Consider the following 60,948-nt stretch of genomic DNA (forward strand, 5'->3'; position numbering starts at 1 on the left):
AATTAGTAACAGCCTCTCTTCTTTCTAAAAAAGTCACAACTCACATATAACTTCCTCCGACACCCCCAACAGATTTTACATTTCCACCCCACCCCCTACCCCCCGCCCCCCACCCCAAAGAAATAGAAAAGAGAAAAGTCCTTTGTTGTTTTTTTCTGCCAATATTTTAAGTACTTGAAATTTTATTTTTAACTTTCTTTCTCATAACGTTATTACTGTTTGAAAAAACAAAACGAAATTCCTTAACTACAATTGCATCACATATTTTATTAATTTTTAATTAACTATAGAGAACTTAAAAATATAAGAATATTATTTTACAAAAAGAATACATGTCTAGATCTACGCTAAAAACAACGTAATAATGTCAATTCTACCACTCCAAAACGTGAACTTTCTTTTTTTGGGTTAGCTTGTGCATCTCTATACCAATTGCATAAGGTGCCTGCTATTTCCAACTGTACAATATCAAGTATGTCTATCAAATCTTGAACAAATAGAAAGAAATTATTTAATATTTTGTCTCCATTAAAATTTAAATTTGATACCTCACGATTCTCAACATCTCAATTCCAAAGTCCAAACTCTTTGTAATCATTTCGGAAGAGGAAGTCCTCATAGGAGCATTTCCTTTCTAACGAGTCCTACGAGCCGCGAATCTAAATTAATCAGATTAATAGTTACGAAACAAATACTAGTACTAGCAACAAAAAAAACTAATGTGACTACTTAATACACCTAGTATTCCTTTTAATCTCATTATTATATACAACTAGTATAATAAATACACTCACCCCCACGCACAAAACGTTTCTCCATTGCCACTCTCTTCTCTAACTTCTCTCTCTCTATATTAATACCCATATATAGCCGGCCATTGCCCTCATTTGATTCCATTTTCAATGCCCTTATTGTCATTTTCACCCTCTATAAATGCCAATGTCTGTACCTACTTAATCTGAAAAAAACCCATTTTTCTTAATTCATCTTCAAGTTTAAGTTGATTGTGTTGTTTTTTTTTACTTACAATATGTTTGACCTTAATCTTGGTTTCGATGATAATGCCATGGTTGATACTGTTACGACGTCGGATAAGCTATCATTTTCCGGTACATCTAATTCATCCATTGTTAACGTGGAAACAACTTCCTGTACTACTGCCGGTAATTATCATAAAGGAAATATACTTAACTAATTTTGTTTTCTTACAACTTTGAATTATTATTATTTTTTTTTGTCCAACAGATGATGAGTTTATTTCGTGTTCCGATCATCAACAACATTTCCCTAATGGATACACATTTGATATACTAAGAAACCATGATTACGTGGAAACTGAGTTGTTGACCAAGGAGTTATTCCCGTTGACCGGTGGAGGAGAGGCGGTGGTGCCAGCTCAGCAGCAACAGTGGTTGGATCTATCGGGTAATTACAGTGGTCCAGCGGAGCAGAGGATTGTTGTTGTACAACCACCAGAGCAGAGAGTACAACAAGTGAAGAAGAGTAGAAGAGGACCTAGGTCAAGGAGTTCACAATATCGTGGTGTTACTTTTTATCGTAGAACTGGTCGTTGGGAATCTCACATTTGGTCAGTAATTCCTGTAACTTTTTTTTTAACAGTGACTTGAAACGTAGAAACTAACAGTGATTTATGTAATGTCAGGGATTGCGGGAAACAAGTTTATTTGGGTAAGTAAATGTGTTTATTATATATCTCGTCGTTGATTTAAAATTTCTTTTCTACTTTGTTCATGAATTATTTCTAACTGCAAAAATAATTTTAGTTAATTTGGGTAAGCAAATGATTTTATTATATACTGATTTGTTGATTTAATAATTCTTTTCTACTTTTTTGAACTAACATTTTATATATTTTACAGGAGGCTTTGATACTGCACATGCTGCTGCTAGGTATGAGATAGTCGTTAGAATGAGTTTTATTATTAGTAGAGTTATAATGGTACGATTTAAATGGCAGAATTTGGATTGTTATGTTGTTAAATTTTCCTAAATTGATTCCAGGGCATATGATCGTGCTGCGATTAAATTTAGAGGACTTGATGCAGATATCAATTTCAATGTCAGTGATTATCATGATGATCTAAAGCAGGTCTGTGGATAGATAGATAACGGATGAAAAATCTAAGTCTGAAAACCTTTTTTTTTTTTTTTTTCCAGTTAGCAAACTGATTTTGCTTTGTGACTTGGTATTGTAGATGGCAAACTTTTCAAAGGAAGAATTCGTGCACATACTTCGACGACAGAGCACTGGTTTCTCTAGAGGAAGTTCGAAATACAGGGGAGTTACGCTTCACAAATGTGGACGATGGGAAGCTCGGATGGGGCAGTTTCTTGGAAAGAAGTGAGTAATCAACCACTTATTTGTATTATTGGTAATGTAGATGTTTAAAAGCTTTCTATGTCATTATACTGATTGTATAAACTACAGGTATATCTATCTTGGATTGTTTGACAGCGAGATAGAAGCTGCAAGGTCCAATGATCATAACTTGACTCTCTTCTCATTTTTATGTTATGTCGTTTACGCTTTCAACATTATTGAATTTGGTCTTTGATGTTGCTCAGGGCGTATGATAAGGCTGCTATAAAATGCAACGGAAGGGAGGCAGTCACCAATTTTGAGCTAAGCACTTATGAAGGGGAATTAAGTACTGAGGCTGATAATGGAGGTAGTATATTTAGGCTTTCCCAAATTTGTTGCCTCTTTTTAGTCTTGGTACTTATCATGTTGAATGACATATTTTTCAATCCGTATGCAGGTCCGATGCATAATTTAGATCTGAACTTGGGAATAGCCCCATCTGTTTTAGCCGATCACCAGCATGGCAACACATTCCAGTGTGCTACATATGATTTGCCTGAATATAGAGGAGCCTTGGTAATTTCAAAGTCGATGATATTCATTCAGATTCTTTTGAGTTATCTATATGAGATGTCTGACAAAGGAATATTGGTAATTTGTATTTTAATCAATCAGCAAGCATTCTTAGTTACCACATCTTTTTGCAGAAATCTCCTTCTACCACAATGGGAAATAAAGTGCCTCATGGCCCTCTGCTCTGGAATGGAGTGAATACCAGTATATTTCCCCCATTTAAGGTATATTCTTTGTCAAACATGGTTGAACCATTTTGTATTATTCTCGAGTCGTAATTGTAGCACTCATTGCCAAGTAGAAGTCCTAGTTCATTGTGCTTATTTTAGTTTAATAGATAATCATATACAAATACTCTTCCTTGGCTAACTAGATGGGAAGCTAGTTGTATCCCTATCTAACCATATAGCTATGCGTATAATCAAGGGGATATAAAAAATTCTGCCTTATGTTTTCATATTCAGTTTTCTTATCTGATAGCTTTAAGAAAACAAATTTGTTGCTGTCATATGTAACTACTGTTTCTTACTAGCTGAAAATTAAGGAAGTGTGAGAATTTGATCCATAAACGATGATATGCTCGTGCAGGGAACGGCAATAGGGAAGGGTATGGAAGTTGATTCTTCAGTGCCACTCTTCTCTACTGCAGCATCATCAGGATTCGCTAATTCAACAACAGCTGCTGTTCATCTACCTCGCTTTTCTACTGGACAATTACCGTATCATCATTCACCATCACTTGCCCATATGAACTTTGCACATCATTACTGCAGAAGCTGAAGTAGTTTGTTTGCTATTAGATCAAAAGTGCCTATGCAATATGTTTTTTTCAAATTGAATTCTAGTTTACTTAGGAATGAGCCAGTGTGGAACTTGATAACTTTGCTGTACAAAGTTTCAGAACAGCATTTTTACATTGCTTCGATAGTTCTGACTATTATTGAGAATATTCATTTGTAGCTTCATGCTCAATCATGTTCTTTCATATTCTGCTAGAATATCTTTAAGGAAGCATTGATTCAGTTCATGGTATTGCAAAGTTTGAATCTCAATTATTTCACCGAAGCATATGAGTTATAGTAAACTTGTGCCTTTACCATATAATCAACCGTCCATTATACAGTAATATGAGCGCATTATGTGATGTGTAGGTTAAAGCTCGTTACAATTTTATTGCGACAAAAGCTTGATATCTTTCTTGAGGACTTGCAAGGCCAAAAAGTCAAAATGAGTGCATCAATATTGGATATACCACGTGGAATGAGTGCGCTAATTAATTGTTTAATGAGATGAGTGCGCTAATTAACTGTTTAATGATATAATAAGAGCGCATCATGTGATATGTACGTTACATCGCTTGTTACAATCTTGTTGCTAGCAAAAGGTTGATATTTTTTGTTTGTAGACCTGCAAGGACAAAAAATTAAAATGAGTGGGCATCAATAGGGTTATATACCACGTGGAATAATGAAAGTTTGGTCCTGTTACTTAGGTTCTGACGAACAAAGTACTACTACTAAAATAGCGCAATCCTCGGCATTGCTTTTAAGAATCAAAGAGTACTGAGTACTAAAACATAATACTACTCGTAAAAATAACTTTGTCCAGATTTGTATTACGTAAAGAAAATGCCAACCCTACTTCTTTGCAGAGGCGAATTCAGGATTTGATGCTTGTGGGTTCCAATCCATATCAAATTAAAAAATATAAAGAGAATGGTTATCTTTGTGGGTTCCAAATCGTATTTGATATATATTTCTTGAATTTTTCAATACAAATACAAGATCCGAAAAATATATGGAGCTTCTTTAACCCCATATACTTAGGCCTAAATCCGCCCCTGCTTCTTTGTACTACTTGCCATCCTGCTGGACTAATTATTTGCCTTACGAAAAGTGACTCTATGTTAACCTCAGGAGCCAAGATTTGTGTGTTGGTAAAGATATTTTAGGATTTTCTACCTCAAAAAGATCGACATCGAAGTTGAGAATAACTTATTTAATCTTTTCGATATGAATTTAGTTTTTATTAGTTAAATAAATATTTCCTAATAAGAAATTTGAAAAATGAATTGTTTTGGTTCTTTCATGATTATACAATCACGTATTCGGGGACAAAATCGAACAAGATATAAGTACTCAACCTTATCATATATACAACTTTGATTTATGTGGCCCGCACCAAACCATGTGTTTTTGCTGTGCCTAAAGCATTGGAGAAGTACTAGATAGCTCTTGGTGCAACTTGCAAGTGGTCCACTATCTTCTACGGTTCTACCTTTTACATGGTTTTACAGTTAAGGTGCTAAAACCTAAAGCATAATTCATTAAAAAACTTAAAAAAAATCAATTCTCACTTTGAATCATTCTTCGAACCGCGCTTGTATCTTTTGATACGGGATGTAATCGGAAGCGGATTCAAGATTTGAATAGTATGAGTTTGAGTTCGGAATCCTCGCTAAGGGGTCGTTTGGTAAAGTGTATTTGTAAGAAATCGTAGAATAATACTGGTACTAAAGATTAGTATAATGTTTGGTTGCAAATCTAAGTCTGGTTGCAAATTTAAGTCTAGTACAACTAATACCAGTACTACTTATACACCCTATTCAATGTTATTTAGAAATTACTCCCTCCATTTCAAATTTTTGAGACTTTTCTTTGGTAATTGTTCAAGGTCCAAGAGGTTATTAATTAATTTTTTCCAAAGTTGCCCTTCTTTACAATACTTTTTTCATATCTCAACCCTCGCTACTTCAATCTTTAAGAAAAGTTTGGAGAAAAACATAGAATAATTTAGTCAAATGACCATTTCATTAATGCTATAAAATTAGATTGCTTAAGGGGTGTGTCACACCCAAAAAATTCAATTATATTAGAATGAAGGGAGTATGCGATACATGTTATTCAATACAACAAATCAAATAGTTGATAAATATCATCTTTTACTTTAGGGGTGTCAAATGCTTTGACATAAAAAGATGATGACACCCCTAATATGCCATATTTAGCACTATTCTTATACACCCTACAAAACGAACATATTTAGCACTATTCTTATACACCTTATAAAACGAATCATATTTAGTATTATTCTTATACACCCTACAAAACGATCCCTGAATGTAATTCCACGTGGTTGAGTGAGTTAATTAAGGTTAAAAGGGTACTATAGTCAATCATCTCTTGGCTGGGAAGAATCCTCAGAGATAATACATTATTTTGATCACTGTCACTCTGTCAAGTTAATTTGGACCCTTCCCTTGTGGATCCTTCCTTCATTCACACTTGGTACGAGTCGAGTGATTGTGGGTTCATTTTGTCGCATTTGAAACCGGACACTGTGTCGGCAGGGTTATGATTCTCGGTCGATTCGATTATGACTTTGGCCAACACTTTGAACCTTACACGGCAAATAGAGTGAATCATCCCTACCTACTTTCGTTATTTGGACCACTTAATTATTGTCTAATCGTAGTAGGGACGGATTTAAGATTTGATCATTCGAGTTTAAATTTCCCAAAGAACTCTTTCATGGGTTCAATTTATATTTATTTAGTACATTTTTAATACATATATAAGGTTTGAGCTTAAATTATTGTCTCCGGGTACACTCATAACTAGAATGGGCAGAGCTAAGAAACAAGAAGGGGGTTCATCTGGATCATCTTCGTCAAAACATTACACTGTATATATAAGGTAAAAATTATTTTTTGACATATATATAGTAGGCAATGAATCTCATTGGCCTCTTCATATATTTACTTTCTAATATTTTGAACCCCTTTAATGCAAATCACCATTCTGTACTCCAGGAATAGTGCAACTTGTTCACATGGATCCAGTAGTTTTTGCCCAGATCCTCTATATATATTAAGAAATCTACTACTAAATATGTATATATATTTGATTATGAACTCAGTTATTATTACAGTACTAACTTAAAGTCGTTATAGAATCTTACTGAGATAACCTTTTTTACATGAAGTACATTCAATAAAGAAAATCTTATGAGTTGTTTAGGATTCAAACTCCAAGTACAAGTGTTGACATCAACTATCAAGTCTCGTCTTACTCCAAGACCAAGGAGAATGCTGTTTGCAAGTCTAAATAGAGGCATCCTTATAGAGTGCTGTAGTTGCCACAAGCAAGCACAGTCTAATTCACATTGACTAATGCAATTACTGTATAGTGCGTACTCACCCTGCGCAGTAATCTAAGTGGTATTACCTTTTTCGTACTGTTGCCTGCCTACCTATCCGATGCCTACATTCATGTTGCTGCTCAATTCTCATTCTATGTCAATCTCTCCTTTGTAAGTAAAAATCTTTTTTGGTTTGGTATAATTCTTCAATATTTGCAACCAATTGACCTGACTAATAATTTGGATTAGTATTGTAGCTATAATGTTTGCACTGTTTGGAAAACCGACTGATGGCACGTCACCGCTATACCAACCGTTACACCATACATTCAAGAGCAAAATACGCTAGAGTTTTGATAGCTAGGGAAAGAGAGGGGGGATAGGGAGGGGGGGGGGGGGGTGGGTAAGTTAGAACGTTGTCACTACCATAGAAAATAACAATTATTAGGTGAAATTGTCGAGTAGCATAAATTGATCCGAACACTATGGTTATTAAAAGTTAAAATAGATACCACTGATTTTGTTACCAAATGCCAACTATGAGCAACACTATAACGGCAAAAATCCGCTTCACATAGAAGGAAAAAAGGGGCTACTGCACAATGCACATTTTGAATAGAAATTCTAAAAAAGAAAAAAAGATTTATGTTGAAAACTCAATGTCGGACAAGTGATTTGACAATTCGTGAGTAGGTCAGCCAAGGAGGTGATAGGTGTTCGGACAATATTCGGAGAAGGGAACATTTCAATCTGCATATTATTATGTTTTTGATTTTATTATATAGTAAAGTAAGAAAATTTCTTTTACAATCATAATTCTTTTTCAAAGTATTATTTTTGATGCTTTATGTGTTTTCATGTGTAAATTTTGTTTGGTACTTCATCCGATTGAATTTATATGTTGTAACTTGGCTGGATATAAGAAAAAATCAAAAAGGACTTTTAAATTTGTGATTTTAAATATGTCATAATATTTGTCTGTTTTCAAATATAAATATATAAAATTCATTTTGGAAGAGTCTAATAAGAAAATATAAAAATTTCACTACGCACCTTTATTTGGATATCGTAATTTAAATTGTACCTACTTTTCTAAAACATTGCACATCTACATATCTACTCTGTAACAACTTCAGACATGTGAAAGTCTTATGAAGTTACAAATGCAAGTCTAAAGTTTTATATCACATAAGTTCAAACATTTATGCCTGAACTTCAAACACAAACGACTAAACTTCAGCAATATGTGTTAGTGGAAGGTAACATATACTCAATGAAATAGTCGAGCTGGGTCCAAGCACTATGAAATTTTTTGCACTATCAGGTCATTTTTATCTGATATAGCAGGTAACTTACTTTATTTTACAAATTCAAATTCTACATTTAAGAAGGTTTAACTATAAATGTGTTTTCGGTGACGTGATAGTATTATAAAGTTCTTTTACACTAATGATACAAATTATTTTTATACCTTAATTTAAAAATTATTACATGGGTTTTTTTTTGTACCTTTATATGGAGGTCGAGGATAAAAGGGTATTAGATAACTTTGGCCAAGCTTCTAAAATAAACTTATTTTGAAAAGTACTTTTGGCAAAAAATAACTTGTGTTTGGCTAATTAATTTAAAAAGCACTTTTGAGCACCAATTAGTGTTTGGTCAAGCTTTTAAAAAGTACTTCTAAGTATATTTTTCTCAAAAGTACTTTTAAAAAAAGTGCTTTGGGCAAAAGCTATTTTTTTAGCTTCTTAAAAAATAGCTTTTCCTACTCCTCAAAGGCATTTATTTTCTCTCAAAAGCTTGGCCAAACACCTTACTTTTTTAAAATAAGCACTTTTAGAGAAAAATAAGCTTGGACAAACAAGTTAGTAGAAGTATTATTTAGTATTCGAATAGTATCGTATTCTTCATTTCTTACTACTATTGTTGCTTTATTTATCTTGCTTTTTGTTGTTATTTTCCTTTCAATAGTGATATGATTACTTCTTTTGAGCCGAAGGTTTATCAGAAACAAAACCCCTAACCCACAAAGATAGGGGTAAGGTCTGCATTCATTTCTATCTTTCCCAAACTCCACTTGTGGATTACACTTTGCATGTTGTTGTTGTTGTAAATGTCTTTTGGTTAATGTGATAATAATGTTAAAAAAAATGTTTTACACTAATGAAACATATAATTTTGAACCTTAATGAACCAAAACATTAGGTTTTTTTTCGTTTTTACCTATAAATGTCTTTTGGGTAACGTGATAACATTAAAAAATTCTTCTACAATAATGATACATATAATTTAAACCTTAATTAAAAAACATTAAGTTTATTAGGTTTTGGCGCGAAGCCAGGACAAGCACGTTAAAAAGCAAAAAGACAATACATACTTTCCCAGGAACTGGACGGACAGTAAAAGTTTTGTAGTGCCCGAAAATGGAAAGCCCATGAATACACATTATACTTTTATGGGCTGGGCCTTAAATAAACATGAATTTAAGGTCCTGTCATATCAGTCCTTTTCTATATTTCTCTCTTTATCTTCTGAAATTTCAAATTTTTTAATTTTGAAATTCTCAAACGTACACGTGAGTTGTCTTTATTGTTTTCTTTGGCCGCAACCATAAGAGACTCATTAATAAACTGTTAGTTTTTCCAATGATGCTATTGGTAAATGGGCCTATGAGTTCACATAATCACTTTGGGCTGACAAGGACCAGAAGGGAATGGTCCATGGGCTTATCTCTTTTCTCCACTGGTCCAAAAGGGAAATCAATAAAGAAACATTCTCTCAACTGTACATTAAGATATGTTTGTATTTTGTACAATTGCAGTGTCATTTCTTGTTGTGATTTGTGTTTGATGCAGTTTTCTTCATTCTTGTCTTGATAGTTGTTGTCTTTTGACAACTTTTTTATGGTTTTAATATTATGAATGTATGGGGAATTGATGTCTTTTTACTGCAAAAAGAGATCCCTCAATTCTGTTTAGTATTCCACATTTTCCAAAATATGATGGAAATTAGTGGAAGAAGAACTTAACATTTATGAGTCTTTCATGTGAGAGACGAATTCAGGATTTAAAAGTCTATGAATTCTTGATTCTAACCTTTTTGAGTTATTGAGTTTTAAGTTAATAATTTATTTATATCAAATAAATTTTTTAAAATAAATACAGGGTTAAGATCAAAGTACTACTGAGCTCTGCCAAACTTGTACCTTCTACTTTACCTGGTCCTCTTAGTGGTGGTGGTGTGTGTGTGTGGGGGCGGGGGGGGGGGGGGGGGGGGAGCGATAAATGTACTTAGTATCCTCTATTTTTGGTTTGGACGAGTAAAGTTCAGTAATTGAAAGTATCAAGAATTTAGATTATGGCCCAAATAATATGGAGCACATGAAATATATATGAATCATTGTCACACCCCAAATAGGAGGGGCATGACGAGCACTCGCACCTTACCTGTCGAGCACCAACATCACAAACATCAATGACCATGCTAACATACATAGGTGGTCGGAAGGGTCGTCACACTATAATCTGATTAATCATAAAAAGATAACTCGACAACAACCAACCCAAAATGATATCTCCACATCTGGACATAAAAGTACGGGCCGACAAGGTCGTCATGATCATCTGTACAACAAAATATAGGCCGATAATGCCGTACAAAACATCAATACACAGGACATCTGTCTACAAACCTCTAAAAGAGTACATAAACATCATAAGGCCGGGACAGGGCCTCGCATACCCGTAATGCGTATACAAAATAAGACAGCAACTCCGGAAGAAGGGGAGTGCTCCAATACCAACGCTGAGCAAGGTAACCTACTGGTGAGGACCGTCAACCTCTCTATCGGGACCTGCAGGCATGAAATGCAGTGCTCCCAGGCAAAGGGACGTCAGTATGAATAAAGTACCGAGTATGTAAGGCAGATAACAACATAAGTAAGACATCAGGGTGACATAGGGATAAAGAGATTAACCTGAACACTTGAATTGCCACTAAGGGCCATGATATGCATAAGTACAGTATATATACATATGTAACGCCGTCGTACATATATATGAGTATATAACGCCATCAAGCCTCTGTGGACATCATCATCATCATATCATGTATATGAATGCATAAGAGATATAAAAATACATTATGAGTCTATCGGAGTGACATAAGGTCATTGCACCTCCGATTAAAATTATGAAATTAACATCATAAACATATATTTCATTAGCAGCCAAAGATCAATAAAATATAAATCAGAAATACATCACGAAAGACAAGGACGTAAGCTTTTATGTTAGTGAGAGTAGATCCATTATGAGTATCATTCGTTTACGTTTTATTTGTTAGGAATCATGCCAAAAGAAGAATAGAAAGTGTCTTAACATACCTTAGCCAACTTGATTTCCACAATATCACTTAAGCCACTCGTAACATACTTCAATCTACACAATAACAACAACACGCTTGTTATACTTAGGGGGATGCTAGTATATGACGTATATCAAGCAATAAGCTCATTTCTACGAGAATTTAGGCAGTATTTCCCCTACTTCCTTCCCATCTCAATAACAAAGACAACATATTCAACCCACCTTTCATGGTTTTCCTGCCACACCACCACAAAACAACCATCAAAACAGTCTACTAGACATCATCAACATCAAATAAACACAATCTCTCGGTATATCTTTCGTATATACTTATCTAACGACGCAACTACAACCTATATAAGCTCAAACACATGAAGAAAAGACATGATATTACCTTAGAACCTAATAACACATCTAAATCTGAAGTTACTTCACTTTGGAAGAATCCTCCAAATCAGTAAGAAGAAGAAGAAGGAACAATCTATGAGCATCACGGGATTTCTTACATCTAAATCACGTTGTTTCTCTTTGAATTTATCTTAGAGTCATATGGAAATCCTTTGAGAGTGTTTATAGGTGTCTAAAATCTATAGAGGGTGAAGAATAAAATGAAATAACCCTCTACCGATTTATAAGTTTGACCCAAAACTGCCTTTGCCTCGGAAATACGCCGGGATATGTGACGCATTTCACAAATGCGGCCGCATTCCATTTCGCATTTCCAGGCAGAAAGTTTGGAAATTCCGTGCCTTCGTCAACTGTTACACCTAGTACTTTTGTACGTTAAGTGTTTTCGTGAGTTGGTTGCTATAGATTTGGAGAGCAGGATTATTTCCAAGGTTCTACAAGATTAGATATGTTCACCTTGAGTATACACAAGTTTAAGTTCATGTTTGGCATGTGTTGGGAGGATTAGAGGAGAAACGAATCGAAGAGAATATGTTTTGTCAAAGTTTTGTTTTGATAATGGAATATACGGACCGTATATAAGATATACCGGCGATACTTTGGGATATGGTCCGTACTTAACTAGACAAAGAAGGCAATTTTGTGTTAAGATGTACGGTCCGTAATATATATATATATATATATATATGGCTGTATATACACACACATATATACGGCCAGTTTATTTTGATCGTATTTTATGGCGATGGCAGCTTCCTTTTTATATATCTCGCCCCTGTTCACTCTTATTTCTTTTTTAACATTTCATCAAGCTCATTTAGTTTTGGAAAACCCCTCTCCAACATAACTAATCAATCCCTAAGTGAAATCAAGGATTAAAAGAGAAGATCAAGTGCCAAATGTTTCCGGACTATTGATGAAACTTAATTCTTCCTTTGGTAGTAGCTTTAGGGGATACTTCATAGTGAAGTAATCTTGGAATTGAAGTGTTCTTGAGTTCTTAAGGTAAGATTCCATCTTATTTCCGTGTTTATGAGTTTATGTGATGGTTATACTAGGTTTGGAGGGAAGGTTCAAATATGAACTTGAGTTTATGTTGGGTGGTAATCTATTTAAGCCATGTCGTTAATGAGTTTTGAGCTAAATTCTTGTTGTAAGGATAGTAGTTGACGTTGAAATTGTGTTGAGGTTGTTATACTTGCTGTATTTGGGAGAAGAAGGTGTATAGGTGTCGTATACAAAGCGCATATCAGGTTGTTTTATTGTATATCTCTAAATGTTGTTGATACAAGTTTTAAAAAGAGAATCATATGAGGTTGTTGTGTTGATTGCTAGCGGTTTGATGAGTTGTGATGATTACGAAATAGGGGAAATGTTGCCCGTCTCGCTTTAGAATCAATTTATCGTTTGATATGCGTGATATACTAGTACCGCCTAAGCTTGTAAATGTCTTCCTTTGTTATAGGACTGGAATGCTAGTTCGACAAATTCATTGTGGGAGTTGACGGCTTGAGGTATGTTAAGTCTAACTTTCTCTCTTTTGGCATGATCCATATGAACAAAATGTAAACGTAATGCTACTCCATAATGATTTTATTCTTAGCAGTTGGAGATGTTCTATGTTGATTCATGTCCTTGTGATGTTGTTCTTAGCAAACTTCTTTCTAGATTTAGTGTCCTTCGTAGAGTCACTTGTTGATTAAGATGCTATCTCATAACGATATTCGGAGGTATAACAACCTTAGGTCACTCCGATAGATTCAGGATGTACTCGTATCATATTCATGCATTATATATTAATGTTAAGAAAACACATTTGTTGTATTTTCAGATCTGTAAGTGAGGTTACCCAATTGGTTGGATAGTTACTTTTAAAAAAATTGTTTGGATAATGCCAATAGAAGCTTTAAACCATTATAGACAAGTTGATGGCGAAATTTGAAATCCACCATTGTTGATACTTGAAGCTCCTGGGTTTGAAATCTGAAGGAGGAGAGAAGGATGGAGTTGGGGAAGAAGATAAGTTGGAGAAGAAATCTAAGCTATGTGGGATGGGAGGGGTAATTTCATCCACTTATTATTAACTTAAAGTGTTGAAGGATGAAAAACTAAAACAATGAGATAGGAGAAACAAAAATTAAAGACCAGTCCAAAAGGACATTTGTGCTAATGATCCCCATTCAATCACTGACTCCATTATTGGCCCAAATTCCTCCACCAATCCAAACGCCACAAACAAGCACAATCATATCAATTCAATTGTAAACATGACATTAAAAGAGGAAAGACATTTTTTATACTCCCTCGTTTCCACGTGATGTATTTTTCTTAGGGTGATCTAAAGTAACACAAGTATCTATAATTATATTATAAGTTTTAAAAAATTTGTTTTTTATTTATTTTATATCTATTTAAATTAAATCACATAAATTGAGACTAAGGCTTGAGCAAGGGCGGAGCTAGGTAGGCTAGAGGGGTTCGACAAAAAAATACACTGTATATATAAATTAAAATTATTTTTATGTATATATAATAGATATTGTACCCCTTAGCTTCTTCTTATATTTACTTCTTCATATTTTTGTATACGCTTAATGAAATCCTGACTCCGCCACTGATCTGAGAGAGTATTTCATAGCATCTCAACAAATTCCACAACTAAAATATGCTTAATCTTTATGTTTTATAAATTTAGTCAGTATAATCACTGTATAATTTATGTTAATAGTGATTATTCCATAATCCTTGTGTGTGCTAATTATACACGTATTATATATAAGTATACACCAGCACTACTACAATCTATTACTTTTAGGTCGATGAATTTTTATTAATGGGCTAACTAAAATATTAAGATAGGCCCCAAAAAAAAGGGACAACTACGTATATATACATCTTAAAGAGAAATATTTACGAAACGTGACGATAGTTTTATATTTACAAAACTTAACATTAAAAAACCTATACAAAACATGCTTTTTTTAAAAAAAATATTTAGTTATTTTTTTTAAATAAAATAATTTTTTTTAAAATATTTTTTTCGCTCAAAAATTTATGTATGAAATGTGTATATCTCGCTCAAGGCTTAAAAAGTTCGCTCAAAATTTAGTGTATGAAAACGGTATGAAAAATGTATGAAATGTGTATATCTTATTCAAGGATTAAAAAATCCGCTCAAAATTGTGTGTATGAAATTTGTATCTCGCTCAAGTCTTAAAATTTCGCTCACATTTTTGTGTATAAAGTTCATGTTAGATTTCTGTAAAATTAATACAACTTTAACCACATTGTATACAACTTTGATAAAACATTCAAGACTTAAAATAATCGCTCAAATTTTGTGTATGAAATGTGTATATCTTGCTCAAGGCTTAAAGAGTTTGCTCAAATTTTATGTATGAAGAACGTATGAAGTGTGTATATCTCGATCAAGGCTTAAACATTACGCTCAAAATTTTATGCATGAGAATGGTATAAAATGTGTATATCTTACTCAAGACTTAGAATTTCATTCACATTTTTCGTATAAAGTTCTTATTAGGTTTCTAGAAAATTAATACAACTACAACAACATTGTAACAACTTTCATACAATATTCAAGGCTTAAAGTTTTCGCTCACAATTTTGTGTATGAAAAATCTATTAAAAATTTCGCTCACACATACACATTTCATAAAATTTTCAGAATGGCTTTCATACACAAAAATTTGAGGTAATTTTTTAAGCCTTTGAGCAAAAAAAAAAAAAAAAAAAATTTTTTTTTAAAAAAAAAAATTTTTTTTAAAAAAAATATATAATTTTTTTTTAAAATAAAATATATTTTTAAATTTTTTTTAAAATAAAATATATTTTTTATAAAATTATTATTTAAAAAATATATATATATTTTCTTGAAAAAAAATGAAAAATATATGAAAATCCGTCATGTTTCGTAATATATCGTTATGTTTTGTAAATAAAGAAAACTATCGTCACGTTTCGTAAATATTTCTCCTTAACATGTATATATACATAGTTTTCCCAAAAAAAAAAAATCCAATAGGACAGCAAGGCACTCATAACAGTTGCTAGATGTTTCTAATCTACGCTATAAGGATATATTAACATGCTTCGTCCGCTAGCTCATCTTCATTGTTCTTTAGAAACTCTACTGGTCTATTCTACTTTAAAGGTTTGATTTTTTTTTTTTAATCTTTTATCTTATTTTTATTCACTGATGATTGATCGTTGTGTTGTGATACAGTTGAATTTATATGTTTAAATTTGAGCTTATGTGAATTTTTTGGGTAATTGTAGTTTGGAAATCGACGGTGATCAGAGATGGGAAAGTGTTATCCAACGGTGAGCGAAGAGTGTGAGAAGGCAGTTGAGAAATGTAAGAAAGGTTTGGAGACATTATTTATATGGTTTCACGTTGATGTTTCTATGGATCATAAGAGTCTTCAGTACATCTTTAAGCAGAAAGAGTTGAATTTGCGTCAGAGGCGATGGTTGGAGCTGTTGAAGGATTATGATGTTGATATTTTATACCATCTAGGGAAGGCGAATGTAGTAGCCGATGCCCTTAGCCGCAGATCTATAGGTAGTTTGTCTTACTTGCGAGCAGAGAAAAGGGAGCTAGCGCATGAGCTTCATCAGTTAGCTAGCCTAGGAGTTCGATTATTGGACTCAGGTGATACAGGAGTCACAGTTCGGGATACAACAACATCATCCTTAATAGCTGAGATTAAGAAACACCAGTGTGAGGATCCTTCTTTGATTTGGTATAAGGAGACAGCCCCACAGAAAAAGAAGTCACCCCTTTGGGATTTCCAGGGATGGAGTTCTGAGGTATCGAGGCAGATTGTGTTTTCCGATTGTTACAGGGTTACGTTAGCAGATTATGGCAGAAGCTCATTATCCCGCTACTCTAATCATCTAGGGTCGACGAAGATGTACTATGATATCAAAGAGTTTTATTGGTGGAATTGTATGAAGAAGGATATAGCGGAGTTCGTGGCCTAATGCCCTAATTGTCAGTAGGTAAAGGTTGAGCATCAGAAGCCTGGTGGATTGTTGCAGGATATAGAGATCTCGATTTGGAAATGGGAGACGATTAATATGGATTTCATTACAGGCTTACCTCGTTCTTAGAGCAGGTTTGATTCGATATGGGTGATTGTTGATAGGCTTACAAAGTCAGCATATTTTCTACCTCTCAGGACTACTTATTCAGTCGAGGATTACGTAAAGTCGTATAATAAGGAGATAATGCGACTTCATGGTCTTCCAGTATCTATTATTTTAGACAGAGGTGCACAATTTAAATCTAACTTCTGGAGGTCCTTCCAGAAGTTTTTAGGAACACAGGTGAACCTCAGTACAACAATTCATCCCCAGACAGACGGACAGGCTGAGCGTACTATTCAGACGCTCGAAGATATACTATGAGCATGTGTGATAGACTTTGGAGGTAGCTGGGATGATCATTTGCCACTTATTGAGTTTTCATATAATAATAGCTACCATTCCAGTATCCAAATGGCCCCGTATGAGACCCTATATGGGCGAAAGTGTAGATTCCCTATCGGATGGTTTAAGGTCGGGGAATCAAAGTTGATAGGGCCTGATTTGGTTCAATAGGCGGTGGAGAAAGTTAAGCTCATTCAGGAAAGATTTCTAGCAGCTCAGAGTCGCTAGAAGTCATATGCAGATAATAAACGACGAGACTTAGAGTTCCAGGTAGATGACTGGGTGTTTCTAAAGGTATCAACTATGAAAGGTATCATGAGATTTGAAAATACAGTCCGTACTTCCCTTGGCAGACTGGTCGAGTTCCATATTGAGAATTACGGTCCAAAAATACGGACCATATTTAAATATACGGTCCGTATTCATGACCGTATTTTTAAGTCAGCTCAGTTATTTTTTTATATATAATTCGTATACTTACCATTTTATCTCATTTTCTCCACTTCCCCTGATCTCCAACATTCTAGAAAACCCTCTCCAACAATATCTAATCAACTCCTAAGAAAAATCAAGGATCAAAAGAGAAGATCAAGTGTTTAAAGGTTCTAAAGTGATTATGGAAGCTTGTTTCTGCTCTTGGTAGTGGTTTTGGAGGATACTTCAAGGTGAAGCACTCTTCGAATTGATGTGTTCTTGAGTTTTGAGGTAAAATTCTATCTTAACTCCATGTTTATGAGTTTATATGATGGTTACGCTAGGTTTGGAGGGAAATGAGTCAGAGGGAAGGTTCAAACTTGAATTTGAGTTTATGTTGAGATGTAATCTAACTTGAGCCATGTTGTTAATATGTTTTTAAGCTAAAACCTTATTGTAAGGATAATAGTTGGTATTGAGATTGTATTGAGGATGTTATACGTGGTATAATTAGAAAGAAGAAAGTGTATAAGTGTTGTATACAAAGCGTATATTGGGTTATTTGATGTAAATCTTGGGGTGAGTAGTGATGTGGAATTAAAGAGACTTATATGAGATTGTTGTTGTGTTATTGACTGTTAGGTGTATTGTAGTGATTAAGGAGATTGGAATACTAGCCCGACAGTTTCATTGTGGGATTTTGTTGACGACTTGAGATATGTTAAGGCTAACTTTCCTTCTTTTGGCATGATCCTTATGAACGAAACGTAAACGTAACGCTACTCCATAATGATTCCATTCTTAGCGGCTAAAGATATTCCATGTTGATCCATGTTCTAGAATGTTGTTTTCAGTAAGTCCGTCTTCAGATTTAGTATGATTCATAGAGTCACCTGTTGATGAAAATGCTATCTCATAACGATGTTCGGTGGTGTAACGACCTTACGTCACTCCGATATATTCAGAATGTAGTCTAATGATATTCATGCATTGCAATTTATATATAATATATATATATATATATATATATATATATATATATATATATATATATATCCCGAATGAAAGGGGTGATCTCGTAGTTCTTGGTACGTGAAGATGCGTTGTTAGGTGCTCCATTTTATTTTCCCATTGAGGCCGAACCTAAACTTGTGCTCGAGAGATAGCTATCCGTACAACGATAAGGGATGTATGGATTCTCGAGAAGAGAGAGCCGTGGTGGTCCCCCCGGATCACGCCCAGAAAACCCGCCCCTAGAGCGCAACGGAGCATCGATGCTATGAACAATACCGGAAGCACCTTATAAAATCAATAAACGTCTAATCTCTTTCGAAAATCTTTTAATAAATACGAAAACCGGTCATTAATAAATTGGATAAAAGAACGATCATACTTTGATATAATCCAGCGGAAGTCAAATCAGAAACTTAGTAAATAAATGTGGCAAAATACCTAACGAGTCACACAAGACTCCAACACACTACCCACAATCTGACAACTGTCTATGGAGCTTCTAAGATAATAAAGAGTGTCTAAAAACATCGGGACGCAGCCCGGAACTAAAATACGAAAAGTAAAGATAGAATGGTGCCCCACAAACAATCATGTGGCCGAATAGTCTCGAAAGCAGCAAGTTCTCTTAAGTCGTAGGCGTATCGCGAACCTGCTCCTCAATGATACCTAACATACCATAAAAAAAACAATGGTATGCCTAAGTACTAGGTACTCAGTGAGTGTCTAAGGGGCAATAGTTAATAAAACCAAAGTAAGGTAGTAAAATCAATAAAATGATATCAACAGAAACAGTTCGAACTCCAGAGAATAAGTAAGCCAGTAAACTAGGGAAATCACCAATAAGAGTCAGCATACATGAATATATCAAGTTCTACTTATGTTACCGTTCACATCATTCTGTGTTTCATTTACGAACTTAAGGTTTCCACAAGCCACTAACAGGCAAATTAATCAGTCGATACTCTGGGCTAGGAAACCACGGAGGCTAATCGTCCTCTGGACTAGCACAACGATAGATACTCTGGGCTAGGAAGCAACGGAGGTCAATCATCCTCTGGACTGACACAACAATATATACTCGTATTGATACGTTAGGATCCATAACGGCTTATCGTCCTCTGGACTAGCACAGCTTTCCCATACAGGCCCAAACACAAACAAAATATAGATCATGGCATATTAACCGAATCAACAATCATGGCTTAGAGCCGAATTTCACTTCTTAAGTCCTCATCTCAAGCTAGAGGCATTTCAAGTCATAACCGATTTAGAAATCTTATTCAAATCTCTTATTCAATTTAAAGTTCAAGAAGCCCATTCAACAACAAAACAAGTTTAAGGTCCAACCTTTAGAAAAATAAGTTCAATCATCCAATAATGGGAAAAGCGAGTTTCACAAAGTAGTATAGTTCGTATAAGGTTCGATGCGGGCTTGACCCTACACACGAATGACCTTATCTAAAAGAAATTATCTTTAATTTCAAAAGACCTTCCACCAAACAAGAGTTATAACTTATACAAACAATCAAGGAAGGATTCTCAAATACAAATCATGCTTTCACAATATAAACATACTTCAAAAGTAGACATACTTGACAAGACGATTTTTGAAATATAGACATATCTCAAATCCCGCTTAAACGTAATTCCCAAGGTTCTACAATCACACTACAATGGTTTTAGATGAGAAAGGTTAGAGCTTTAATCTTATTCTACCTATGTACCCCCTTTATAAAAAAAACTAGGGTTTTCATGTCTACAACGTGTTTTTGAACACTTCATGAATCAATCATGGATTCTAATCCCATAGGATAACCTACACTAGTCTAAACCCTTTCAATAACATCAGAAAAGTCAAGGATCGTACTTTATTGAAGGAATCTCAACGTCTTCAAACATCCCTTTCTTCTTCTCTTTCTTGGGTTTCAAGAATCTAGGGTTTTTGGAAGATGAACTAGTGTTAATTTGATGCTAGATTGATGAAGTAATGATGGGAATTGATCAAGAACTTACCTTATATGTTTTGGGGAAACCCTAGGGTTGTTTCCTCTTAAAAAGTCGGCCAAAACGAAGTGGGAATGGATATAAAAAAGTTAGGCTTTTATAAAATTCGGGAAAAATTGCTTCAAGCATAAAATGGCCTGGGGCATCGCCCAGGGCAGCGTACACAGTGTATCTATTTTGACGGCGTCAAAATTTTGAATTTCCTGAAAATTTGGCCTGGGGCGCCGCGCACGCCTAATTTTTACACTGCACAGACAATGTTTAGTAAAATGGACATAACTCCTAGCATAGAGCTCCATTAGATCCGGGAGACCTACCGTTGAAAAGGTATTTCAAAGATCTACAACTTTCATTGAGGAAGTTTTCCCAAATTCCCAACCTATTTTCACAAAACTGGCTTAGAAGTCAGACCTACTAAAATTTAGACGAGTTTGAGAACTCTTACGAACTTCACTATTTGGGTTGACTTCAAAACGACTGCTTATCACTCAAATTCATCCCGAATGGATTAATATAGCTAAAATATTATCTTATTACTAGTTTTCCACTTTCACACCTAACCTGAATTTATGGAGTGTTACAATATATATATATATATATATGACCCCTCAGGCGTTATATATGGGCATATTATGTATTATCTATATGGGGTATTGTAACGATCCTTCCGATCGCTATAGGAATGTAGGATCACCCCACCAAATAGAACCTTTCCAAGGGTAGAACGAGCTAGTAGAAACTCAATTGTGTAAGCTTAAGAGCTGAAACTTAACCTGTTTGTGGTTGTTGTTTGATTTTATTGAGTCTGTCGGGGGGGGGGGGTGACGTAGGAAATTACAACTCCGTTGGGAATTTCGAGGCCACGGGTGGATTCGTAGGACGTCTTTATGTATATGTGCATGTTTGTTTTGTGTTTTTGAGGCCCCGGATGAAATGTTAGGTGATAGGGGGAAAAACTGGACAAAAGTCAAGCTCACTGACCAAATGGGACCGCTGTGGCGGTGGGAGTACCGCTGCGGCGGTACCACTATAGCGGTGGGTGGACCGCTGCCAGCGGCCATCCATTTTCTCGGGGGCCGCTGTGGCGGGCGGTTGACAGCTATGGCGATACCGCTATAGCGGTGGATAGACCGCCATAGCGGTGAAGCGGATTCCCTTGGTCCGCTATAGCGGTCACTTGACTGCTATAGCGGGATGATAACGTCCAAATCCACCCTATTAATTAGAATGAGCACGGTCGTATGCAAATATAATTTACCCAACTATGAGTCGGGGTCGATCCCACAGAGAACAATATATAGGTGATTAGGAAAAGTAGGAATTATCACCAACAATAACTATGCCAAACACTTAAAGGTTATTTAGTGAGAAAATTATAACTAATTATGAAAACGTAAATTAATCTAGAAAGCAAGTAAAACGATCAATGGCCACAAGAATGGATACAAAGGAAACTACGCTCAAGTAACGATCCAATGTATTTCATGATTTACAAATAATGGTGAGTTTATATTACTTAGCCTCGGATAATGACTCTAAATTAGCTTCTTCCAAAGACTAACTAGACTACCTAATTGAATATCCCTAAAGCAATTAGGAGCATTAAGAACACCCGAATATGGCTACAATTCTGGTGTCGCCTATCCCTAGGTCGATTTCCATTAGATGAGGGTTAACGCCCCAAATTCTTGTTAATTATTCTTTCCCAATCTCGAGTTTGCCTCTTTCGAGTTTAAACCAAAATAAATGGGCGAGTCCTAGGTTTAGCAATTCCCTTAAGAAACATTAAAGAACAAGAATACTTAAAACAACATTAACTCACTTCATTAGGAATAAAAATCATTCAATACATAAAGTAAAAAAGAAGAGTTTGAATCAAACTTTAAGAATGTATACTTCCATAAACAAGGTTCAAGTATAGAAATGAAATACTACACACTTAGATATTCAATACATAGCAAGAAATTGAAGAAATGAGTAAAGAGGTAAGAAATTTCTAATCAAAATTTCAAATCTTCAATCCCCAAGTGTGGGTGTTGGAACGTAGCTCTCCAAGTCTTGTAAATGGCCAAAGATAATGATATTTTCTCCCAAGTCATCCTCATATAGCTCCCAATATTCCCACATTAAAATATGACCAAAACAACCCATATTTTCAGATTTGCAAATCTGTCCAGTTTTGACAGTTTTGCAAAATTGTCCAATTTGGCCTCTTTTTGACTTTATTTTCACTTGGTTTCTTCCGATCACTTCTAAATCACATAAAACCTGTAAAATAGATGTAAACGATATTAAATGCACTATTTTCTCAATCAAACACAGCAAAAATATAAGATTAAAGACGAGATAAGTTGGTAAACTAACAACTTATCACGGGACCGCTGCAGCAGTGAAACGACCGTTGTAGCGGTCGACCAAAAAAAGTAGCCCGATTTTATAACGCTTAGTCTCCCATTCTTTATTCATAAAATACCAACACAGTTCCCAACAAGCACCTAGGGTGAAATTCCAAGCTAGGGCAAGAAACTTTTGAAAGGTAAGTCTCATCTATCCCTTTCTATCATTCCGTTTCTCCTTCATGATTGTCATCCCTTTTATGGGTCTTCAATGGTGGAATTGTAATAGAAACCCTACAAATTAACAAACCTTCTAATCTTGATGGTTATGGTTATTATCACTTAGTGATCATCAAAAGGCTTGGGTTGATTTCTCTAAATCATAAATTGAATACTTAGAGCCATAAACTAATTGAATTGAGACCTAGGGTTCTATAAAAATGGTGTCTTGACTATGAAATCTGCTTGTAGTGGGAATGTTGATATAATATCGTTACAAATTGTTGTTTAATGATTACTAAGCCCTTGATCGGTTGCTTTACACCTAGAAAATCATCCGCCCCTTGGAATAGGGTAAAGGGAAGGGTAATCTTGATTTGGTGATTGTGACTAGAGTAATTGTGACTCATTGAGCCTTCTATTTCTAGACTTTGAGCTTTCCGAGGCTTTGAGAAAGGGAAAAGCTGTAGCGGAGTGACTTGCGTTATTCCAGCTCTACGTTTGAGGTAAGTTACGGTCTACTTGAGTTAGACTTTGGTTAGTTGATTGTATGTTTTGTGAATTCTTTAGAAGAAAGCATGTCTAGTTTTCATGCATGATATTGTGTGGCTAAACTCCTATGTGAATGTGATTGAGTAATTGTGTAGGCTTCGTGCCACTATTCCTATGTGTTAAATCTGCAATGGATGTGTTGTGATGAGAAGCTAATATGATCTTCTCGAGGGTATTGTGACATGAAATGATGATTTGAGCATTGATAATGAGAAGGTAAGAAACACTGTTCTGTAAAGAGGTATGGAAAGGCACACATGTGACCTAGATTATGGGCTCATGGTCCGAGGTTAGTTCCGAAAACGAGAGGTACGTTGTTAAGTCCCGCATCCGAGGTTCGTTCTGGAGCGGAGGTTTGTGCTCGGGTCCGAGGAGTGAATCCGGAACAAGTGGTACATGGACACCGTGGGTCCCTGCGTGGTCGTGACTGCGAGCAATGACATCAGTTAGCATGTGTGTACAGCGAGAGTGGTTATTGTGGCAGACTTATTTCCGTTGTGGCTTCCGTTAATTTTAATACTTGATATCTTAGTGATTTGATTGTGTTTCTTGATATCTTGGTGATTTGATTGTGATTATCCTTGGTTGACTTGTTATGGTTATTTGATATTCATGTCTGTTGGCTTGCTTGTTTATTCTATTGTTTTCATAAGATATGCATGATACTAATCTTAGTCGGCCTGTGATATCTACAGGTACATAGTGTTTATACTGATACTACCTTGCTGCATTATTTTGAGTGCAGATTGTGATGCAGAGACTGCTACCCGCCGTCATATCTAGCGTTGAGGACGTTTGTTGATAGATCTAGGGTGAGCTTCTTCCCATGCCAGGCCGCCTGAAGATCTTCTTCTTATGATGTATTTTCTTATTCTGGACATTATGGATATTTATTAGTCAGATTTCATTCCTTAGACATGTTTTAGATTAGAGTCTTGTATGATGACTTTTGGATTTTGGGAATTTTGTAATAGTTAGAACTTCCACACTTACTTCGGTATTTATGGCATGACTTATTTTGTTTTATTTGATGCTAGAATGAGTAATAACTGGTTGTCTTGGTTAATATAAAATCGGACTTGATTGAATAGCTGACTCGTGTGTTGGTTCGCCCACTAGGATTTAATTGGGTGTCAGTCATGACGGGTTGGGTCGTGACAGGTATGGGGAAGGTGACGGCGTTATATACGCACTACCACCTGGTCAGCTGGTCACATCATGATGATGATGATGATGATGATGCCCACAGAGGTGGATATGATACGATGGGATGGCTACAGAGGCTTGACAGGTGTTATATACGCATATATATGTATGGCCAGGAGTTATATACGCATATATGTATATATATATATATATGTGTGTGTGTGTGTGTGTGTGTAGGGATCTAGTAGCTCAGTTGGTTGGCTACCTGAACTCTCACCTTGTTGGTGAGGGTTCGAATCCCCACGTTGTAATCCCCTCCCCCATTTCCCCTTCCCCTTCCCTCTATGTAATAAAAATAATTTATTTTTTTTAAAAAAAATATACGCATGTATTTATAAATACACAGTATTTATGTATATCATTGGCCCTCAGAGGCAGTTTAGACACACAGGTTGCATTCCCTTTATCCTATGTACTTTTATGTCTCCTTCATGTTACTTTCATGCCTTACATATTCAGTACTTTGTCCGTACTGACGTCCCTTTTCTGGGCACTGTGTTTCATGCCCGCAGGTTTAGGTAGACAGGTTGAGGTTCCTCCCCTGTAAGTTGTTTTTCAGCTGATATTGGAGCACTCCCCTTATTCCGGAGTTGTTGTTGTGTTTTGGTACGTTATACTTTTGTGTACTTACGGGTATTGCGGGGCCCTGTCCCGACCTCATTATGTCATACACTCCAGTAGACTTGTAGACAGTTATGGTATACTTAGACGTTGTATGGCCCCCTCGCCCTGTATTTTTGTTGTATAGTATTCCATGATGGCCTTGTCAGCTTGCACTGTTTTGTCCAGCATAGTTATATAGTATGTATTTTTGGGCTCATCCCATTTTCAGCATATTTCTCTTATGATCTAGCAGATTTTCATCCGATGACCCTCGTGGTCCACCCTTGTTTATGATTAAGATATGAAACTATGATTAGCGGTACTCGAAAGGTAGGGCCAGGGTGCGCGTCATGGCCCTCCGGTTTGAGTCATGACAAAGTGAGAGGGAAACTATTCCATGAATGGAGTACTCAAGATGTTTTGTGTGGAAAATTCATTGTGCATGAATACTCTAGTAAACTCGTCTATTTCTCTCGCCAAGAAGAAAATCGGTAAGTACACTAATCAAATGAAGTGCCAAAGTATGATTAACTCTCTATTATATTTTAATAATTATTAGACCAGATTTCGTGATATATTTTTTTAAGTCACCCTAGCCTTTCGTAAAAGGATTATTGAGATTTCTGGTTATCACTCAAATATTTGACCGCCAAGAACTAACAGTGTTGATCCAGCGGGATACTATTAGATGCAAACCTTGCAGGAGACAAAGTTGACTAGCATAGATTTTTTTTTGTTCATCATGAAAAGTCAAGATCAAGGATTCACAAACTTTATCTAAGTGATAAAAGATTAATGAATGTCTGCCATAAGGACATGCATTGAATATCATCATGCAAATTTTTCTCACTTTGAGGAAAGAATATTGTTGGTGAGGCTTTGTATTGAGAGGTTGTGTCATTGTTCATTTCTTTGGTGAGCGAGTAAAAACCAAAGAGTCGTTGTTGGTCAGCGAGTGAAAAACCAACCTTGTACAAGAGTTTGAGTGTAGACGTAGGAGCTGCACCTTACAACCATTGTACGAAGAACAACTTACAAAGAGCTGAAAGAGATAACCTCCTTGCAACCCAAAGGGACTGGATTACGATACCACATTGGTTCCGAACCAGTATAAAATCTTGGTGTCATTTATTTTATTGCTCTCATATTATATTCTACACCCTTACTATTTATTGTGATTTATACTTGTGTAAATCGAAGGACTAACAATTTTGTGCAGGTTGTCTCGCCATCAGTCGACTGGCACGAAACAATAGTCGACTAGATTTTTAATAGGCTTACAATTCAAACCCACCCCCCCCCCCCCCCTTTCTTGTACTATATTTGATTATGAAAACAGTTATATATACTATTAGTATTAACTTAATGTCACTATAGGAACCTATAAACTTCACTTGAATCCACTTCTCCAGTCAAGGATCTTTAATTTTTTTTTACACGAGATACATTCCAATAGCAAACTCAATAGGAGTAGAAAGAAAAGTTGGTGTGTAAAAAAAAAAAAAAAAAAAAAAGGAGAGAAAGAAAAGTTTATGAGTTGTTTAGGATTCAAACTCCAAGTACAAGTGTTATCATCAACTATCAAGTCTCGTCTTACTCCAAAACCAAGGAGAATGCTGTTTGCTAGTCTAAATAAAGGCATCCTTATACAGTGTTGTATTTGCCACAAGCAAGCAGAGTCTAATTCACACTGACTAATGCTATTTATTGTGTAGTGTGTACTCACGACTGGGCAGTAATCTAAGTAGTAGTACCTTTTTCCTACTGTTGTCTGCCTACCTCCGATGCCTACATTCATGCTACTGCTCAATTCTCATTCTATGTCATTTTCTTGGGCAATTTCTCCTTGGTAAATTTTGGTTTGTTTAATTCTTCAATATTCGCAGCCAATTGGCCTGACTAATAATTTGGATTAGTGTTGTAGCTATAATGTTTGCACCTAGAAAACCGACTGATGGCACGTCACCACTATACCAACGTTACACCACACATTCAAGAGCAAAATACGCTAGAGTTTTGATAGCTAGGGAAGCGGGGCGGGGGGGGGGGGTTGGACTATTCAATGTGCTCATAGGCGTTTGACCCGGAGATGTGGATCATCCAAGGCAAATTAGCATGGCATGCTCCTGTTTGAATCGGGGTTTGAAACAAAACTTCTCCTCAGGAGGATAGATGGGGAGATTCAGGTGAGATCCAATGTGGATCCAACTTTCGATTCACTCGTGGGATCCGGGCGATCCGGGGGGGGGGGACTACCACGGCTCCTCTCTTCTCAAGAATTCATACATCCCTTATCAGTGTATGGACAGCTACCTCTCGAGCACAGGTTTAGGTTCGGCCTCAATGGGAAAATAAAATGGAGCACCTAACAACGCATCTTCACAGACCAAAAACTACGAGATCACCCTTTTCATTCTGGGGTGACGGAGGGATCACGTTGTCACTACCATAGAAATAACTATTATTTGGCGAAATTGTCGAGAAGCATAAATTTCACCAAATAATTGTTATTAAAAGAAAATATAGATACCACTAGTTTTGTGATGATTTTATTACCAAATGCCAACTAAGAGCAACACTATCACGGAAAAAATCCGCTTCACATAGAAGGAAAAAAGTGAATACTGCACATTTTGAATAGCCATTCTAAAAAAGAAAAAAGATACATGTTGAAAACTCAATGTCGGACAAGTGATTGACAATTCGTGAGTAGGTAAGCCAAGGAGGTGATAGGTGTTTGGACAATATTAGGAGAAAGGGCTATTTCATTTTGCATATTATTATCTTTGATTTTATTGTACAGTAAAGTATAAAAATTTCTTTCACTCTAATATTTTCTTAAAAAAATATTTTTAATGCTTTATGTGGTTTCATGTGTAAAGTTATTTTAACACTACCTCTAAATCAATTTATTTGTCGTATTTGGCTGGGCACTTTATGAACATAAATTTTTTTTTAAAAAAATTGTGCCCATAATAAGTCATATAATTTGCATGGCTATAAAAAGCTGAATTACAATTTTAAATTAAATTAGTTTCAAATTTGAAAAGATGATTCACTTTGAAACAAATTAATAAGAAAATAAATATTTTTTTTGAATGAAGGAAGCCAAATCGCAACAAAGATAAAAAGAAAATGCTAGGTATAAGCTTTTGTGGATAGTATTATCCGATTCATATATTGATAAAAGAAAGCAGGTATTCGGTAAAATAATCAAGGTGCGCCGGAACTAGCCCGGATACTACCGTTATTAGGTGTACATGGACCGAATTGGTTCGGGTTTTTTAAAAACCAAACCAAATCAATTGAGTCGGGTTTTTAAATCGATAAATCAAACCAAACCAATAAAAGTCAATTTTTTCGGGTTTTTCGATTTTCTTAGGTTTTTTTCTTAGAGGAAAAATCTTCATACAAATACAACTTTACTAAATACTTCTACCCCAAGAAATGCTAATTATATAATTAAGGCAGTTTTCAAGAAAATAAATAAAAATGCTAAATGTATAATCGCATCAAGTAATAAAATATTCAACAAAAAAGATAACGAAAGAGCATAAAATAAATATTGACAATTAATAAGGCACAATGAAAATGATCATCTAAGAATACTAAGTCATGCTAAAATAAGTACGGCTAATAGTATTAATTACATGACAAAGAAAAATAAAATTAAGTTATGTATTTTTATTGTCTATATTAACAATGCAAAACTATAGAATATATATCCAAAATTATTTTCGTTCCTATTGTTAGAATTGAATTAATTTTGTTAGCATTAGTATTGATTTGATTTTGATTTGGACTTTATTTGAGTTACTAATATCTATGAGCTATAAAACTTATTGGAACATTCAAAATTCTAAGTTCAAGCTTGAAATAATATGTTAAAAGACGAAAATCATAAAAAAAAACTTAAGAAATATTTATAAATTACATTATAAGTAAATATTTTATGTATAATATATTATAAAAATTTGCATACAAGCATTTCGAATTAAGTAAAAGTTAAAAAGCAAGACTTGAGTTAGTTTGGTGCGGTTCTTGATGCTCAAATTTTGACTTTTAAGGTTTTGGGTTCGAACCAAACCAGCTAAATTATGAGTGGGCATAACTTTCCTCAAGACATAGTTTTTTTTTTTTCATAAAAAATGCTTTAACTAAAAGTGTGCCAAAGTTTTAAAAAAAAAAAAATTAGTGGGGGTGCGGAGGGGCATTTTTCTCAGGCATAATTTAGTTTGGTTCGGATTATCAATTTGGTGTTGTTTGTCGGTTTTCTTTATATACCCCTAGTTTTTGCACGCATTTTCTTTTAATTAACTATAACCAAAATTCTTAACTAAAAAACTTGAAAAGTTTAAAAAAAAAAAAACAGCGTGGGCTAGTAAAAGTTAAATTTAAGCAAAAAAAACTATGCCTTATATATGATACTTTTTTCATAACAAAAGTATGCCTTTACTAAAAGTGTGCAGCTTTGAAAAGTTAAAAAAAAAAAAAAAAAAAACTGGACAGACAGTGTTTTGTAGCAAAAAAATACATGGGAACTGGACAGACAGTAAGGTTTTGTAGTACCCATAAATGGAAAGCCCATGAATACACATTATACCTTTATGGGCTGGGCCTTGAATAAACATGAATTTAAGGTCCTTTCATATTAGTCTTCTTTTTTCTGAATTTTCAGTAAATTCTCAACAGTACACGTGAGTTCTCTTTATTGTTTTCTTTAAGAGATTCATTAAAAAACTGTTAGTTTTTTCAATGATTGTATTGCTAAATGGGCCTACGAGTTCACATAATCACTTTGGGCTGACAAGGATCAGAAGGGAATGGTCCATGGGCTTTACTCTTTTTTCCACTGGTCCAAAAGGGAAATCAATAGAGAAACACTCTCTCAAGTGTACATTAAGATATGTTTGTATTTTGTATAATTGAAGTCTCTTTTGAAGTGTCATTTCTTGTTGTGATTTGTGTTTGATGCAGTTGTATTCATTCTTGACTTGATAGTTGTTGTCTTTTGACAACTTTTTTATGGCTTTAATATTATTATGTATGGGGAATTGATGTCTTTTTACTGCAAAAAGAGATATACTTCTGTTCTATTTAATTCTCACCATTTTCCAAAATATGATGAAATTGAGTGGAAGAGCAACTTAACATTTATGAATGGTTCATTTAAGTTGGGTAACTCAATTAAATTGTGCCAACTCATTTTAATTGTAAAAAGTTTAGTTTTGAATTATTAATTCTAATTCTTTATAATATCGTGTTTAAATTTAAATTAATAATTTGTACAAAATATGATGGAATTATGGAAGAGCAACTTAACAATGAATTTATAAGATCAATACAACATAGATTTAAAAGTTTATGAATTATTAATTCTAATTCTTTGTAGTAATCAGGTTTTAAATTAATAATTTGTACATATCAGATAAATTTTATAAGATCAATACAATATTTAGATTACCTTTCTTTCTACTTTATCTTCACTTCTGAGTAAGGGCAGTAAATGTGCTCATATCCACTAGCTTTTGGTTTGGATGTGTAAAGTTTAGTAATCGAATGTATCACGTATTTAGACTCTGACCCAAATAATATGGACTGTATATGAATCAACAAGGACTAATAAGGGCTGAATACTTCTCGATAACCATCTTGTAAGATATTTTATATGATCGGAAGAATATAGAAACACGCAGATAAAGCAAAACACGCTAAATAAGGATGCGATATACCTCTCGGCCATGGCTTTGATGTCGTCATCGGCGTTGGTTTTCAAATTATGATGAATCTTCAAAGCACTTAAAACCTCATTCTAAATTATACCTTTAAAAGTTGCACATCATAAGGAATTCGAACAACTGCTTCAAATACGATACGTCCGAAAGTCGCTTGTGGAACCTCAATCTCCACTGGCTTATTAGCTAAATGGCAATTGGCACATACAATACTTCCAGTCGCTCCTCGTGGACTTTCATAATCCTTCTGTGCAAAAACGGGAGATACACTTGAAATGGATGTCCGAGTTAAGATATATATCATGAGCGACAAACAAACACAAAAACAAAATTTGATGATTGCAGCTTGTATAGAGAGAATATTTGCTAAAAAAATTATCAAGAAATCTATTTGCGTAGTCACGAAGAGCACCAACTTATATTATAAAAGCAAAATATGTTATTTGTCTTACACTCTTACTCGTAAAACCCAGATATTTCTTTTACAACATTTGTAAAAATTGGGTCAACGAAATGAACAGTTCCCAAGAGGTTCCCCAAGCAATTTCCCTTTCGTATCTTGTACGCATACCAAGCCCATATGAAGCAAGCGACTGAACTAAACTACTCATCCGGTCCATGTTACTTGGGTCAATTTGGACGATTTCCTTATTCGGGAAGCGAGGGGGGGAGGGGGGTCTTTAATTTTGCCCCTCAAATTATTGGTCTTTAATTATTTTTTTCTTCGTCTAAAATACCCGAGGTTCTGGGTTCGAAATCCGGTTCAGTCAAAAGGGAAAAAAAAAATTACAAGGCAGTGTTTCATTGCAAAATTAGGCCTATTCAGAGCCTAACTTTTGTAGAATTCTAGCAGAGGTGTAAAATAAAAAATAAAAAATTGCCTTAAGGTTAAAGAAACAAAAAAAAAAAATTGCATTATAAGGCAAATTTTTCATGAAGCCTTGCCTTGCGATTTTTTTTTCTTTTACTAAGCGGAAGTTCGAACCCTGAACATCGGGATATTTTCGGCCACTTTTTTAAGCGAAGAGAAAAATTAAAGACCAGCGCCTTTAAAGGGAAATCCGTGGAAAAAAATGTATTACTTGTCAAATTGGTCCAAATTTCAAAATATATGTCATTTTAGAGAACTCAGATGGAATTAATTGGTTTTTTACAACTTTAACTTTACTCTAATATATGTGGAGAGAGATTGTGATGAAAGAAAAAGGAATACTCCTTTCTCTCAATTTTTTCTTTTTGTTTGTATAAAAAAATTTCACCTTTCTATAATTAAAAAACAATTTAACTTTATGAAATGATTTACAGCTACACAAATATCTAAGACTTGTTTTGGACCACAAATGTCAAAAGACTTCATTCATTTTTTGAACTCCATGTCTATTCAAATGGTGTCACATAAACTGGGACAGCGGGAGTATTAAACTGAGATCGAAGAATAAATAATACTAGTAATTTGGTCAAGTTATTTTTTTGGCTAGTATTTTCTTAAGAAACGTGCAAAAGACAAACATGACAAGTAAAACAGGATGAAATTGAACGATTTTCCCTTCAAATAGGACGGTCTTTAATGTTTGTCCTCCAAAATCGAATAAGTTCTTTAAGGGCGCAGAGCATAACTTCTTTAAGGGCGCGGGGCATAAATTTCTTAAGAGCACCGGGCATAACTTCTTTAAGGGTGTCGACATAATTTGCGGAATATTATGAAAATGTATACTCATGCTCCGTGAAAAAGATGTTTGCCTTGAGGATGAAAATTAAAGACCAGCAAAAACAAGGTCGAAAGTGCAAATGACCCGTTGGTGTTCCTTATCTTACGCAAAGGGCTTTCACGACTTATTGGGCTTGGCCTTGTGGTAATGACATGTAAATCCAGCCCAATGTATGCCCGAACTGACTTTCTTCGGTCACTTGACCATTTTTTTGCGCGGATTGCCCTTCTTTTGGGGTGGTCTTTAAATTATCTTTTTTTTCATATTGGCTTTCGCCTTTAATTTTTACCCTTTGCATTGCAACTCTGAGCGTTCGCAGAAATTATGAGGTTCGAGTTGAATCGCTCAAGCATAAATTAAAAAAAAATTACAAGGTAAGGTTTAGGTCGCTTGTATTGGACACATACACTTGTTAAGGATTCTAAATTTATGGGATCCGCATCTCATACCTTATGGAAATGACTTTAGCGTAAAGTATGCTGGTCAAGATAACTTTTGGTAATTCACAAGTTTATGCAGGTGGCATACTTATGGGCAAACTTTTATCTAGGTCAGATAAATTTGTGAAGTAATTCAAAAGTTATCAGGCCGGTTCGACATAACTTTGATAATTCCTTCACAAGTGTATGCCGGTGGGGGCATAGCAAAATTTAAACTCTATCTTGCTAATTTTTTTTAATATTTTGATTGTGTGGGAGTTCAAACTTGAAACTCATAAATTTTAGCCGATGGGCAAAATTTAAAAATTTCAAATATGAGGGGCAAAATTTAAATACCACCCCAAAAGAAGGGCAATTCGCAATTGACTCAAAAGTCTCTGGGAGACTTAGAAGAAGTGAAAAGTAACACGCCACGTCAGTATACACTTCTAGTCAACAAACCAGCCCACAAAACTTCTAACACGTGTTGAGTTATAATGGGCTATTCAATCACTGACTCCATTATCGGCCCAAATTCCTCCACCAACCCAAACACGACCTACAAGCACAATCAGATCCTTCAGACTGATTTATGCGAATAGTCTTTTTTGGATCATAGTATAAACTTTAATTCAATTTTAAAATTATTCAAATATAGAGCCTGTTTGGATGGGCTTAAAAAAAAAGCTTATAAGCTATTTTCAAACATAAGTTACTTTTAGATGTTTAAAGCCTAATTGTGGTCTAATTATTTTTTTTTATTTTAAGATGAAAATAACTTATATTATGTGTACCCAAACACTCAAAAAAGCTGAAAACAGCTTATAAGTTATTTTCAGCAACTTATAAGCCAATCCAAATGGGCTCGTAGTCTTAAGAATTGATAAATATTAAACTATCTTCTAATGTTTATTTTTAGATCATAATAAATACTAAACTACTTATTTTTAGACCATAATAAATATTAAACTATCTTATAAAGTTTATATTTAGATCATAATATAACATTTTCAAAAAATTAAAGTTTATATTTAGATCATAATCTAACATTTTCAAAAGATTTAAGTTTGCTTAAAACCTATTTTTAGATTGTAGTCAAGCAAACCTATTTTTAGATTGTAGTCTAAGATATCATAACTTTGTAAGTAAAATAAAAAAGAGGATCATTGTTGTTATCCCAAAAAAGAACAAGCACAAATAAGTTCAGCATCCTCCCACTATGATTTTATAACAACCACCATAGTAATATATATAACAACCACCATAGTAATATATCAAGTGTACTTTCACAGGTGAGATCTGAAAAGGATTGAGTATATCTTATTCCTTTCTCGTGGGGGTATAGAAGGGTATAGAAGTTGTTGCCGAAAGATTCTCGGTTCTACTAATGCATATCAAAACAATTTCTCTTCAGTTTTAAATTTATTTGTCTTACTTTTCTTTTTAAATTGTTTAAAAAATAAAGTCTAATTATATAATTTCAACTTTCTTCGTGACATATCTAAGAGTACAAGAATAAATGATATTTTGATACATTTTACATATCTTTAATTTAAGATTACAAGATTCAAAAAATTTCGTTACTTTTTAAACTCTGTATCAAATCAAAAATCATACAAACAAATTGAAAAAGATGGAGTATAAAAGAAAAATATAGAATTAAATTGAAAATGGCAAATTATAGGGAATAAGAACTTTTTGGAAGAAAAATAAAATACTCCCTCTCTCCAAATTTATTTGACACTTTTTACTTTTTGAGAGTTAAATTTCTTAATTTTAATCATGTGTTTAAACATAAAATCTTTAAACTTTTAAAAAATAAAATTTACATATTTAAAAACTACATAAAAAATATTATAAATCATCATAATTAATAATTTTAAAAAAATATGAAAAAGTTACGTAAAAAAAAGACTGATTTAACTTTCAAAATGCAAAAAAGTGTCAACCAATTTGGGATGGACAGAATAATCAAAGAGGACAGCAAGGCGCCCGTAACAGTTGCTAGATGTTTCTAGTCTATGCTATAAGCATATATAAATATGCTTCACTTTTTTGTCATTTAGAGCTCATCTTTATTGTTCTACTACTAGGCACTCTACTAATCTATTCTACTATAATAAAGGTGTGATATATATTTTTTTGTAATCTTTTATCTTCATTTTATTCACTGATGATTGGTTGTTGTGTTGTGATACAGTTGAATATATATGTTATAATTTGAGCTGATTGAAACTGCTATTTTTTGGTTAATTGTAGTTTGGAAATCAACGGTGATCAGAGATGGGAAAGTGTTATCCAACGGTCAGCGAAGAGTATCAAAAAGCAGTAGAGAAATGTAAGAAAAAACTGAGAGGACTTATAGCCGAAAAGAATTGTGCTCCTATTATCCTTCGACTGGCGTAAGCTCTCTCTCTATTTAGCTTTAATTTGTTTGTTTTATACCACTAAAAAAAAAAAAAAAAAAATAGCGGCAGATAAATTTTGTAGCTAAATAATAAAATCCGTCACTAATTCTATTTAGCAAGTGATTATAAACAAAAATTGTTAGCTACTAGCAATTTAGTGACGAAGTTCGTATCTAGTTTTTATTTTTATTTTTTTATAATTGCTTTCACTGGTTCATGTTAATGATCTTTAACTTGTTCATGGCACTAAAAATTATCAAAACTTGATAGCAATCCAAGTTCAATTTCTTAATAGCAATTCTTAACTTAATTTAATACTGTTTGTTGGATTTTTTTTTGGACATATTGTTGCTTATAATTGGATTAAGTGAGACTTTTGAATGGTGTAATCAGTTGATCATTAACGAATTATGTTAAATGGATTCAATATGCTTTACTGAAATACCGGACGTGTTTGAACTTCTTCTTTCTCCCTCTGTCCCAATTTATATGATATAGTTTGACTAGGCACGGAGTTTAAGGACGGAAATAATGACTTTTGAAGCTTGTGATCTAAAACAAGTCATAGATATTTGTGTGGCCGTAAATCATCTCATTAAGCATAAAAGGGGAAGTTTTATGTTAAATTGTTTCTAAATACAGAAATATATCATTTTTTTGGGACATACTTAAAAGGAAAGAGTATCACACAAATTGGTACAGATGGAGTATATTTTAGTTCAAATCTGGTTGATGGGTAGATAACTTCGAGCTCACACATACACCTGTTCACAACTCAGAGGTGAATCCATGATTTAAATTTAATGGGTTCAAAATTTGAGATTCTTATTGTGCATTGCACAATTCATTGTACAGTTAAAATTATGGGTTCGAATGTAATATATTTATTGAAATTTTTGTAGATACATATACACACACACACACACCGAAATTTATGGGTGCAAATGTACCCATAATCTAAATGCTACATCCGCCTCTAACCTGATGCATACATGTAGGATGAATACATATAGAAACCAAGGTTTTTTACGTCAGTGTCGTCCGCTAAAGTTGGTGTTGAGGGAACTAAAATAGCTAAACTCCCAGTTCTTTTTGGAGTTTAACTTCTATACAAATATACAAAAAAAAAAAAAAAAAAAAAAAAAAACAAATACACTTCTTTTAATGTGGATTTTTATTTGGCGCCTGTGAACAGGTGAAGCATGTACATGTAATCGTGTATGTATCACTGTAACAGATTACCAAATTTTAAGTGGCTTTCAATTTTAGCATGAGAATCACAACAGAATACCTATTCTTGACATAATTTTGTAAGACAGTTTCCATACTAATGGCCTTAGATTTTGGTGTGCAATCAGCCTGTGAGCTCTGCTCGATGTGGGTCGAGGATTTTGTCAGTGTTATTTTTTTTGACATTTGTGTGGCTGCCGTCTTAGAGGAAGCTCGAAGTAAGACAGTGTTGAGTTAGTACAGATTAAATATTAGAAATTTACTTACTGGTATGTTTTCATAGCGTTAGACGAGTAATTGACACCATTAAGAGAATTTGTATTGCTAAGCATCGTATTCCACTAGGATGCAATAATTTGAAATTACTGCACTAGTTTTTTTATTGCTAGGGGAATAGGATTTATTGCACTGTAGAATATATGCTGTCACACTTTGTATAGTTCACTTCGTTTGAGGAGGTCTCGGAACAGCATTATACATACCTTCGCTCGTTTCCATTCATCTTTCGCTCTTCTTTGAGATATGATGGATTCAAGTCATGGTCATGAGTGACCTTAGATGACTTCTTTATGCATCTTATCTGAGTCTAGCAAGCACTGAGGACACACAAATTGAAGTCCATTGGAGATATATACATTGAGATGTTGGTTCATTCATATGTCTAGTGCTCTTATGACAGAAATTCTTAATACAGTTCTTATGCATCTAACTCTAAGGATCTAACTCTAAGGATTGTAAGAAGTTTAAAGTTGATGGGAATAAAAAAATAAAAAAAAATATATATATAGGAAAGCATATCAACTTGGGTTGTGCACCTTGTCCTTGATTGTCAATTACTTGTCTTTCAGATGGCATTCAGCAGGGACATATGATGTCAAAACCAAAACTGGTGGTCCATTTGGAACAATCAGGCACCCTGATGAACTTAAACATGAAGCAAATAATGGTCTTGACATTGCGGTTCGGCTTTTGGAGCCAATCAAGGAGCAGTTTCCAATCCTATCCTATGCCGATTTTTATCAGGTAAATTTCTTAGGCCATGCAAACCTCTGGAGAAAGTCATTTCTTTTTGTGTGACTTCATCTAACTGTTGTCTTTTCGTTGGTCCTAAACTGAAGTTGGCTGGAGTAGTTGCTGTTGAAGTTACTGGAGGCCCTGATATTCCTTATCACCCTGGGAGACAGGTTAGTATCAGGATCTTTTTTTCTTTCCATCTTATTAGATTGTGAAAAATATAAACTGGTCTCTTGATTAACAGACAATGAATTGAAGGCGCATTAAAAGTAGTGTCTTTTCTTGTGTTGATGGCTTGCTTTTAGATAAAATAAAAGTTACGTTCGGAAATATCCCTATATTGTTATAAAGGTAGAATAACTCATTCGTCTTTAGAACATGCATATGTGCCAGTACTATTATCCTGATCTTAGCTCATTTATACGATCAGCTCGATAGAAGGGGGACGGAACTCTTACATTCCTTCATGTGGGCTAGTACTTCAAAATTTACAGACTTTAGCAAGCACACCTTGCTTGCATCAGAGTAATTTCTCCTTCTAATGCTCCATTGTCTTCTCAGGATCAACATGTCTATACCCTTTTTGAGAGTTGTGTATATAATCTTCTGCTGTCCCAATTCCCAAGAAATGATATATTAAAAAAGTCTTTTCTGAATTCTTGGACCTCAAACCATAGAAGGTGGAGTAGAAGTATGGAGTTGGTTGGGCTGAGAGTCTGCTTGACCATGTGAGAAGATATAGGCTATACTCTATGACTTAAGAGTGAAATTAGCAACAGGGTATAAAGCATTTGTATGTAGTGAGGATTAGATATTGAATCCCAAAGCTCAGATATAGAGCAGAATTTCATGGAGAAACTGATAAAAGAGCAAAGAAGAAACCAGAACTTTGCTTGAACTTGTTAACAAAAAAGAAATGAATAAGCTATGGTGGAAATCCTCAAGAGTAACTTGACGTGTAATACAACAAATAATCACACATGATAACCAGTTGTGCGCACATATATATTTGTGGAGTTCTGGGGCTTTCTGAAGTTTATTTCAGTAGTCACTGTGTTTAAGAAATTCATGTTATGAGTGCAAGAAATAAGAATTTCTTGTGAAATATCAGCTGAATTAGAGGTTCGATTAGTGGCAACTTAGACTTATATGGCAATAAATTACGTCAGCCAATGAAAATGATAAATCATTGTTTCTTTCCAGGACAAGACTGAACCACCTCCAGAAGGCCGTTTGCCTGACGCTAAAAAAGGTCACTGCTTGCTTCTTTTACTCTTAAGTAGATGAAGTTGTTCAAAATACACGGTCTCTCTGAAAAATTGTGTTTGTTTTTGTTTTCTTCAGGCTCAGACCATCTGAGGGAGGTTTTTGGACACATGGGGCTGAGTGATAAAGACATTGTTGCTTTATCTGGTGGTCACACTCTGGTAAGCACGGAATGAATCGATATAATTTTGCAATTACTCCTTGAAGTTGGCCTTTTTAGAATGTACATTTCCATTGTATTTACTCCTTGGTATTGCGGTTTCTTTGATCTTTAATCAGGGAAGGTGCCACAAAGAACGCTCAGGATATGAGGGAGCATGGACTAACAACCCTCTCATATTTGACAACTCCTATTTCAAGTAAGTTTTTGCCTCTCTAGAAATTCCTACTTAACTTTGGCTCCTGAAGCCACATATACTAAATTTGTGAATTTACTACTACTTGGAAGCAAAAAAAGAAATTTGCCAGTCTCTCACAGTATTGAAAGACATAATTAAATAATAAATAAAAGTGTGCTTGTTCTAATAGCTTAAAGCTTTTAGATAAGATGGTCACACACTTCAACATGGTATCGGAGCAGGTAGAGGTCCTGGATTTGAGTCTCGCACGCCACCCACTATAAATGAAATTCCACGTGCTTGGCCCATGAAAAAGAACCAGGCCGCATGTGCGGGGACGTTGTTTGTATTACATAATTAAATAGACAAAAGTGTGTGTATTTTAGCAACTTACGCTTTTAGATGAGATAGTCACACTTCAACAACCAGGAACATAGTTGTATAACTCGTAAGCTATGTTGTAACTTCTTTGAATGCCAGGGAACTCTTGAGTGGAGAGAAAGAAGGTCTCCTCCAGCTACCATCAGACAAAGCACTCCTAGAAGATCCAGTCTTCCGCCCCCTCGTTGAAAAATACGCTGCAGTATGTGAACTACACCCTACTTGTACTTTTTGGGACTTGACGTTCTTTATTTAATGTGATACAGAAGCATAGTTGAGTTATTTTTTGGTTGCAGAAGTTAGCTTTATGACTTTGATACAACAAATTGTATCAGCCTCAGTGAAATTAGCCTTGATTTCTTTGTATGAAGTTCGAAGCATAACATATATATGATGGTCCTCTTTGTCTAATTTTTTGAAAATGGCTTTGTTCTAGGATGAAGATGCCTTCTTTGCTGACTATGCTGAAGCTCATTTGAAGCTCTCAGAGCTCGGGTAAGTTATCTTTGTTCTGCCTCCCTCACTAGCTAGCTATATACTACCAGGAAAAAAGAAAGAAGGAATTACCTACAAAATTCGTCGAAATAACATTAAATAGCCCGCAACTAACAGGATGCTATGATAACCCGTCGCTGATTCATCGTTAATAGGATTAGCGACGGATTTTAACTGTTTCGTGATAGAAGATCGTCACTAGTTCCTTGTAGATAGTATTCTTCATGATGGAAGCGTGTATAAAGTAAATAGACTTATGATTAATATTTTTTACACTATGGAGAAATTTTAACCTATATTAACTAGGTAATTACTACTTTTACCAGGTTATCAAATACTTATCATAAGAATTTACTTATAATTACTTCATGAGTGACGTGATTGTGCAAGTGTGTTATATAGCAACAATGTGTAGAATTTAAACTCATTCAGTACTTGTGTGTTTTATGTGCACCGGTATTCAGATTTGCAGATGCAGAGTAAGAGTGTGGTGAGAAAGCTGTTTCAATTGTCTCTGGAGATCTGGTTCAATCCAAGTTTTCATATGTATACTATGTATCAAAACTTTATGATGGTTTAAGACCAACTTTTCCTATGTAATATGGATTGAAGAATATTTTCTGGCTGTCTTGTAATCATGCAACTTCTGTATTGATATGTGAATGTTGGTTCATTGGCTGATTATTATAGTATGATATGACTTGTCTAATTCTGCATTTTTTATTTCTCGGCCCTAGTAGTAATAATTTGCTGAAAAGTATATATAATTTGGCAAGATGACTTTTAAATTGTAAATCCCTGTTAATAGGTTAAATTTTGCCTTAAAAAATGGTTGTATGATTTTTCTGCTGTTGCATTTAAATTCCCATTGAACTAGACTGACGAGATAGAATTTAGCATAAAAAGAGGCTATTTGTGCAAATGTACGCAGATGACGAGTTTCCAAGCGTTATTTCAAAGCTGATAAAAAAGTCGAGCCAAAAAATCTAATAAAAATATAGTTGAAATTTAAAAATAGCTATTTGTGAAAGAGTAGCTAGTTTCGTGAAAAAGGAAGGAAAAAAAAAAAAAAGTAGAGGAAAGAAAAGAGTAGCTAGTTTCAAATTCCTTCAGGTCCTAAATCTTAAATGTGAAAAGAATGTGTCTCTTTTTTCATATTGGCTACAAAAGTACAAGAAAAATATGAAACTTACAGGAAAAAGCTGAACTTCTCAACCATGGGACACAAAATTAAACCTTCAACACACTGTCCTAGAGTTCATAAATTTGAAATTCAAGATACTGTCTTGAATTTTTACTTGTATGTAAGTTTGAAATTCCCAACTATGAACTACAAATTTGAATTTTGTAACACGGAGTTTCACTTGTATGTGTTTAAACTTTAGGACTCTATTTGTATAAATTTGAATTCAAAAAACTCTGCTGGCATTTCACTTTTATACTGGTACTATCACAAAATTACCCCATTGTTTTTCAGGGACCACCTATTAAATTATTCGATTATATTCTCTTTATAAAATTTGAACTAAACTAATCCCATTCAAGTACTACCCATGAAATTATCACATATTTTCCTAGATATCATTCAAGAAAGTATCAATTATGGTTTGTATATTTAAAAGTGTGGTGACGTAGGTACGATTCAATTCATGAATTGGAACACACCGATGAACTACTATAAAATAAGGGTGTACCAATATTAAAATACAGTAACACATGTTCTATATCATTATGTCTTCAGGATGTTTGAAGTTGTAAAAATTGAACTCCCATTTACCAAAATTTAACTTGTAAAAGTTGGAATTTCAGAATAGTGTTCTTGAAATCGATCTACAAGTGAAACTCCATAACAACTCTGGAATTACAAAAGAATAAGAAGGAAAGGAAAAAGTGTTTTTAGAGATTTTGTGCCACTTTTATGTGAAGGGATATGCAAATATTATTTTTCTTTTAAAAAGGAGTAATTTAATTTCAATTAATTTGGAAATGATGACTAATGAGCAATTGCAAAAGTAGTTATTTGTCAATTTCCTCCAAATAAATACGTAGGTATTATGGCCAAAATTTAAATGATGCACCTTGCTGGACATCAAAGTGGGTCTCGCAATTTGGGATTGTGAATTTGTAACGTGCTGGCTCTCATCCCCTAATCCATTTAGGGTCCACTAATCCTTATAATTGGTTAGATTTTGAAGTAGATTGGACAAATAACACCAAGAGAGTGGTTTCCCCTCCTTTCAAGGGCTCTCGACATATTTAGCAGCTCGGCCAAAAATAAGTCAGCCACTAGCTAAATATATAAAATTATATATTTTAATTATGTATAAAGTAATATATTTTATGTAATAAACTATATATATATATATATATATATATATATATATATATATATATATATGTCGGCTATTATTTTGATGAACGGTTATACAGTGTAAGGCTCCTTTTTATTTTTATTTTATTTTTAAATATACACTTGTATCTCTTACGTAGAATTTTCTTAGCTTTTTTGTGTGTTTATTCTTTATTATTTTGAATTGCTTAGTGAATATCCTAACTCAGTCACTCTATGTATGTGAATATAATTTGTAAAAATTCGGGGGATAACGTATTTCCGACACCGCTATTTAACCTTTATCCAATTCTTAATAAATTATTTTGCACGTCTACCAACTTTGTAATAACTTCAGACATGCGGTGTAAGTCAGACAAAATATCTGAAGCTCATGCATTTCATCAGAAATGTTTGAACTTCAGCGATATGTGCATGAACTTGAGATAAAATATATTGAATCCAACCGTATACGATTGAAGTTCAGTAAAAAATGGCTGAAGTTTAGTCATATATGCCTGCAAATCAAGCAATAATAACTGAAAACTTAAGCCATATGAAACTTTGGACATCTAAAGTTCACCGCATGTTTGAAATAATTTAGAAGGGAATATATAAATTAATAAACTTTTACTCACTACGGATATGACACTTAAATGATGATTCCGTTCACTTTGGTCATATAATCAACATATTTGAATCGACCTCAATGGGTGTCTTGACCATCTGTTGTCAAAGTGCTCCAACACCAGACAAAATTTGTTTGAAAGTCCAAAATATCCTACAATAAAATGACTGCCACTACGTACAAATAGTAAACGGCCCCCTCTACCATTTTTTCTTTCTTTCTTTTTGGGATAAGGACTCAAACTAAAAGCTTTTTAGTTTGGATTTGACAAAATACGAACTTAAGTATAAAGAGGACATTTTGGTGCACTAAACTTTCAACAAAAAAGATTTTTTAATACTCCCTTGTCCATTTTATTTGATATTTTTCTCTTTTCGAGATTTAAATTTCTTAATTTTTACCGTGTATTTGAACATAGAACCTTTAAATTTTTTGAAATAAAATTTATATATTTGGAAATTAAGTAAAAGTACTATAAGTCACCATAATTAATAATTTAAAATATTTAAAAGACATATGAAAAAATTAAGATAAAAAAACAACTCGTTTGACTCTCAAAAAGTGAAAAGTGTCAAATAAATTGAGACGAAGGGAGTATCAATTACAATTTAAATTTATCGGGAAATTTCTCATTTTAGTAGAAACATTCCAAAGAAATAGCTTAATTAGTAGCCACATTAGCAGCGCTTATGATGATTTTAGGAGCGGATTATTTCCTTTGATTGTATAATCGTGTAGTTTTTGAAAATTTAAAACCCGATTTCCCCTATAAGTCCTCCGATCTACAAAATGATCCCATGTGTTTTATTTACAACGGTATGTGTCTTAATCGATCTTTTGTGAAAATAATCATATAACTAAAAGACACTTTTATTTTGCGTGAATTCAAAAAAGGGGTTTCATTTTTTTTTTTTTTTGAAACTCTGTGAAACCGCGTTATCCATCCTGGGCGCACTGAAAAGAAACCCCCCATCGTGGAATAGCCGCAAACCCCACAGGACGTAAAACCGCACTCAGCAGTTCTCATGCGACCGATTGAGAAGGCATTAGGGGGGAGTTCGAACCCGCAACCTCCCTTAGGGAGGCCTCCCCTCAAACCAACTCAGCCACACCCGAAGGTGCAAAGGGGTTTCATTTTATGGAGTAAAAAATAAGCGTCCTTTTGGTATATCAATTTAAAAGTTGCTATTATTTGGATTTTAAAATGTTTGTCGCTATACATATACTTAGAGATTAAGGAATACATACGTAGAAAATTGTGGATATTCAAGTTGATAAGCTGGTAAAGCAAAAAGCAGATGAAAGAAAAACAAAGGAGAAAAAGAAAAGATTGTTTTTTTTTTCCCCTTCCTTTCTTTCTGTAAAGTGATAAGCAAAAAGGTTTCAACTACACACTTTGATAGCTAAAAAGGTAGTAATAAAGGAAGTTTGTCTTAGTGGAAAAGTGCTTTAATTATTTTGCATTATTATTAACAGTTTCTCATCACTTTCATTTTCAAAGCATTAGTTGTGAATAACATGTTCTTGGTTAGAAGTTTCATTCAATGGGATGAATATTAGTTTTCTATTGTTTTCCCTTTTTCCAACTTTTGCATACACGAAAAGGTGATAAAACTTAAACAATGACCAAAATTACACAATTCAACCACGATTAAGTCAATGATGTTGGTTGGGGAGAATTTAAAATTTTGATTTTATGGATTTTGGATTCTAAAAAGGTAGCGCATGAGTTTTGGATAAATTATTTATGTATATTCAGTGAATATCTTGCATAAATACGTGAATTTTGAGAAAATTATTAAAGCCTGTCGAATCTAACTAGAACTCTTTGGCCTTCGCCTATGATGGAAATTAAATTATATTTCGAACAAAAATAAAGTTTTCTCACATGGGTCATTTGGTCACGTTCGGACAAAGTTATGCAGGTATATAAACATTGGATTTAATATTGGGGATAACAGCCCCTAAATTATTTGGTACTAGTACTTTGTTTCGTTCACTAAACTAAAACTAGGATATACAACGAATATGTTTGAGACTGGATAAATTTAGATAGATTTTAAGAAAATGACTTTTGAAGTGGTAATATAAGCTTAATTAGTTTATTCAAGTATAGCTAATTCAGGTATTATCATTTACATTCAATGTGCATGGAATAAATAATAACAAGATTATCGTATAGAATTTATACCCGTATTAACTAGTACAATGATTAAACACTGATCAATAAATATTATCCTAAAGTTTATGTCAGAATAAATAGAATCCTAAAAATGGTAACCAAATGATCCGTTAGCATATTGATGCCACATTATGATTTTTTTTTTTTTTGTTGTTGGAAAGAAGAACACATTATAAAATTAAGGTGCTTCGGTTTATATGTGGAACTGATTACTGATCTCAGAGTATATCAATTCCCAAATAGTTTTTGTGAAGGGATTATCCAAGAAATAGCATCATTTCCGAATAAATTATATGCAATACAAGTTTTTTCAGAGTTTGCAACTTTACGATTATGTTAATGATGATCTTTCTGTTTGACTGAAAAATCTCAGAAGTACCTATTATATTAAGTACATAAAAGGCATGTCTAACATTTTTCAAATCTAAGTATTAGTTTTGAATTTAGATTTGAAAACGACTTGTAATAGAATAATGAGTAATTAGGATAAGGACGAAGACTCCTTAAACCAGTCATACCTAACTTTTCTATATTGATATAATAATATTTAAATATTTTCCACGTTCCTCAACTTGCATTTTTCTTCTTCTTCAAATTCAAGGCAATGACATTGATTAAAATGATTTGAGACAATTTAATTCATATGTTCATTCATTGCCCTTAGAGATTTATACATTGATACTAGTAATCAATTAGTTCGTCCGGTAATTCGAAACCTAATTTTAGCAAACATGTGTGCATTTGGTATGGCGAAAAATATTTCTCAAGAAAATATTTGTAAGGAAAAAAATACTTTTTAGTGTTTGGTTGTGGTAAAATATTTTTCACGGAAATCATTTTCACTAGGAAGAAACTAATTACTTTCCTCATTGTGCAAGTTACATTTCAACTCAAGAAGAAATTTTCTCGCTTCTCTAACTAGTTCTTGTACATTATTATCAATTTTCAATTCTCAAATCTATTGCCTAGAAAACCATTTATTTATTTTTTCCTTTTTTGAATTTTTCCTCATTTAAAAACTAACGTTCTATATTAAAAAAACAAAACATTAATCACTTAATTCTCTTAATTATGCCTCTTAATTCTCTTACTCTCTCCCTCTTCTATTCGTTACTTGTATTAATAGAGAAAAAAAAAATGAAAAGTTATGAAGGCAATTAAGAATAGTAGTAAATGGAAGAAAATGAAGAGTCGTAGCAAAGAGCCATCTTGCATTTTTTCACTCGACAGGGAGTGTTAATGATTTTTTTTTCTTTATTATATTACTTTTCAGTCCATTCTCCTTTTTATGCTCTTTTTTAAAAAGAATCTGTCTTATTTTTGTTTGAATGAGCCATTCTTTCCGTTGGAAAAAAAAAAAATCTTCCCAGATTATTTTTATGAAAATTTGTGCACTTATAATACTAATTTTATTACAATGATCAGTTAATGCATTCAATATTATGCACGTAATACTACTTTTATTACAATCAACTAGTGTATTCAATACTGATTTTATGACCATCACTCGACATATGTTACTCTTTTTCATTTGTTTTGTATTACTCATAAGTTACAATTGTATTGGTTACCATAAATACAAAAACATATCTAATTCATTGCAAAAATAATTCTCTTCTTTTTCATTTATCATTTTAATTGCTCTCTTCATTCCAAAATCTCTGCACAGAAAATTTCCTCTTTTCCTTTTTCTTTTTTCCCAGCATGGGTGCTTTTTTGCCCCTCTTTTTCTTTTTCGTTCTCCCATCTGACTCTTCTATACAACTGATATTGTGGTGAGCTTTTTCATGTATTAGTTGATTTCGTTTTGAAAATACAAAAAATATGCACTCTCCTTAGGTGTACGAAAATGGTTGTAAAACAAGGTAAAAGCCTTTTTAGGAGTTTTTTGTGATGCATATTGCTGTAGAATCTCTTTTGGTGTAGGTTGATTCGGAAGGTAAATTTACCGGACAGTGAAAATTACAAAACAAAGGTAATAGTCTTTCGAGGTATTTTTTCGTGATGCATACTGTTGTAGATTCTCTTTTATTTTCTTTATTGTGTTTGCTTTTAAAATGATTTTGAATTTCTAATAGGTGACGAAAACATCAAAGCTTTGTACTCACTCCTCAAGAGATCGATAAAAAGGTGGTGTATATGTGTGTTGTTATTCTTTTACCCTGTTCCAAACCTAATATTTATAGTGCTACTTCATAGTTAGTAACTTTGCCTTTTGTTAGGCCTAAAATGTCTATTTAAATTTCAGGGGTGATTGTACTAAATTCAAATTGTGTTTTGTTATCTTTTCATTGCTTACAACAGGGAGAGAGAGAGAGAGAGAGAGAGAGAGAGAGAGAGAGAGAATTGAGAAAGTATAATTATCTCTGCATGTTCCACAAACAAATGATAACTTTAAAAATATGTGATTATTTTCCTATGGATACACATACAATTGAAAAAGTGGGAACCACAAAAAGGACTTAACTTCCTCAAAATCTGCTATAGAATTTTTTTTATGGCGTTTTAAAGAGGTCTCGCCAATTTCGTCATAAAAACGGATAAATGTGTGTTATGGCTTACAACATATAATATGTTTTCTTAAATATTTAAATATCTAAATTTTATTATTAAAATTAGATTGTAAATCCATAACAAATGTTTCAAAATTATTTTTATTGGACAAAGAGAATGATAAAAAAATTGACCCGGTTTGAGCTTTCTAAATTTATTAGTAGAAGGAATTCGTTACGTGATTATTTTACAAAAGGATATTAGTTTCTGATTTTATTTGAGGAATTTAAGGGCATAAATAAGTGAGAGATAAGAAAAGAAGAAAAACAGAGAAGAATTCGTAAAAGTATAATAGAAAAAAATCAAGTGACAAAAGGTGGGAATTAGAAAATAAAGATGTAAAGTAAATTATTAAGACGGAAATTATAGGAAAAATATAAGAAAAGAAGGATAAATAAAAGAAAAGGAACAAAGCTGCAAAAAAGAATTCCAAAAATATCAAGAAGATAACGAGAATATCAAATAATTTTTTATCGGGTTTTCTTTATTTCAAAAATTAGAAAAAGTTTCTCTTTTTTCTTTTTTACACAAGTAAGGGGAAATAAATGCAACTCTTGGATATAAATTCATTAAGTTTCTAAAATTGTGAAAAAATACGTTTTTATCTTAATATTTACTAGAATTTTTTTTTAAAAAAAAATTGAGATGAGCGGTTCAAAAATGTGTAGAATTTCAAGTGAAAGAAACAAACTAAATAAATTTTGACTCTATTTATTATATAAAAATAATTATGGAACATATGTCATTTATCTCCGAGTATTAGAAAAAGGGCCAGAGATTAATTAATTACTCCGTCCTTGCGTGTCTTAGTGTTGAATGTAGTATTCACTGGTACTGAATATGATATCTTTGCATTTATTTTTTATACGTGGTGACATAACTTCGAAAAGAGATTATTTATGATCATAGTTGCTTAAAGTGTGGAAATATTGAAATAACGACAACCCACTTTTTTCAGGATTTGACATTATAATGGAAAAAAAAATGAACAATTGCGATTAAAAAAATGCCTAATGCACCCCGCGTAGCGCGAGCATATTTATTTGTTTTTTTTATCAACACACTATTCTATCGATTAACATTGTAATCAGTCCATTGAGCAATTTGATCATCAGAAAGGCTTTCTATAGCATTAATTTTATTATTGAATGACACTTATAATCTCATGTTAATTGTCGCGAATTAAGTTAATCGATCCAATTAATTATGGATATCAAATAATTATACACAGAAAAGAAAGAGCGAAACTCAAAAGTGGCACGACACTTGCACTGAGAACAATCTGACACCGCGATTCTAATTATAATGTTACTCTCTTTAATTAATTAAAATGCTTATCACAACAATCCTAAAACTAATTTAAATACACTAGGAGAAAAGAAAAAAGAAATATCTAGTGATGGAAATCACATTGGAATAAGGAATCTAACTAGTCCTGCTTAGTTCTGAGAGGTTGGAGAAAAGGTTCATAGTTGATAAAGTAAGTGCTAGATCATACTGATATTTTAAAAATAATAACTGTCTACACTATTTTGTGCAAATAGCAAACATGCAATCACACTACTTTGTCAAGAACATCACGAACAATAAAGAAACAGATAATGGCCATGTGTGTATGTATGCAACTTATAGGACCTTACCACCAAAGATGACGATAGAAAAATCACTTCCCTTGAAAGAGTTCAAAATATATAAAAATAAATACATAAAAAAGTTAAGAAGATCCAACATGTATTATATAGATATAAAAGTAAATAATTTTAACCTTACATACAATATAATTTTTTACTAGAAGAGATTTGAATGAACCCTTACGCTCCCTAATTAAGGGGTATGGTGTAATAGATAGACCCCCTTCGCCCTTAATCAAATGTTTCATGTTCGAGTTATGGAAATGAAAAATCTTTATGTATTTTCCTTTGAATCTTATACGACATAAATCTAAATCATCTGATTAATAAATGTGTGAAACCAAATTATTATACCCAAAAAATTTAGGACCCCATTTTATGGGGTGTGGGTGGGGCGTGGGGTGAGGGGTGGGGGTTGTTTGGAATGTGGAAGCCTGGAAGGAATCTCTCTTTTTGACATAAGTCATATAATATTAGTCCAACTTAAAACCTGCTGTGCTGTAGGTCCCATTTGACCTTTTTCTCTCCCTTCCAGTAGCAAATCAGATGCAATTATTCCCTACACCTTGTCTTCACATTTTTCTGTCAAAAAAATTAAACAAAATAAAACTAATGGGAAGCAAAATTATTGGAAATGAACGTCCTCTTTTATTTTTCATTTTGTTTCAAAGGTAAAAGGATAATTATAAAAAAAAAAAACAAAAAGAAAACATAACATTTTAAAAAAATAGATTAAAGAAAGCAAACATATAAATTAAAATGAAATGAGTAATTTTCCAAACGAATTTGTCATAAATCATAACAGATGGTACCGTAACAACCTCTAATTTTATTTAAGATTAAAAAAATCTAATAACAACTCAATACGTCAGGTTAGAACTTAACTTTATGAAAAAATCACACTACATTATTTTATTTTCCTTAAACTAGGAGATAAGCACAAGCAGCAAAAAAACAAAAATGATAAATTTAAATAAATAAAAGAAAGATAAAAAGTGGTACCTGCCAATTGATAATGCTTCCAACTTAAACTTAACAGTGATAGAGTCCTTTCCTCATTCTAATAAGTATATTTGAAATTTAAAAAACACTAAAAACTTTATTTAAAAAACACTAAAAACTTTATTTTTACTTTTTTTTCTCACTTTCAATATATTCAAACAACTCGAGACCCCACTTAATGATAACATACTGGGTATATTGTTGTTTTATACATTTAAAAACTATAACCAAACTCAACTCCAACTCCAACTTTAAGTAGGCGTTTGGCTATAAGAATTATTCACTTTATTTCGGAATATTTTTTCACTTTTCAGTGTTTGCCATAAGAATTCTGAATACAACTTGAAGTTATATTCCGGAATACCAAAAACTCCAAAAACTTATTTTTCAAAAATTTTCACTTTTTTCACTTTTTTATAATTACATTTTACAAAAAATTAAAATTTCAAAAATTATGGCCAAACACAACTTCAACTCCAAAATTTCAAAAAGAGTGATTTTTTTTTTAATTTTTATAGACAAACGGGGCCTAAAATTACAAATAAAGTGAAAAAAATTTGGTTTTAATGGCCAAGCACCTACTAACTTTCTCTCTCTCAACATTAACTCATTTTGTTAATTTAAAAAAAAAAAAAAAAAAAGACATTCGCTTTCTCTCTCACTCCAGAAACATATGTCAATCATTTACATTATGTAGTTCATTTATTAATCTTAAATGTATTTTTTTTTTCCATTTTCCTTTTCTTGATTATATATGGTCAACTTTTTAGCTCAGTCTTTTTTGATGTTCCCATTTACATAGTTCTTGTTAACTTTTTTCATCAAAGAACAAGATTTAGTGTAATGTGTACTAGATTTTTCATCTTTTTTCTTTGGTTTGCTATTTTTCTTCTCATAAATGGCACCCAAGCACAACCAGGTAATAATCCTTTTGCTTAAATCTATGTGCATATTTTTTTGTTAATATGTTTTGTGGTGGGGTTCTAGATTTACTTGTTCTTTGTATTTCCATAGTTCTTGTTCATGGATTTGTGCTGCTCTGTGTTGTAGCAAAAAAAAAAAAAAAAAAAGAAAGAGTTGGTTCTGATTTTCTTTTGTGTTTTTGCTTTAAATGGCTTGTCTTTATGTTCATATTGTACTTCTCTGTAGTGTATCTGCTGCAAGATGTGATTTTGGATGTATCTGTATATGTGTGTGGTGTGTTTGGGAAGGGGGTGGGGGGGGGGGAGGTTATCTAATGCTGTTTATGGTGTGTTTAAAAAAGTTCTTACTATTGATTTAGATAGTTAATTACAATTGAAATGGAAATATTGGGAAAGCAAATTGAGAAGTAGGAGAAGTGGAGTGCTTTATTTGTCTCATTTCTAGGTGTCATCATACTTTAAGGATATAACTCTACTTGAATGCATATTCATGGAATGTATGTCTTCTGATGCTTATAGGTTCATTCCTAAAAATCTGATCTGACCATGTTACCATATTAGAATCTTTGACTCTTTATCATACCTCAAGAAAAGGAACTCTAATTGAAGAACAGACTTTGAGCAGGAAATGTTTCAACTTTTTGGAAGGATAGATTTTAAGACTATGTTGAATAGCATTATCAAATTGCATGACTAGTAGGTGGTTCGAATGATGTTGCTGCCACATTTGGATTTGAATATGCAACTTATTGGTGTAACCAAAACAAGAGCGTCTAGCAGAGAAGGTGTTTTACAATAGCTTAAGTTTTAGCTAAGCTAGAGAGATTAATAGGACATGAAATGAATCTCGGGGTGTTTTTCCAAAGGGGAAAGCAGTTCTCGTTCTGTATTAAAGCTTTACTTATGGGTGTGAAAGTTGGTGGAAATATGCATGCATTGCTAATATATTGTCAAACCTCTCTACAACAGCGTTGTTTGTTTCTATATTTTTTGGCTGCTAAAGCGAAATGCTGTTATAGAGAACATATAATATAACATAACAGAGAAGATGGGTTCCACAGAAAATATGGCTGTTATAGCGAATTGTTGTTATAGAGGATAGTTGTTTTAAAGAGGTCTGACTGTATTTCGAATTGTGAAACAGGTTTTGTAAGTATAGATTGTGGAGGCAAAGACAACTTCACAGATGAACTTGGTCTCGAATGGACTCCCGATACTCAAATGATTAGCGGAGATATAGCTAGTATCTCTGTAGCAAATGAGACGAGGACACAATATATGGCCTTGAGATACTTTCCAGCCGATAACAGAAAGTATTGCTATACACTTAATGTGATTCCCAGAAACAGGTACCTTGTAAGAGCAACTTTTCTGTATGGAAACTTTGATAACAACAATGTTTACCCAAAGTTTGACATCTCACTCGGGGCAACTCATTGGGCTACAATAGTAATTTCTGATGCTAATACAATGGAGTACCAAGAGTTAATATTTCTAGCCAAGGAACCTTCCGTAAGTGTCTGTTTATCCAATGCAACTACTGGCCAGCCCTTCATTTCGACACTTGAGCTCCGACATTTTAATGGTTCAATATATTTGACTGAATATGAGAACGAGTTTTTCATGAGCGTTTCTGCAAGGATAAATTTTGGTGCTCAGAGTGATGATCCTGTTAGGTATATTTCAGTTCTTCACGTTCTTGTATATTTTAGAATTTGATAGCTATTGACATCTTTGAATTGATAATAACAGTCGTAAGCTCTGTCCCTAGCTTGCTCTTCTTCTGGCTTATTGTTTTGGGCCTTTTCATTTTTGGTCTGTCAGCCAAAACTAACTAGCCAAAATATACAAAACATATACACTGATTATGTATATGATATCTATATTACAGTATATTTATGAATACTATATGTATATTTTTACTTAATATACAAAACATATAAATTTGCCTGCTATTAATTTTAAGAGTGGTCCAAAAATGTAATTATCTTATTGTTTAGTTCGACTCTGAAATTTTAATTTCCCCTTAATGTCCTTATTCTCCTAGGTACCCTGATGACCCATTCGATAGAATATGGGTGTCTGACACCATAAAAAAAGCCAACTACCTTGTTGATGTTGCTGCTGGTACCGAAAGAGTTTCAACAAAAATGCCAATTGATGTGAACACTGAAAATGGTGAAATGCCTCCTCAGAAAGCAATGCAAACAGCTGTAGTAGGAAGAAATGGCTCATTAACTTATCGTCTGAACCTTGATGGTTTCCCTGGTTTTGGTTGGGCATTTACCTATTTTGCTGAAATTGAGGATTTGGGTCCTAGTAATAGTAGGAAATTCCGGTTAGTCCTCCCTGGAGCTCCTGATATCAGTAAACCTGTAGTTAATATCCAAGAGAATGCCCATGGGAAATATCGTTTATATGAGCCAGGCTACTTCAACTTATCCTTACCCTTTGTATTATCTTTTCGTTTCGGGAAGACATCTGACTCCACCTTGGGGCCTCTCTTGAATGCTATGGAAATAAACAGATATGTGAAAAGAATTGATGGCTCTTTAGATGGTAAAACCATGTCTTTCCTTGAACACACTTTTGTTTGTTAGTTTCAAGATCTAATTAGGCATGTCTATTACTCTTTCCATGAGTTGCAGGACCAGTTATTTCCAGTTTAATCTCGCATTACGCTTCTGCCAATTGGACAAATGAAGGTGGTGACCCATGCTTACCGGTCCCATGGTCCTGGATCCGTTGTGACTCAGATATCAGACCAAGAATAACATCAATGTAGAGTTGATCACTTTATCTCTTTATGCTAATAGCTTATTTGACCAAGCTTCTAAAATCAGCTGATTTTGTAAAGTGCTTTTCAAAGAAGTACTTTGGGGGAAAACTATTTCTTTTTGCCTCTCAAAAACTTCTTCATCTACTCAAAAGCATTTTTTCCTCTCCTAGAAGCTTGGCCAAACACCTCAATTTTGAAAAATAAAGCACTTGTTTTGGGGGAAAAAAAATAACACTTTTGGCCTTGGAGAGCTTGGACAAAAAGGCTATAAATATCATCTTTTCCACTTTCGCGCTTCACTTATGGAAGAATTCTTCTATGTAACTTTCTAGTTTTCTGTTTTCTCTTTACGTCTTTTTGCAACCTGAAGCAATGAGCTAATGTTTCATAACTGTCACCTTGGCAGTAAATTGTCCGGACAAAATTTGACTGGAAATATTCCGTCGGAGTTGACAAAGTTGAACAGCTTAGTTGAACTGTAAGTTATAATATCGTTCTATTAAATGTTATACACCTGCTGAGGTTCTTTTTGTCCTTTTCTGCTGCTGTATAATCAATATGCATTCATGTTCGTAATGCAGCTGGCTGGATGGGAATTCACTTACTGGTCCCATACCCGATTTTAGTGGATGTCCTAACTTACAGATAATGTGAATCGGGCTTCCTTTTTCAACTCATCTTTATTAGCTATTCTTTTAAACACTTGGAGTGGTGAATCTAATCATTATGCTTCTTGCAGACATCTTGAGAACAATCAGTTGAGTGGACCGCTTCCTTCCACCTTAGCAGACCTAGCAAATTTGAAAGAACTGTAAGCAGCAGAATTATCTTTGTAACAATTCTTTAGGGTCCAAACTGCCTCCCTTTCTCTTATTTTAGTTTTACAGTCGCATGTATAGCCTCTAGTAAAGTTCTCTTCTCTTTCTTGATGAAAATGATGATTGCAGGTACGTGCAGAACAACATGCTAATCGGAAGTGTGCCATCTGGTCTTCTTGATAACGGTCTGATTTTGAAGTGGGTATCATTTCTGTGCCAATTCTTAAGTTCTTCTGATAATCATGGTGCCTTTCTGAATTGTTTTTCTGTTTCTTTACTAAATCTGCTGAATATTCTGCATTCTCCTCAGCTATACTGGAAACATTAATCTTCGCAAAGGAGAAAGCAGTCGGAGCCATAAGAAAATCATCATAGGATCATCAGTAGGTGCTTCTGCTCTTCTTCTAGCTACCATTGCCTCTTGCATACTACTGCAAAAAGGAAAAAAAAGCTCTCCTAAGCAAGCAGGTCTAGTGCAATATTTAATTATGTCACGTTCATTATGCATAAATGTTTTTTGGTGGGACTCACATTATGTCTATGCTTCTACTTTAGGCCACATCGAAATGAATTTACCTCCTCAAAGGCTTGTCTCTTCCTTGGGAGATGCTGCAACAGAAGCGGCACACTGCTTTACGTTAGCTGAACTTGAAGAAGCGACCAGGAACTTTGAAAAGAAGGTTGGATCAGGGGGGTTTGGAATTGTATATTATGGGAAATTAAAGGACGGGAAGGAGATTGCTGTCAAACTTCTAACAAATAATTCCTTTCAGGGGAAGCGAGAGTTCTCAAATGAGGTAAATTGGTGGTTGTTCCTGTTATACTCTAGAAGCTTGTCATGATGTTACATTTTAAGGCACTTTTAAGGAAATGAAAAAAAAGAAACGAAGAGATGGAACTGCAGTTTTAGTCCCCTTCTCAATTTAAAGTTCTAGCTATTTTAACTGGTGAGGGAAATTACTTGATGGAGTCATTTGAGCTTGAATTAGTAAGTCTTACTGTAAAACAAACATTGATATGCAAATACTATTTCATTGACCAAAACTTGATTAAGCTGTTCCACTGTGCTACAATTTCTTTTCCTTTACATGATGCAATTTTGGATTTGATGCAAGTTAGAACAACACATTTCCAGATTATATGTGGCAAACTTACAATTTTCATTCCTAGTGAGGGTTTTACTTCTGTGAGGAATGAGTACATTTTCAATGAATTGATTTATTATGGTTTGCCTGGACACTTAATATGTGAATGCATGATATTTGACACAGGTCGCTCTGCTTTCAAGAATACATCACAGAAACCTCGTACAGTTTCTGGGATTTTGCCAGGAAGACGGGAAGAGTGTCCTTGTGTATGAATTCATGCATATGGGAACTCTGAAAGAACACCTCTATGGTAAGTACATCTCTTACTTCGATTCACATTAAGTTTTTTTTTTTGTAATCAGGTAAAAGTTTTCATTAATAATAACAAGGCCATCTTGGCTGTATACAAGTGGTATACCAAAAAAGGAGAAACCTACAAATATTATGATTATTATCTTTGATTTACATTTTAGTTCTAACCTAAATGATGCTCAATGTGTATTAAACATTGACAGGTCCTCAATTACCTGATCGAAGTATGAATTGGATCAGGCGCCTTGAGATTGCTGAAGATGCTGCAAAAGGTTTGTAAGAAGGGCTTTTTCATTTTGGACCGTTGGCCGAAATTAGTTAACGTCGCTAGCCAAAATATACAAAACTTATACATTGATTATGTATATTTTGTATGTTATATGAATATTTTATGTATATTATATGTATATTACCTAATATACAAAACTTATACATTTTCTGGCTATTAATCTTTGAGCAGTCCAAAAATGTAACTATCCCTTGTAAGAAAGGAGGATTTTTTCTTGGATTAGACGAGAAGGATCTTTCGACATTCACGGTGTTACTCTAATGCTTGTTTCAGGAATCGAATATCTTCACACAGGATGTGTCCCATCCATCATCCATAGAGATGTAAAAACTAGCAATATTCTGCTTGACAAGAATATGAGAGCGAAGGTTTCAGATTTTGGTCTCTCCAAACTTGCAGTAGATGGAGCCTCTCATGTGTCAAGCATAGTCCGTGGAACTGTAGGATATCTGGATCCCGAGTATGCATTCTTCTCTGGAATTTTGAACTTTTTATTTATCACACAAGGCCAAGCTTTAGTCACATTTTTATTCCACAAGTTTTTGTTTTTGTGTGCTCTTAATTTGTTGGAAGAATCATGTATTTTCTTTGTTTCTCACGATCTCCAATTAACAAGGACAAAGTTTTATCTTGAATCTTAATGATGCGAACAAAGCTAAATGCTACCAATGGCATTTTTCCCTACTTAAATGATATACCTTCCCTATTTATGTGGCACCGTTTGACCGGCACGGAGTTTAAGAAACAAAGGAAGACTTTTGAAACTTGTGGCCTAAAACAAGCCATAGGCATTTGTGTGGCTATAAATCAATCATAAGGGTAAAATGAGAATTTTAAAGTTAAATTGTTTCTACATATAGAAAGGTGTCATTTTCTTTGGGGCAAAATAAAAAGGAAAGTATGCCACATAAATTAGGACAGAGAGTAATAATAATTTAAACCACAAATTATTTGTGCACGATCTCCTTTCCAGGAGTGTCAACAGTCAATACACCACGTTCTCTTGTGAAAGTATTGGTTCCCTTCTCTATAATGTCGTCTGATTTTTTAATACTAGCTACTATGTTCTTTCTACAAGAACTATGTTGAACGCTTACCAATTCTACTTGAACTTCGGCGGCTAATGCTCCCAAATTGTCTTTCTTAATAAGTTATGTGTTGTTCAGGACTTGTATATTTGACTCTTTTAATTCAATGTCTAAACAGATATTACATTTCACAGCAGTTGACGGACAAAAGTGACGTTTACAGTTTTGGCGTCATTCTCTTGGAGCTAATATCTGGTCAAGAAGCAATATCTAATGAAAAATTTGGTGTCAATTGCCGTAATATTGTCCAATGGGTAAGATAATTTATTGATCATATGCACTATCTTTAATAACAAATGCTAGCGAATTATCACCTTAGTACTTTCTCCCTTTGACAGAAGTTGATATCTTCTTGCTTCTGAAATAGTAGAGACAAAAATGGTCTCTTATCTTTGCTAGTAGGTTCAAAATAGTCCTTTAAGTAACACTTGAGTGGTTTTGGTCCTTTTAGTTCTCCAAAAGTGAGCACTTTTAGTCTCTGTTAGATATTTACCAAACTTTGATTGTTAAATTTCATCGGAACTGTGAAAATAGAAAATATTTATCGGAAACTCACGTTTGAGGTTTTGTAGTGTATGTTATTTTTGGTCTATTTCACGAGTCTGTTCCAATTTTTTGAGGTGTAATTTTGTTATTTTTTTTGTGTATGATGTAGTTTTTTTGGTTGCAGTGTTTGAGATTTTGAAGGAAATTTCTGATGTTCTGGTTAAAAGAGAAATTTCCACAGTTCCGGTTAAATTTAACAATCAGAGTTTGGTAAATATTTGACGGAGACCAAAAGTGCTCACTTTTGACAAACTTAAAGGATCAAAACTGCTCAGTTGATACTTAAGGGACTATTTTGAACCTATACTACTAAAAAATAAGGGACCATTTTTGTAATTTTCTCGAAATAGTCCTACATATTATGATGCTCATTGTGTATGCCAACCTTATACATTCATAATTTTCTTAGTTTCTTCTAACAACTTAGATGGAACATCTGAATAATTCAGGTTGACACCTGCATAATCGGTGCTAGGGGTGTTCATGGTTCGGTTTGGGTCGGTTATTGGTTAAAACCATAACCAAACCAATTTAGTCGGTTTTTAAATATCTAAAACCATAACCAAACCAAGTAAAATAATAACCACCGGTTTGGTTATTGTCGGTTTGGTTCGATTTTTTCAATTTATGATCTGAATAATTCAGGTTCTTCAAATTTCTTATGAACCTGCATATTGAGGAAAGACATGCGATGCAATGTAAAATGAAAAGAGATAGTAGGGCTTTTACTTTTTACCTTATGCTTACGACTTATTAGAGTTAGGCTTGGATTGTTCTTGGACATATTCTTTTAAGACATGGGCCTTAAAAATACGTAGACCAAAATTAAATTAATAATTAAAAGGTATAAAATATCTTTAATTATTTATGAAAAGTTAATATTATACATATCAATAATTATAAATTTTATGTATATAATTATCGGTTTGGTTCGGTTATTTTTTACTATAACCATAACCAAACCAAATATTATCGGTTTTTCAAATTTAAAACCAAACCAAACCAAACCAAATGTCGGTTTTTTTATTCGGTTTGGTTTTGGTTTTAACCAAAACTGTGAACAGCCCTAATCGGTGCAATTGCGGGGAAAGGATTTTATCTAATGAACTGTGCTATAAAGTTGGATGCCTTATTAGGCATTTTCTGGAGTGATTAATATTTTCTTCTTTCAATCGTCTAGGCGAAACTACACATTGAAAGTGGGGACATTCAGGGCATTATCGACCCCGCTTTACACAACGACTATGACATCCAATCAATTTGGAAGATAGCTGAGAAAGCTTTGATGTGTGTCCAACCCCATGGGAGCATGAGACCTTCGATCTCAGAAGTTATCAAGGAAATCCAGGATGCAATTGCAATCGAAAGAGGGGCAGAAGCAGTAAGGGAAGGTAGTTCTGATGATATATCAAGGCATTCGATGCATTCCTCCCTACACGCAGGTTCAATGGACTTAGGTGCAAGTGACCATTACTTGTCCATTGATGAATCTATCACGAGACCAACAGCTCGATAAGTTTTTGTTCATATGACTGTAGGATTTTGTTCATAAAATGAACATTAATTTGTGTTATTTCTAATTCATTTTGCTCTATTTACGTATTTATCGATGGCTAGGATTACACGTTTGATGTTATAGACACCTTTTGTTAGAAACAAAACCTTTTTTACATTGTGTAAAGGCAGGTTTTTGAGCCTAGTGTTAATTTTACATTTTTTTTAGAACCAAGAGAAAAAAAGTGTAAGCAATTCTATACTTATACTGCCCTTTTGGTAGAAATTCTTATGGTTAAAACCATCCTGCAGCTCCGGTTTCCCTCAAGTTACTGATACATCCATATGAGGTAGAATTAATGATCGTGTGAAAGTACCTTTTAGGGGATAGCTAGTTCAAGATTAAAATGAATCTGTGTATACATAAATATATATACTTGTTCCTTTTTACACACAGTTATGATATAGGAATACTTCAATGTAAGAAAAAGGTGGATTTTCTCTATGAACAAGGAAGCTATAAGTAATGATAACTATTTATCATCAAGGAACAGAGAAAACAGTGTGATTGCCGACACTGGGCATGGTGAACAGCTTTAGGGGAGGGAGAAGCTAAATGGGTTTTGGTGGAACAGGGCCTTTAGCGTGGCATTGATCCTTACTCTCATATTTTTTTTATAT

General features: G+C 33.8%; 3 protein-coding genes across 5 annotated transcripts; all 3 read left to right on the forward strand.

Moving 5' to 3' along the window:
* Window positions 1–789: 789 nt before the first annotated feature.
* On the forward strand, window positions 790–3,868 carry LOC132057239 (ethylene-responsive transcription factor RAP2-7-like). Of its 2 annotated transcripts, XM_059449738.1 has the most exons (11): window positions 790–1,163; window positions 1,246–1,588; window positions 1,664–1,689; window positions 1,881–1,911; window positions 2,023–2,110; window positions 2,217–2,362; window positions 2,450–2,494; window positions 2,587–2,690; window positions 2,781–2,899; window positions 3,031–3,120; window positions 3,485–3,868. In XM_059449738.1, exons 1-11 carry the CDS (start codon window positions 1,031–1,033, stop codon window positions 3,674–3,676), a joined length of 1,317 nt encoding a protein of 438 aa, XP_059305721.1. In that variant the 5' UTR covers window positions 790–1,030; the 3' UTR covers window positions 3,677–3,868. The 2 variants fall into 2 exon arrangements, with proteins under 2 accessions (XP_059305721.1, XP_059305722.1); XM_059449739.1 differs by lacking the exon at window positions 2,450–2,494.
* A 12,057-nt stretch (window positions 3,869–15,925) lies between these two features.
* On the forward strand, window positions 15,926–41,314 carry LOC132057241 (L-ascorbate peroxidase 2, cytosolic). Of its 2 annotated transcripts, none has more exons than XM_059449744.1 (11): window positions 15,926–15,947; window positions 35,563–35,598; window positions 35,674–35,693; window positions 35,730–35,875; window positions 37,960–38,134; window positions 38,230–38,295; window positions 39,329–39,377; window positions 39,470–39,552; window positions 39,671–39,750; window positions 40,210–40,312; window positions 40,547–40,609. In XM_059449744.1, the coding sequence occupies exons 4-11, from the start codon at window positions 35,757–35,759 to the stop codon at window positions 40,607–40,609; spliced, it is 738 nt and encodes a 245-aa protein (XP_059305727.1). In that variant the 5' UTR covers window positions 15,926–15,947; window positions 35,563–35,598; window positions 35,674–35,693; window positions 35,730–35,756. The 2 variants fall into 2 exon arrangements, with proteins under 2 accessions (XP_059305727.1, XP_059305726.1); XM_059449743.1 differs by lacking the exon at window positions 15,926–15,947 and adding an exon at window positions 41,070–41,314 and having other exon boundaries at window positions 40,547–40,605.
* Window positions 41,315–51,566: 10,252 nt separating this feature from the next.
* On the forward strand, window positions 51,567–60,531 carry LOC132057242 (probable LRR receptor-like serine/threonine-protein kinase At1g67720). The gene is made up of 15 exons (XM_059449745.1): window positions 51,567–51,849; window positions 52,998–53,529; window positions 53,901–54,412; window positions 54,502–54,634; window positions 55,039–55,110; window positions 55,214–55,282; window positions 55,372–55,443; window positions 55,580–55,648; window positions 55,761–55,918; window positions 56,006–56,247; window positions 56,722–56,848; window positions 57,054–57,122; window positions 57,413–57,599; window positions 58,346–58,481; window positions 59,954–60,531. The coding sequence occupies exons 1-15, from the start codon at window positions 51,774–51,776 to the stop codon at window positions 60,287–60,289; spliced, it is 2,790 nt and encodes a 929-aa protein (XP_059305728.1). The 5' UTR covers window positions 51,567–51,773; the 3' UTR covers window positions 60,290–60,531.
* The last annotated feature ends 417 nt before the right edge of the window (window positions 60,532–60,948 follow it).

Source organism: Lycium ferocissimum, chromosome 5, assembly GCF_029784015.1.
Source record: "Lycium ferocissimum isolate CSIRO_LF1 chromosome 5, AGI_CSIRO_Lferr_CH_V1, whole genome shotgun sequence".
Lineage (NCBI taxonomy): Eukaryota > Viridiplantae > Streptophyta > Magnoliopsida > Solanales > Solanaceae > Lycium > Lycium ferocissimum.

Excerpts from the sequence above, each read along its gene's own strand:
- LOC132057241 (XM_059449743.1), top strand. The coding sequence starts at position 35,757 with ATGGGAAAGTGTTATCCAACGGTCAGCGAAGAGTATCAAAAAGCAGTA. Across the intron at positions 38,296-39,328 it reads CTTATCACCCTGGGAGACAG|GACAAGACTGAACCACCTCC; the intron begins GTTAGTATCAGG and ends GTTTCTTTCCAG. Across the intron at positions 39,553-39,670 it reads TATCTGGTGGTCACACTCTG|GGAAGGTGCCACAAAGAACG; the intron begins GTAAGCACGGAA and ends ATCTTTAATCAG.
- LOC132057242 (XM_059449745.1), top strand. The coding sequence starts at position 51,774 with ATGTGTACTAGATTTTTCATCTTTTTTCTTTGGTTTGCTATTTTTCTT. Across the intron at positions 55,919-56,005 it reads AAGCTCTCCTAAGCAAGCAG|GCCACATCGAAATGAATTTA; the intron begins GTCTAGTGCAAT and ends CTTCTACTTTAG. Across the intron at positions 56,248-56,721 it reads AGCGAGAGTTCTCAAATGAG|GTCGCTCTGCTTTCAAGAAT; the intron begins GTAAATTGGTGG and ends TATTTGACACAG.
- LOC132057239 (XM_059449738.1), top strand. The coding sequence starts at position 1,031 with ATGTTTGACCTTAATCTTGGTTTCGATGATAATGCCATGGTTGATACT. Across the intron at positions 2,691-2,780 it reads TACTGAGGCTGATAATGGAG|GTCCGATGCATAATTTAGAT; the intron begins GTAGTATATTTA and ends ATCCGTATGCAG. Across the intron at positions 2,900-3,030 it reads CTGAATATAGAGGAGCCTTG|AAATCTCCTTCTACCACAAT; the intron begins GTAATTTCAAAG and ends ATCTTTTTGCAG.